Here is a 72,089-nt window from a genome sequence, read left to right on the forward strand (position 1 = left end):
ATAATTTTGAGCGAAGAAATGGAGGTTAATGAGTTTAAGTACCTTGGATCAGTTATGTGTAAGCATGGTGGTACGAAGGGAGATACAAGAGAAAGGGCATTGCAATGAAGAAGGGTGGTAGGGTCTTTGGGATGAATCATGAATGGCAGAAGTGTGAGCATGGAGGTAAAGAGGGATTTGAGAAATACAATAATAGTACTAACCCTCGCATATGCAAGCGATACATAGGCCTGAAATGAAAGTCAGGGGCTGGTTTCATTAAAGGTCCCAAGTCCTGGAAGTGTGCTCAAGGAGTTCTAGCATGAAGATCAGGTCCTGTTCTGAAGTGTGCTCAAGGAGTCTCAAGCATGCTTAGGACTCCTTGAGCACACTTCCAAGGACTTGGGACCTTGATGAAACCGGCCCCAGAGGTCTAGAGGCAGGCAGGAAATGAGTTATTTGAGGAGTGCTTGTGGTGTGAGTAGAATGGATGGAATGAGTAATGAAAGTGTGTATGCGCGCTTTGGAATGTGTCACGGTGGTGAAGGGAAGAAGTGGAGTGGTGGAAGAAGTGAAGGACTGACTTTTAAGTAGTTTGGTCACATGGAGCGAATGGAGGAGAGTAAGCTGACCAGGAGGAGTGAGATAGAGGAAGGAATGTTAGAGGACGACCTCCAGTGAAATGAAGAGATAGAGGCAGGAGTACGTTAGGGAGAAGGGGGAAAGATCCGCGAGAAACTTTGAACAGGCAAGGAGGGTGGGAGCTCAGAGGAGCAGGTGTCGATGAGATGATGATGAATAAACATTGGCATGTGACCATATAATTTGAAGTATTTATTATCGATTACATAACGATAATAACTCACTACTATGTCTTTTGTACTTATATTTAATTAAGAGGACTAAATGATGTACATCTCTTATTAAAAGTTGGTTTAACAGAAAACTTCGTTTTTACTTACGCTAGGACGTCCAGAATCAAAGGGACATCTTATATTCATGGCTAGATTCCCTTGCACAACTTCTTGAATTTCATCAAAATAGGCTGGTTTCCGGATTGCTGCAGCTCCTGATGTTTTTGCATTGTTCAGAACTTCTTGTATGAACGCAGGAGATTCTTCCACTTGTTGCAACACTGATCCATGGTGAAGCTTTTTTCTGAAACTGAATTTGGATTTGTAATGGCATGTCTAATAGGTTGCTAAACTATTTTCACTGAGGTTTTTAACATTTATTTTTCTTTAAAGTAGAGTGAAAAAAAAACGTAGGCGTTGTCTATAAATGAACCAGAACAATGTAGCCAAAAAGAGTCAACTGTGGATGGAGAGGTGATACTCCCCTCTTGAAAGAGTTTGTGGTAGGTAGGAGGAAATACAGAGGAAGGGAAGGCTGTTCCAGAATTTACCAGTCATGGTACTACTACTACTACTACTACTACTACTACTACTACTAAGCAGTTAAAACCAGGTTCATTTCCCTGTTTCTCGATCATTTGCTTCACTTTTTTTTACAGCAGAGGAGTCAGTTCAAGGGCATTAAAAAAAAAGTTAACATGTTAAAAAAAGCCTGATACTCACTGCTCCTAAAGAGTTAGAGGAGTGGCCGAAAGATAGGTCAATTTCTGGAGGAGAGATGTCCTGATACTCGTCTTGAAAGAGTTCAAGTCGTAGGCATGAGGAAATACATATGAAGGAAGATTGTCCCAGAGTTTACCAGCTTGAGGGATGACAGAGTGAAGATGCTGGTTAACTCTTGCGTAAGGGATTTGGAACGTAAAGGGATGAGCTTGAGTAGAAAGTCGTATATGGCGAGGCTGCGGGAGGGGGGGGGAGGCATGCAGTTAGCAAGTTCGGAAGAGCAGTCAGCATGAAAATATCGATAGAAGATAGAAAGAGAGGCAACATGGTGGTGAAATTTAAGATGTAGAAGACTATTAGTAAGAGGAGGAGAGCTGATGAGACGAAGAGCCTTAGACTTCACTCTGTCCAAGAGAGCTGTGTGAGATGCATACTCCATACGAGGGCAGACAAAGCCCCTGTAAATGAATAGCAACTGTGCGGGGGAGAAGAACTGGCGGAGACGGTACAGAACGCCCAGCCTCGAGGAAGCTGATTTAGTAAGAGAAGATATATGAAGTTTCCAGTTGAGATTTTGAGATAAGCATAGACCGAGGATGTTTAGTGTTGAAGAAGCTGCCAGCTGAGTGTTGTCAAAGAATAGGGGATAGTTGTTTGGAAGATTGTGTCGAGTGGATAGGTGGAGAAAATGTGTTTTTGAGGCATTGAAAGACACCAAGTTCTTTTTGCCCCAATCGGAAATAATAGTAAGGTCTGAGGCTAAGGGTTCTGCCGCCTCCAGCTTGGAATCATTTAGTTCCTGTTGGGTGGGTCTTCTATTAAAAGAAGTTGAATAATGCAGAGTAGAGTCATCGGTGTAAGAATGGATAGGACAGTTGGTTTTGGAGAGAAGATCATCAATGAACAACAGAAAGAGTGGGAGATAGGACAGAACCCTGCGGAACACCACTATTAATAGGATTAGGGGAAGAACAGTGACCGTCTACCACAGCGGAAATAGACCGGTCAGAGAGGGAACTGGAGATAAAGGTACAGAGAGAAGGATAGAAACCCTAGGAGGGTAGTTTGTAAAGAAGATTTGTGCCAGACCCTATCAAAGGCTTTGATATGTCCAGCGCAATAGCAAAGGTTTCACCGAAACGGCTAAGAAAGGATGACCAAGAATCAGTTAGGAAGGCAAGGATGCCTTGCGGAACCCATACTGGCGATCAGATAGAAAGTCAGAAGTGGAAAGGTGCTTGAAACTTCCGGTTAAGGATAGATTCAAAAGCTTTAGAGACAAGAAAGCAAAGCTATAGGATGATAGTTTGAGGGATTGGAACGGTCACCCTTCTTAGGCACAGGCTGTATGAAGGCATACTTCCAGCAGGAAGGAAAGGTAAATGTTGACAGGCAGAGGCGAAAGATAGGGAAAGATAGGGGGATGCAATCCCCGTATCCTCTTTCTCTTTCTCTTTCGCATCTTTCACTTTCATTTTCTCTGGGTTCTTGAGTGTTTTTAGGCTGCAGAAAAGGCAGTGTATAGTGCTGCCACACCTCCCTCTCTACCGGTTTTGTCTCATAATAATAACGGAGGACAAATACTTCAGGCATGCATACTAATCATCCTTTCAAGAAAAAATATGACAAATATATTTCCGTTTCAAATTACGTACATTAACAGGTACCATACCTTCATATTTAATTTACTGGCAATAAAGCTCCAAACCTTTTTCTTCTTCACCATCTTATCTTGTAGTTTGGAATAATTCCCCTTAACTAATTTTATTAATTCGTCAACTATAATAGGTTGCCAGTGTTTTCACCTTCAGCAGAGTTGAACTCTGGGCTCAGTAATTCTGAATAAAGAAATGTGGGCAAAATAAGAAAATTTTCATATATATATATATATATATATATATATATATATATATATATATATATATATATATATATATATATATATATATATATATATATATATATATACACACACACACACACACTGTAGCACAGGGCTATTCAGGACGATTTTGCAAGTTTTTGCTAATAACTTCTTACCATCGTGCATTTTGGGATCATGTTTAGGCAACTTTACCAACTTCCTGTGTTACCCTGGGGTGTTGTCCTGAATTACCCCAGGTTGCGGATATGGCCGCCATTTTGTTTTCCGTGGAGCAATTTTTTTATTCTTACAATGGGACGTTGTCAGATAAATTCTACATTCAATACTGTATAATACGTAATGATCGTCTTTATAGTTTCTCCTCCACAGACCCTACCAGGACCAACTTCTAAAACGTAAAAAAAGAACCTTTTTATTTTAATTTTAGGAGGGTTGACGTATAGCAAAAAGTTGAACTTACTTCCTATATTTTAGATTTGGAAATCGAAGAACCTTAGCCGCTAAGGACGATTACAGCGCTGTCAGAAATTTGTCCTGTATTACCCCAGCTGTCCTGAATAGCCCCTCATACGGTATATATATATATATATATATATATATATATATATATATATATATATATATATATATATATATATATATATATATATATATATATATATAATCACTGCAATTTGTGATTTCATTAGAGAAAAGTCAACCAATATGATAAAAATGTAATGTATTTTAGAAATGTTGCCAATTGGTTCTTACATTAATATTAAATACACCTAAAACTACATTAATCTTGATTTGCCAAACTGAGATTTAAATTATAAACAATGAAAAATCTTTACCACAACTTTGTTCAAGTTCTCCCACTGCTGCTGCAGAATGGCCTTCAGCTCCTCTTCCTTGGTGCAGCTTCATGATCAAAGATGCCTTGTATTGTGTTGAATTGAACATCACACAGCCAACAGACATACCTGTTAAAGATGTGATACATGAATCCATGTGTATAATGTAATAATAAATAGAATAATCAATTATGGTGCCAAATGAAACATTTGGTACTTTGGAATAAAGGTAGAGGGTAAAGTTAGCATATGCTATAGCAGCATGTGGCAACTGTATTCATTTCATCTTGTCTGGGTAAGAACCTATTACCCCAGGTCACGGTGTGACACCCAGGTTACCACAGTTCCCTCATGTACCCATTCATTAACCACCTCAATAAGGAGAATGAACACTTAAGTGGGATGTGCATTGACTGCCTGGGCCAAGATTTGAACCTTGGCCACCAAATTCCTGCAAACGCTGCCAGATGAGCCTCCTGTTCCAGGCTACACGGCTTACTGTAGGCAGCCTCAAACTCTGTGCCGGACCAGATGGCTCTCCTGAAGGAAGACTCTCGGGCCGGCTGCAGCGGTGGACCACCACAGCTGTGAGAAAGACCCTCTAGATTAGACCAAGTAAAGCAAGTAAATACGTGCTCTTTCTCGCCATGAACTTTTTGGGCGTTCCTTGACCTTTTCCACTAAGGGTTGTCTCTTACAGAAACAATCAAGTGAGAAAGGTTGGCTTCGGTAGCGTACCATGTGCCCATATAGGCTAGCTGGAGTTGGCATTGACGGAGTATGCGGGCATGTTGATTGTCAGCTTCATGGAGTAATCGCTGGTTTGACAGTCATTCTAGCGATTTTCCATGATTCTGTGTAAACACTTATTACAATAAGCAAATAGAGGCACCAGAAATAATAGTTTCATCCTCTCAACATGCATCAATGCAGTCTAACAACAACGATAAAATTTAACAAAACTAATTTGACCTGTTGCTCTCAATTTATCGTTACCGTTACCGTTGATGAGGTTACAGGCCCCATAAATTGTCTGTCGGTTTTCATAATAAACGGATAGTAAACTAACAATGATTATAATAATGATGAAACATGTCGATCACTATTGATTAATTGAGAGAATTCATAACTATGGCTATTAATTAGTGTCTGTACTCAAAGGTAAATTGAGTATGATGAATGTTCAGTGTGGGATATAATAGTTGGATATTTGTGATACTATAATGAAAATATTAGACATGAACACTGAACTAATGGGTATATGTGCTATTATTCGTGAAAGCAATTAAAACACTCACTACGATGTTTGAGAATAAGTGCATCGAGGACTATTATTGAGGCTAACGTTGTAAATGTTGACGGCCCTCGTAGAGCGCTGCATCAGCTGCGGAGCAGGAACTGAAATCTCATCAACGGTAAACGGTAAATGTTAAACCATAATTTGGTGTAAGTCTGGATAAAATCTTGTACCAATCAAGAGCCTTGACTACAATTAGTTTGCTTCGAGCAATGCATACCAAATCGTTCTCACAACTCCTGTGGGAGGGTGCTGCAGGCAAATGGACCATAGCTCCTTATTTAATCTTATAAATTTTATTACAAGTTGACTTCATATGATGCACTATCAAGCTTTCACTAGTACTTGTTTTTGTGTGTGTAATTATATACTGAGAGCTGGCGCATCTGCAGAGTGCTGGCTTCCTGGTATCCCTTCCTCACCATGGGGACTGTGGGGACGGGTTCTTTATCGTGATGATATGACAAGCATCTGTTTGGCACAAAATGCGGTAAAAATGTAGTAGGAGTAGGCGTATTATTTTCAAGACAGATGTTTTCATGGGCAATATATGACTACTTTTTTTGTGTGGAGATAGCTTTAGCTTTTTTATGCGCAAACCAGTAATAAAACAACTTTTATGGGGGTACATATATCAGGAATACTACAGTTCTCCGTAGCACACTCCGCACGCTCTGCCGTTCACACCCATTGGTAAAGATTCGTTTTAATACCGTCGTGCCAGTATTTCATTAACTACCTTATGAAACATCACTAGCTCTTCATATATCTTTTCTACAAACGTTCAACAATCATGGAAACGCCATTTATTGTTGAAAATAGGGGATAATATTCACGAAAGAGTAGCCTTATTTGGCGGCGGCCGCGGCGACGGTGTCGCCCCTGCAAAATAGCTTGCAGAGGGTTTAAGGTCGGGGAGCATATTCAAACTACTCCAACCGAGCTTTGCGACCTGCTAAAGAGGGGTCTTCGTCCCCCTCGACCCCCCTTCTAACCAGGGGGGCTGCCCCACCCCCACCCCCACCCTTTGAACATATTTTCTAGATCATTTCCAATGCTCAATAGATTAATTTGAATATACTGAGGTATAAACAAAATAGGATATAATTGTATGTCCCTTGTGCTTCACAGACCACGCCTACTCCTACATATTACCCAAAAATGCGGCCTATCTCCATATCATGGTCCTTATTGAACCTATTCATCAATGAAGGAATAGTGCCGAGGGTAATGACCATATATGTTAGCAATTACGCCGAATTGTTTCAGACAATGGATAATAATTTGTCCGTCTCTCCCTTCCAACCCCGTCCCTCCCCTGCATCGCCAAACCACAAAACCCTTATTCTGCGAAACAGAATACTCTCCACACGTTTATTCATCTAAACTGCCTTCGTTATCAGATAATGTGAGCTCGCCACAGGTAAAGCTGCCTAAGGCTGGGCCAGACGGGAAAGTCAATCCCTCTTCGTCCACCACTACACCACTTTAGCCCTTTCTCATGATTTTCTGGCAATATCTATGACTAAATATAAAATAACAAATTAGTACTTATTTATTTGGATTTCCAGACATGCAGCAATTCTGAACAGTTTCGCTAAATGGAACACGCCAGATCACGGCCCAGAAACGGGTCACGCTAAATGGAAGACGCTATAATATGTTTTGGCATTGATGACCACACTCGACGAGGATCTCTCTCTCTCTCGTGACCGGGTGATTGCACCATAGCTACGTCACTGCTAGCCTCGCACCGGGTCCTCTATAAACATGGCAAAGTTTACACTTCAGCCACTTATGTCTTACGTTTTTAATTACCTATATCATGTTATAAAACATATTGTATCACTTATGGAATAGTCTGAAACATGATGTGCCAGATTATCATCCTTCCCTGACGCTTTGCTAGAAGGTTATTCCTGAAAATTTGTATCACACGGTCTCGAAAGAAAGAGTAAAGCCCGTTCACACTGTGCCGACTCTGGGCCACGTCAACCCAGCGACTTTTCCTAAGTAAAGCTACGGCTACACTAGTCACTGTTACCCTGGCTGGACGATTTTGCCTTGCAAAGTTTTCTTGGATAGTACTTTTGTTTTTATGTTACACAAGTCACAATACCTCAAGATCCCTGAATTTCTACAAGATTATATATATGTCCTATTGTGTCCATAAAATTTATTTTTCTAGAGATACAATTGTAACTTAGTTGGCTCGACGAAGGCTTGTTTGTTTACATCTGGTTTCCAAGTCAAGCGAGTGTGGAAGTGGTGTGTTTTATTAATTTGTGTCCCGTTAGTGATCATTAATTATATAGGAAAACTAGTAATTTCATATAATAATATAATATTTATATAATTTATTATATAGGATAATTTGGTTTTAGTTGTATGCTTAAATACTACAGTATCTCAATACCCTCTGCTGCGCCCAGCAATACCGCCCAGAGAACAACGATCCAGCGTATCCACCAAATTTGCCCTGGCTGGAGGATTTTGGCTGGGCTGGGTGTCCAACCCTGCCAAAATAGCCCAACGCATGGGTAGCAGTGACTATAGTCCGGTAAATCTTAGTGGCGGCTCTGACGTAGACATCCTGCCAGACCCTGGTGCTGTTCCAAGTGACCTCGCGTACTGTGCCTCACACCCTTCTCTCTCTCCCCGTGTCTCTCTCTTTCTCTTTCACTCTAGTATAAAAACAAATATGTTTTTTATGATTGATTCTCTATCTGTGAGTGAATACAAAGAAATTTGTACAACACTTGGCAGCTTTGCCACCGCGGCGTTGTCAGCTCAAGTCTGAGTCATACTCCTCTCAACCCAACACACCGCAGTTGCTCTGCCTGCTTTAATTATCGCATTTCTGCCATTTTTTGGTGTGTGTGTCTGCCATCTGGCATACAATGTCACCCATATGGCATAATTATGATAAAATATGGAGACTGTACCTGTATATGGAATGCCAGGACCGTCAAACAAATTCTGATGCGAGTCATATGCAGGTGAATGGTGAGGTTCCACTGGATGGCTAGGAGTGGGGTAGGAGTGGTCGCTAAGAACAGTAAAATATTACACTTTGACCTTATTTCCACACCACCCAAGGGGCAAGGAGTCTTGGTGCGATTTTTTTAAAGAGGTTTATTATTATTATTATTATTATTATTATTATTATTATTATTATTATTATTATTATTATTATGCATTGTCGTGTACCATACTCCCCGAATGAGAGCACACCCCCACTTTTCTCTCTCGTGCACACACACACACACACACACACACACAGAGAGAGAGAGAGAGAGAGAGAGAGAGAGAGAGAGAGAGAGAGAGAGAGAGAGAGAGAGAGAGAGAGAGAGAGAGAGAAACACACACACAGAGAGAGAGAGAGAGAGAGAGAGAGAGAGAGAGAGAGAGAGAGAGAGAGAGAGAGAGAGAGAGAGAGATATGTGAGAGTCACTGTGTGCGAGGTCTTATTGTGTCGTGGAAACAGTGTCTAGCGCGCTGTCTACGTCAGAGCCGCCACTTAAGATTTGCCGGACTATAGTGTAACCACGGCTTAAGGGGGGCGACTAAGGGTATTTTTTTACGAATACATTTAAAATCGGACAAATACGTTTTTTTCGCTCAGCATGGCCGGGGTAGCCAAAATTGTCATGTGGTGAGGTTTGTTTTCGTAAAATTAAAACCCCTCACCCTTGAAAGCCATATTTAAATGGCTCGCGCTATTGCGTCATAGCCTGACTCGCGAGCCAACACACGCTGTACCATTCAATGCCTGTATGTACGTAAAATTTGCATTGGATTTTTTTTCTCCGTAAATTTTGTCATCTGTCATACCTCTCGTGCCGGATCGCAGGGAGGGTGTGAGTTGAGGAGAGGAGTGTGGTGGAGCCAGTACCTACCCAGACAACAACGGGGAAGCGCACGCAACCTGTTCGTTTGTACTCCAGCCAAATTAAGGTCTTTAGAAATGACGTACAAACGCAAGTTTAGTAGTAAGAGAGCCATCAACATGAAGAAGGCTTATTGAACAAGAATGGAACGGCCAAGACCAGGAAGAGGGCAGTTTCGGAGCTTATGAAGCGAGTCGTGATCTTGCCACGCTCACCCGCCGCTCATCACCAGCTGATTCGCCACTCCCTACACCGAGTACCTCTTCACGCCCTTCTCCACCACCACCTGCTTCATCACCACCTACTCCACCACCACCTACATCACCACCAGCTGCAAAATCATTGCCACACGAAACATCACTGCAGCTCCAACAACAAATTCTGCACAGAGGTGCTCAGTTGAACCCTCCTCCTCCTGATACAAGCGAAATTTTTATCACCGTGTCGCTTTCCAGCTACAGACACACACAGCGAGACAGAAGTGCCCAGTTTTTTTGCTCGAAGACAAAACAACATATCACAATTTTATAAATACAAAATGTAGATATGTAAATTTTTTTTTTTTCACAGCGATTAACTGAAAAATAAAGTCTGAAACAAACAAACAAAAAAAAAATACTGAGTCTCCCCTATACTTCACCCAAATTTCATGAAATTCACAGAATGTCATATATTTACAGAAACAAATAACATACTAAGATTTCAAAGCTATTGGACGTACCATATGGGCAGGAGGACCCCCCTAGTTGCCCCCCTTAAGCAGTGAAACCTGTGGTATTTGGCGTGAGGTGAGACGCGTTCCCACGCTCGCCGCAACAGTTAGTGGGGGTGGGGGAAGGCCCGTACATGAGTGGTGATGACACGCATTAGTCTCTTTCCATCGTGGACAGATTTTAGGTTCGTAGGTGTATGATCCTAACAACTGTCCACAAAGGAAACACAAAGAAAACACAAAGGAAGAACAAACAACAGCAGACCTGTTTTTTTTTTTTTTTTTTTTTTTTTTTTAATCAAGGGTATAGTACGAAGAGGAAGTGGGTTAGTGGTGAGGTACAGGTGGGGAATAGGAAAGACAGTAGGAGTGTACAGTTGTATGGTGTAGGTTCGTTAGTTGTTCTGGTGTAGTTATTGTTTATCGGGCACCTTATTTGTATACCCCCGGCGTGCTGGGGGTGTGTGTGTTTGGATTGTTTGTGTGTAGAGAGCTGTTGCTTATGGCGTCACTTGTGTGAAGTGATGTGTGGGCGGTTGTTCTCGTAGTGACTTCAAGCTGCGCGGAAACCAGGGGTGGACCAAGTTCGTGCTGCCGTCAAGCTCCTTGACGTGGGTGTAGTTCACGTCGTCTTGCTGGTTTAGCTTCTCCCATATCTTTCTGGCCGCCTCCCGTAGCCTTGTGCTGACTAGTTGTACTCCGAGTCTGCGGTGTTGTGCTGCTGTGTTTTCCGTGTACGGGTATTTCTGTCCGGTGGCAAATCTCAGCGCTTTGTTCTGCAGCCTCTGAAGCTGTAACATCTTGGTGTGGGAAGCCATGTGTGTCGGGGTGGGTGAGTAGTCTAGTATAGGAAGTATCTTAGTCTTTACTTGATACAGTTTGAGCCGCTCTGTGAAGTGCCAGAATCTGTTTAGTGATGTGAGGGCTGTTTTAACTTTCATGGTTTTGTCGTTGACATGTTTAACGATCAGGCCGGTGGATGTCACTGTGTGGCCTAATATCTGGCATTGTTTTGGTGGAGATGGTGTTGCCCTGTATTTGTATGTCATTTAATTTTTCCTGCCGAGTGCGACCACAGCGAACTTGTCTATGTTTGTTTTGATCTTCCATTTTTTCAAATGTGTTGAGTCTGTTCGCCTCCTGCACGACCAGGGCGTCATGGTGGTCTAGGGTACCGTTGAGGTCACTATTTGTGTCGCGTCGTCAGCATAATATATATTCATACAGCTTCTGTTATCAGACCGGGGCATGTCAGAGGTGCTGGTCCTTACGAGGCTGTTTGTGACAAGCTACACTAACTATCTAATCAAAGGTGGAAGATGAAAGGACAGCAAAGGCGAAGGCTCCTCCCCGTCCCCCATCCTTCCAGCCAAAGCTGGCAGGAAAGGAAAAAGAACCATGCAGCATGGAAAACTGCATGGAAATTATGTAGAAAGAGGAAAGAACTACCATTACTGCTACCACTAACCGGGCGATAAAAAGCGGACAAGGGCACCAGTATTCGAAAGAACTTAACGTTATTGCGACAATGAGTAATATCTTAGTTGCTGATTGATTCAAAATTCTTGTCTAATCTGTTCTTGAAGGCCGTAACTGTTGTACTATCAGCGACATCACAAGGATGAGAGTTCCAAACATTAACAACTCGATTGAAGAAGAAGTGTTTAGCTTCGTGCGACGATAATCTTTTACCACTTATCTTCACATTGTGATTTTTCTTGTTCTATTTGATCGATCAATTGTAAAGTAATCTTCCGCATTAATATCTCTTAATCCTGTAAAGATTTTAATCAATTCTATGCGATCGCCTCGCAGTCTTCGTTTTGATTGGCTGAATAAATTTGCTTCTTTAAGCCTTTGTTCATGAGAAATTTCTCAACCTAGAATCATCTTTTGTTACTCTTCGTTGGACCTGTTCCAACTTTTCTATGTCTTTTCTGTAATAGGGAGACCAAAACTGTACACATTACTCTAGACGGGGTCGAACCAATGAATTATACAGTTTTAATAATACTTTTTCCGATTTATTATTGAAGACTCGTCCGATGAAGCGAACCAATTTGTTTGCAGTTTTAACTACCTCTGAACAATGCTGACCGGGCTTTAAATCGCTTGATATAGTGATTCCAAGATCCTTTTCTTACTGCAGAAAGTTGTTGGCCATTCATTATGTACCGGACGCGATTGTTATTTTTCCGATGCAACACTTTACATTTGTCAATGTTAAATTTCATTTGCCATTGATTGGCCCAACGTGCAAGTCGATCTAGATCTGATTGTAAAGCTTCTTCGTCGAGTGTCGCAGTTACTTTACTTGGAATTTTTGGGTCATCAGCAAATTTTGATACTTTGCAAGTGAGCCCATCATCTATATCATTAACATAAATTAAGAAGACCATGGGGCCAAGCACTGAGCATTGAGGTACGCCGCTTCTGACATCGGGCCAGTTAGATGTAACACCATTTAGAACTACTCTCTTTCCGCTCAGAGAGCCAGTCCACAAGGCAATTAGGAATGTTACCCAATATACCGTGCGCCAATAGTTTGCTGAGCAATCGTTGGTGGGGGACCTTATCAAATGCCTTTTGAAAATTCAGATATATGATATCTACTGATCTGCTTTCATCGAACACCTCAAAAATATAATGAAAAAAAACAAGTAAGTTAGTTAAACACGAACGTTTACTACGGAAGCCATATTGCGAATTATTTATTATATTATTTTTTTCGAAGAATTTCACCATATTGTCGCGAATGATAGTCTCCATTAACTTACAAACAATCGACGTCAGGCTACTTGGTAGATACTTTCCTGGATGAGACTTGTCCCCCTTTTTGAAAATTGGTGTGACATTTGCAAGTTTCCAATCCGACGGAATTTTTCCAGCTGTTAAAGATTTATTGAATATGATGGAGAGCGGTTTACAAATTTGTTGTTTGATTTCTTTTAAGACCCTAGGGGTAATTTTGTCTGGACCAAGAGCTTTGCTTACTTTAATCTTTTCAGTTGTGCGTAAAATGTCACTTTCTACGATGAGCACGCCACTTAACATCTTTTCAGTCCTTCTAACCTCCGGCGGTTGAGGTGATAAACAATCTTCGTCGGTAAATACGGATGCGAAAGTTGTTTAGGATTGTAGCCATTTCATTTTCATCGTTCGTGTGGTTACCATTATCATTAACAAGCGGTCCGATACCACAAGTGAGTGACTTTTATTATTTACATAGTTAAAAAATCTTTAGGATTAGATTTACTCGTTTTCGCTATATATTCTTCAAGATTTTCTTGCTTCGTTTTACTAATTTCTTGGTTTCATGGCGAATTCTCCAACTCTAGTTTGCCAGGCACACTCTAGAGTTGATATGTTTCTACTGTATACACGTTTTTAGGAGATAGGCTATTTTGAATTTCGTTATTCCACCGTTTGGGTTTCAATATAAATAAAGAATTCATCAAAGAAACAAGATCGTGACACAAAGCAAATGGGACAGGCTGGTCCAGAGAAATGCCTTTGCCCTTGTATTTGGGAGTCAAGATCCACACACAGATTATAAATAAGATTCTCATTGAGCATCTTCACACCCTGGGACTGAGCATAAGCTACAAGCGCATGTCTAGATAGAGAAAAATTGGCCTATTCTGTGACAGAAAATATCAAGTTGATGGGATAGTCTGTCCTATGAATCTATGAATACAGTGGAACCATTGACAACCTCGACCATGATCCATCAACCCAGACAGCCAAAGGATCCTTTCACGGTACAGGAATCAGCATCTTCCAGGCAGTAACAGAAGGGACCAAGGAAAATCGGAGTCAGAATCCTGGGGTAAAATCAACTTCATCGAAGTTGTAGGTCTAATACAGTTGCCAGAACACTGTTCCATTGTTCCTGCCATACCATGCTCTGTGAAAGATTTGAAGGTTCCGAAGAAACAGGCTGTACCGACAATCCGATACCAGCTGCTATTGACGTATTATTTGATGAGAAAGCATGGCTTGAAAATACATTACAGCTCTTGGTAAATGACCAAGATTAAGATGACAATACATGTCTGACATGGCCGCATATCACTCTGCCCAGAAGCGAAATAATACAAAAGCACTCCACCGTATTGGTGCCCTACTTCCACTTTTTTCAAGAGAGGCCTGCATCCATCTCAATGGTCAAGCATACCTTGATGTCACCAAGAAGATCACTGAATACTTGAACCCAGAAAATGAACCTGTAATTGCATGTGATCAACCGCTTTTGCTCTTGCCAAGTATGTTCAGTGGGCATGGCCACATTCTTATGGTGAAAATCAACCTGTTCCCATGTTAGGTGGACTGCATACCGAAATGAATTTCTGTAAATGGTGGGCGATCTCTTGGATGATTCTGGATGAACTACTTTGTTGACTGACAGTGGATCGCAACCCCTGGGCGAGCAGATTCTTACATCCATGCAAGTCATTTGAAGCGTACACGTCAAAGCTCACCAAGTTACTGCTCTTGCGCTTGCCCAGCTGAAATCAGAAGCATATGATCAGTTGAAAGAAGATGGTAAAGATATGGGTACATGGAAAACAAGGATGGAAAAGAGTAGCCCCACCTTCAACTTCTGGCAAATGATTCAGGAACTGAAATTATTAGGTTGGCTTTGTTCGCTCCCAGAGAGAGAAACAATGAACACTATGTACAATGCCTGCAAGAAATGGCTCCATGGTGGTTTGCATTAGATCATCCAAACCACTCAAGATGGATAGCTGTGCACATCAGAGATATGGAGAGTCTGTCGAACAACCTGAAGGAAGGGCTACAGCAAGGATGGACTTTTTCCAAAACTTCTAGACAATTATCTGATGCCACCGCAGCAAGCCCATGAGCAATGTCATACATGATGTATCACTTGCTAAAATGTTTGCATCGTAGAATATGGCTGCTATATTTGTAAAATTTTCAACTGTAAATGTGACTCTAATCAACAAATGAAACAATTCTAAAATGTTCGGTAGAGCCAAAGAAACAGGATGGTAGCTTTTGGTAGTAATATAAGGTTTGTTTGCAACATGAAACTATCCCAGCTATAGATATTCATATATTTTGCACTTTCCTGTGTGCCTCATATCTGAAAATTATGTAAATGTAATTTTATGGTACTAAATATTTCTATAAAACCATTTTTTGTCCATTATATGACACAATATTTAAAATATCATAAAAAAACTATTGCTCTAAGAAACATCCAAACATCCAATTCAGATTCCTTGACCTCAATAACATACTATTAGACATCAACATCCAATAAATAGCTCAGGTGGAATTCATAATATGGGAAATAGCAGAACCGGTCAGCTCCAGTGGTAGCAATTTTGACAAAATCCCAGATGGCCGCCACCGGAAGTTGATAGCTCTGGGCTCCCCTTCTAAAACTGATCACTGTGACCAAATAAAGTCACACGGGAAGTTTGGCGCTTTTGTCCACCGTGTAAAATATTTTGACCCTAAGGCCCCTAGCTATTAAAGATTGGTGAAGCAGTGATATCACAACTAAACTCACTAGCTAATGGGTGACTTCAAACTTAAACGCCAGTTCTTCTCCCCTGCACAGTTGCTGTCCATATACAGGGGCCTTGTCCGCCCTCGTATGGAGTATGCATCTCATGTGTGGGGGGGCTCCACTCACACAGCTCTTCTGGACAGAGTGGAGGCTAGGCTCTTCGTCTCATCAGCTTCCTCCTCATACTGATAGTCTTCACCTTTAAATTCCGCCGCACTGTTGCCTCTCTTTCTATCTTCTATCGATATTTCCACGCTGACTGCTCTTCTGAACTTGCTAACTGCATGCCTCCCCCCCTCCCGCGGCCCCTCTGCACTCGACTTTCTACTCATGCTCATCCCTATACTGTACAAACCCCTTATGCAAGAGTTAACCAGCATCTTCACTCTTTCATCCCTCACGCTGGTAAACTCTGGAACACTCTTCCTTCATCTGTATTTCCTCCTGCCTACGACTTAAACATTTTCAAGAGGAGGGTATCAGGACACCTCTCCTCCCGAAACTGACCTGTCTTTCGGCCACATCTTTGGATTCTTTTTAGGAGCAGTGAGTAGCGGTTTTTTTTTTATTAATGCTTGCTTTTTGTGTGCCCTTGAACTGTCTCCTTTGCTGTAAAAAAAAAAAAAAAAAATACTTGCCAAAACTAATTGAAATAAGCTTGGTGCGCCCGGGAGGTTACTTGAGGGCATTTGAATGGCATCAAAATAAAGATGGCGGCATTACGAGCAGTAAGTAGCGGGCTTTTTTTTTTTTACGGGGGGTGCCGGCCATTTGTGGTATTTTGCCAAGGAGGGGGTTAGGTGAGGGAAGGCTTTCCAGGGGCTTAGCAGTAAACAGCAGGCTGGCAGCTCACTGTAAGCGTAATGGTTGGCTCTTCATTGATAATTGCGACCTCTTTTACGAGAGGGGCACCTTTTATGCCAAGGATGGGTGCACCTGTCACCCAGGGGGTAGGTTCTGCTGACTCCTCGAGCGATCACTTAGCACCCTACTGGATTTTTTAGAGTAAGGGGGAGGCCTAACATCAGTGGCTGTGCACCGTAGACTGGGACTAGGGGGCGCAGGAGTAATCGAAAGGATGTAAGAAAAGATGGGCTAACGGTTATTACACCAACAGGAGGAGTCTCAGGAACAAGATAGATCTACTGAGGGGGAAAGCATGTGTCGAGAAATTGACATTATAGCTATCACGGAAACATGGGTGGATACTGCAAACAAAAACTTCATGTCTGAGTATGAAATAGATGGTTATCAGATGTTTCACAAAGATAGAAAGGGAAGAAGGGGAGGGTGTGGCACTTTATGTTAAAGATACACTTAACTGTTCCGCTAACAATTCTGTTCAAACAAATGGCAACTCAGAATCAGTTTGGGTGGACGTCCACAAAGGGAAAGACAAACTAATTCTAGGGGTTCTTTACAGGCCACCCAACCTTAACAGGCAGGACACTGATATATTACTACAAGAGGTAGGCAGGGCGAGCAGGAACAAAAATGCCTGCATTATGGGGGATTTTAACTATAGGAATATAGACTGGGAAGGCGTGGTGGTTGATTTAGAATCTGAGGATTTTCTGAAACTAATACAAGATAATTTTCTCAAGCAGACAGTGGCGGAGCCCACCAGAGGAAATAACATTTTAGACTTAGTCCTGACTAACAACGAGAATATGATCATTGAGCTAGATGTTGGGGGAGAATAATTAGGTGGCAGTGATCACAAGGAAATTAGGTTTAAATTAGACTGGCGGTGACCTATGAACTCAACTCTGTTGGTGCCAGACTTTAGAAGAGCTGATTATGATGGGCTCAGAAGATACCTTGAGGAGGTAAATTGGGGAACCTTAGGGCTAGATGAGGGCTAGATCTCAGGGCTGGAACCGGAAAGACAGGGGAATCATGTAGAAATGACCTACAATAATTTAGTGAGTAATTACAGAGGGTCAGAGACAGCATATCCCGTACCAAGCACGTAGGAAGGAAAATAACGACCCCAAATGGATGACCCGCAGACTCAAGCATGAGATAGGCTTGAAGAGAGGAATTTATAGGAAAATAAAGAACGGAGAAACCCACCTCAAGGGTAGGTATGTTGAGCTAACAAGGTCGGTGAAGGAACACCTGCCTTGCAAAAAGAAATTATGAGATTCGGGTATCCAACGATGCCAATAGCGATCCCAACGGCTTCTTCAAATTGTACAGAAAGAAATCAAGGGAAAGAATTGGACCGTTGAAAACAAACTTAGTTTAGCTCGTTGAGAATGGAAAGATAGGAGTCAAATGATGAATGACTATTTCCTCTCAGTTTTCACGCAGGGAAATCTAACAACCATTCCGGAGAGACTTCAGGTATATGAGGGCGAAGAGAACGACAAGTTGAGGGATGTGATCATCACTAGGGCAGTCCAGGATGAGATTGATAGGTTGAAGAAAACAAATCGCCGGGCCCGGACGTAGTATTCCCATTGATTATGAAAGAGTGCAAGGAGGTCATCAGTGGCCCTTTTACCGATATCTTTAAGATGTCGGTTTATTCTGGGTATGTGCCCAATCAATGGACAGTAGCTAATGTGACGCCGATTTTCAAAAGGAGACAAGTCAGCCACCTCAAATTATCGCCCAATTAGCTTAACATCAGTTGTAGGAAAGGTGTTGAGTCAGTTATAGCCGAGCATTAGGGACCATCTAGAGAAGCATAGTTTAATTCATGATTAACAGCATGGGTTCACAAAGGCAGGTCTTGCCTTACTAACCTGTTGTCCTTCTACACTAAAGTAATCGAGGCGGTTGACCGAGATGAAAACTATGACATATTGTATCTAGATTTCAGTAAAGCGTTTGACAAAGTTCCCCATCACCAGCTATTACTAAAATTACAGGCTCAGGGCGTAGAGGGAAAAGTTTTGAACTGAATCAGGGCATGGCTTAGTGGTAAGAAGCAGAGAGTGCAAATCAATGGTAAAAATTTGAATGGGGCAGTGTTACGAGTGGAGTACCACAAGTGTCGGTGCTGGGTCCTCTACTTTTTATTATTTACATCAATGACTTGGACACAGGAATTAATAGTGATGTCAGTAAGTTTGCAGATGATACCAAGATCGGTAGAGTGATCCAATCAGACAGGACCGCTAGCGTTCTCCAGGATGAGCTTGACAGACTATATGATCGGCGGGAAGTGGCAGGTGGAATTCAATGTCGGGAAGTGTAGCATTCTGAGTGTAGGTAGGAATAATCCTCAAACACCATTACTCCTTCAGTGTTGTCCAAACTAGTCCGCGTACCCTTGGGTGTACGCAGCATAGATCAAAGAGGTACGTGAAAAGACGATGAACACACACACACACACACACACACACACACACACACACACACAGCAGAAACTTCCCATGATCTATGAAGGAAAGGAGAGAGGGAGGGACGAGTACCTAGGAAGGACGCCTAATATACATGTACCTAAATATAATATAATATAATATAAATATAATATAACATAATTGAGTTTAATCAGTCATGGAGGGTACGTAACAGTAGGAGAAGGTAATACAGGGTACAACAGGCGAAAAAGTTTGGACACCACTGTCTTAAATGACACAACTCTAAGCAGGTCTGGGCGTGAGAGAGACTTACGAGCACTAGTGAGCGCTGACCTCCGTCATAGGGCTCAAAGCATTCAGGCTAAAAATCGGGCAAACAGAGTACTTGGTTTCATCTCAAGGAGCGTAAGCTAATAGGAGCGCTGAAGTCATCCTCAAACTTTACTTAAAGCACTAGTTATACCTCATCTCGATTATGCAGTTCAGTTCTGGTCCCCCTACTATAGAATGGATATCAAGATGTTAGAATCTGTACAGAGGAGGATGACAAAGATGATTCAGGGGGTGAGAAACTTGCTTTATAAAGACAGGCTGAAGCAGTTAAATCTACACTCTCTAGAAAGGCGAAGGTTGCGAGGAGACTTAATCGAAGTCTATAAATGGATGAAGGGCTTCAATAAAGGGGATGTCAACAAGATTTTGATGGTAAAAGAGCCAGGTAGGACGCGTAGCAATGGTTTTAAGTTAGACAAATTCAGAATCAACAAAGACACAGGCAAGAATTGGTTCACTAATAGAGTGGTAGATGAATGGAACAGGCTTGGGAGCCATGTTGTGGGTGCCAATGACAGATACATTCAAGAAGAGGTTAGATAAAGCCATTGATGGTGAGGTAAGGTGGGGTTGAGAATACAGGAGCAGCCTTGTATAAGCCAACCGGCCTCTTGCAGACTCCTTACGTTCTTATATGATCGATTGGGTTATCCTAGTATAAGAACATAATGATATAATTTAATAAATGGTGTTTTGTGTATAAAACGAGATGGGATCTTTTTACCGCTTTAACCATCTGCTTTTAAATGTTTCTGTGAGTCTATTTAGTCATTATGCGGGTCTGAATACCTGCCTCATGGAAACCTAAAGGCCTTGACAAAGGACATGTCAACACACTCCTGGCCAGTGCATTGCAGCTGTGCTAACACTACTTTAATGATTAGTGTCTAGAATCATATATGAGCTCTAGGTATGGTTTTATTGCTAGACATATTAAGGGATAATGAGAGGATGCAATTAATAACCTAACACAACCAAATCGTCAACAAAAGAATTCAAATTCATGCCAAACAGTTTACGTTGTTCCCACCATATGATTGACGGTATCCACAGTGGTATAGTAAACCAACCTCACAGTAGTGAGGCGTGTGTGGGTTGGTAGGCGCCAGCGTGTTTGTATTTACCTTGCCCTTTTATCCACCAGCCCGTTAGATACAAATATGTACTTGCGTTTGTGTTCATAATTAACTTGATGACGTCTCAGCAAATTAGGTAGTCATGTAGTTATTTATGGAGTTGTTCGGTATGTAAAGGATTGTAGTTATCTAAAGAGCGACTCGTTATAACATCAATCTCTTCATACGGTAACCAGTTCAATCCCTTGACTGCGGATTTCCTACAAGAAGACATCACCAAGCTACAGGAATGGAACAAAAGTGGCTGATACAATTCAATGAAGAAAAGTAAAGCCATGCAAATTAGGAGGGAAATCCAGCACATCAATACCACATGTGAAACACCCACTATCCACTACAGAGGCAGAGAAAGACCTGGGAGTATGTGTTAACAGGCTACCAGTGAAGGCAAAATCTGTGCTAATCGCAGCGGACGGGTTAACATCACGTTCATATATAATAAGGCCAAATTCAGGACTGTAGTGAAGGACGCACCGTAACTGGAGATCAATTATTTAATTTTGTTGCAATAGATGATAACATGTAAGAATTTGCGGGCAATGGAAATCAGTTTGTTGTGTATTTGTTGACTAAAATGATTACCAGATTCATTTAGTAATAGATAATAAATATGTATATAAAATCCATGTGACGTTTGATGGCAAACTTCCTCAAATAAAACCTCAATAATGACTTATGTTTTCCTTAGGGACACACTTCATACTCTCGCCATTAACTTATCGGACACCTGTGGGGTTTCGTGGTGCAGTGGTTAGCACACGGCTCACAATCGAGAGAGCCTGGTTCGATTCCGGGCGGAGTTGAAAATCTCATGGCTTTCCGATAACCTACGCCCCTGTCCACCCAGCAGTGAATGGGTACCAGGTATTAATCGGGGGTTGTGTCCCGTCTCCTGGGGTCTGTTCCCTTCTCCTATACTTCCTTCCCCCTTCTGTCTCTCCGGCATATGGCATATGACCGCCGACTAAACCAAACTCTCTCTCTCTCTTTGACACCTGGGCACGATGGATGTGAAAATGAGTCTAGTGTGGCTAGTCGCCTCAGAATGGTTGGTATTCCTGATCGTGATGACGCACATGTATCCATTACTGAGTATGATGCGTTTCGAGCCTGTGTTCAACTTGGCGCCAGGGATTTGATGGTCGCAGTAAGTCATGCTTGCCTTAGTCGCAAGACCGACGCAAAGCCATCATTATCCTTCACACTAAAGGCCTTGGTGATCCTCAAACAGCACGGCGTATATATATATATATATATATATATATATATATATATATATATATATATATATATATATATATATATATATATATATATATATATATATATATATATATATATATATACAGTAAGGAAACCGCTCAAGGGCAAAAACATATAATAAAAACTACCCGCTATCATCCTCCTATATAAGAGAGCAGTGAAGAGTGGCCAAAACTGTAGATAAGTGGTGTGAGACATGTTCCCTATTTATTTGTAATCATTTTCCCTCACTAATATTCATATTATATGTATATTTCTTCACTTCCTTTTGTACCACGTCACTATGTATACAGTTTAGACTAATGACGTGGCAACCTGGAGAGATGTGGCAACGTTCTGCCCGCTCGGCACTCGGCGGCCTCGCCCGCCTCTCGTTTAGTCGGCTCCCAGGTCTCACGGCTTGCGCACGCTCGCTCGGAACGTCACTTACTTGTCTCTAGTAATAAGAACCTACTAGTGTTGAGCTACGCTTTCTTTAACACCTTTGGGGAAGCTTGCTGCAGGATACCACAGATCCTCGGACAGCAACAGCAGCTGCAACACACAGCAAAAAGAGATATTAATTTCAAGTGGAGAGGCGCCTTGATACTCCCCTATTGAAGGAGGTCAAGTCGTAAGCACGAGGAAACACATAGATAGGCAGGCAGCCTGTTCCAGAATAGTACCAGTGAGAAGGATGAAAGAATGAAGATGTTGGTTAACCCTTGCCCTTAGAATTTGTACAGTAGAGGGATGAACTAGAGTTGCAACTGTATTGCAGCGTGGCCACGCGAGGGGGAGAAGCGTGTAGTTAGCAAGTTCGGAAGAGCAGTCAGCATGGAAATAACGATATAAGAGGCAACATTGCGGCGGAATTTAAGAGGTAGAAGACTGCTAGTGAGAGGAGTTGATTTGACGTAGAGCCTTTGACTACTATGTATGGAGGGCCCCCCCCCCCCCACACCCACCCCCCCACGAGAGGCATACCCTGGACGAGGGCGGTCAAGGCCCCATGTTTGGTCATGATCTGTGAGGATGAAAGTATAATGGAGACGATACAAAACTCCCCAATCTCGAGGAAGCTGATTTATTAGAGAGGAGATTAGATTGGTGTACCAATCTCTATCGTATCACTATGGGTCCAGAGATAATGTGGAAACGCTCCACCCGTGACAAACCTGAAACGGCCTCTCCCATCGCACAACGGCGGAAGAGTATCAGGTTAATTGTTTCATCGCCACAATTCGCACAATTATACGAGTCTATAAAATTTGCTACAGGATAAGAAATATTTTCTTAAAAAATGTTATGTAATGATTCCGTCAGTCAATACCCATTCTGATTGTCACAAGGAATTGTCGCAGAACTTGCTGAGCTCCTGGCTGAAGCTTGTTTCATGGATAGTGCAGTACTGTATGAATATATTTCTGAACTAATAATTTGTTGACTGTTTAACCCGGCTAATGTTGCGATAATAATTGAATCTTATTTACCTTACCGGAAATAATTATTTCTTATATATTTATTAGATAATGGTGGCTGAGTGAGCAGTGTGGGCCCCGCATTCACCGCGCCATGGACGACGTCGGTCCGAATACGCCCGCTACTACCTGGGATTTTTCAGTCACCTTCGAGTGGCCTAAGACTACCCACATGCTGTCCTGATGACCACCCGGACTCAAGAAGAAACCGTCCAAGTGAATCAAGAATGAGTTCTGGGGGGCAGCATGAGCCAGCATACATGGCGCCACTATAAAAATTATCTGCGCCATGACGGGCTTGGGCCGACCACCATGCCCCTGAAGAAAGCCTACTGGCGCTACAGGCGAAGACTTAAAAAAAGTTATTAACCAGGCGATAACCTCTGCCTGTCGCCGATCCATTCATCTGCACAAGCGGCGGCAGGCACGGGTAAGAGCTTCAGTGTTCACCCAAGCCATGAGAATCAGGATGCATGACGGTGATATCCACAGCTACCCGCCAGCCAAGAGGCCCATTTTGACGGGAAGAGCAATGATTAAGAGAATGGCGAATGCTCTGCGTTAAGCCCCGTCAACACGATCGAGCAGTGCCTCGAGCAGGGTTGCCAGATTACTGAAGCAGAAAAAGGCCAAAGGCAACAAGAAAAAAAGAGCCCAAAAGGCCAGATGCACTACAGAAAGGAGCCAAAAATGTGCAGTAAAAAAAGCCATACGCCATCATTCCCCTTCTAAATTTACCTAATACTACACGATATGTCCTGAACACTGAGCTAGAGTGGTACTGAGTAAAAGATCATACGCACACAACTTAATGTAAAAAGTTATTCAAATGTTTAGTAAAATCTTCTCTTTGGTGGTAGTGCCGAGTAAAAAAATAAATAAAAAAAAAAAATATATATATATATATATATATATTTCATCAGTGGAAGCGCGAAACGAACATAAGAACACAAAAGATAAAATAAGGAATAATGCAAAAAAAAAAAAATACCGGAAGGTCACCAAGGAACATATATATGAGAAATGAAAATAAAATGGTGAAGGAAGGACGGAAGGAAGATAGAGAACAAAAAAATTGTTGGGGAAGGAAGGAAGAAGGGAAAGAAGGAAGGAAAATAGAAGGGAAGGAGGAAGATAAGAAGGAATGAAAATAGAGAGGAAGGAACAAAGGAAAGGCAGAGGATAAGGACAAAAAAGATATGAGGTAGCGGAAGGAAAGTTGTTCCATAATCCTTTAATGAAAACGAAAATTAAATCAAAATTATAGTTCACTGTAGCATGTAAATTTCATGGTTCATATTTTTCCCACAAACAATGTAAAAATTTTTATCCTTTCATGAGCAACAAAAATGCCAATTATATTTTTCCTGCATTATAGCACCAGACTTTAACAAGGAAATACAACTATTGTTCAAACATAGTCAATCACATCATCACCTACATCATGTTCACCTCCATACATATTCGCAGATCAAAATAAGCGGTACATATCAGGTGTGACCACAAAATTCCCGCAACACAAACCTCTGAAGTGCGGATGGGTTAAGCCCCGTCCACACTGTGCATCATGTAGCAGCCATGTGATGAAGTAGTGGTGTTGAAAACAATACACTAGCGTCCAGACTGAAGTGCATCACAACGCAACTCATCCTCGCGAGTCAGTCACCGATTGATTAGCTTTGACGGTGGGAATATTGCAGATGGAGTGGTAACACTGGGGCATGGCGTGATAATAGGCAGCTTCTTCCCGTGGAGATTAAAGAGACATCCCACAAATGAGGCAAAGCCATCAGGAAGGAGTTCATGGAATATTTCAGTGAGGAAGGAGCTGTTCCACGGCAGCAACGTATGTGGGGAAATATAGCCTAGTATGGCAGCAACGTAAGTGCGACATATAGTCTACGAGAGAGAGAGAGAGAGAGAGAGAGAGAGAGAGAGAGAGAGATTAAAATCTTTCTTTGGCATATCTTTATCTTTATATGTATGAAAATTTTATTATTGCTGGTGTACACATAATAAAATTATGAACTTGTTAAATAGTGTCTCCTTCCTCCAAGTTGGAAGTGGATGCACGTATGAGTTCTCCCTCAGCCAGGAAAAGCAGCTCATCAAAGCACCACAACTCCTGAGTGTAGATGTCTTCCGTGCCAGCTCCAGACTTTTTGATGCTTTCATGGCAGACATTTCCCTGTGGAACTGTGTCTTCAGTGTGCAGTTTTTTATTGATATCCTCATTCCGTACTATACAGTTCATAAAAACTCGACAAGTCTGTTTTTAGTTTCCAGTTTGCACTCTGATGTTCCTCATCTTGTACTCCTTGCATTTAATGTTCCAAATGGATGGATGTTGCTTCAGTAACAATATATAATGTATTGCTCCTTGTCCACTGAAGGGTTTGGCGGAAGCAAGCGCGGATGATGATTGAACCATCACAGGAAAAGTGTCACGCCATACTCCTGCTACGATGGTTGGTGCAACACTGCGCGTCGCATTGAAATGGCAACGGTCCATCAGTGCGTTCATTACGCTGCATCGTGTTGAAAACCTCGTTTTCAACGCGTCCATTCAACACTGCGCGCATCATGATGCATAGTGTAGACGGGCCTCAGTGAGGTTCCTCTTTCTTCAGTTGGGTCCATTATCTTAAACAGTTGTTTGTAAGGTGCTCTCCCTACTGTTCTCTTAGAAAACCATTTTGGTATCTGGAAATTAAAACTCTAGCATGAAGGCAGCCTCTCAAATGCATGCTGCGCACTACAGTACCAGAGAGTAACAAATACATTTTACTTGCACACACTCTGGAGGCTCCTCCTGTATTCGGGTCCAAACTAGTTATTAATTCCAGTCATAACTGAGGCACCATCACTTGCAAAGCCAATGCAGTTAACAAGTTCTAAAACTAGATTTGTAACAGCAGCTTTAATAATGATTTCCCTGTTGCGTCATTGACAGGAATGAGACCAACAAACTGTTACTATTCTCTCTTCCTTTTTGCTGCAGTAACGTATTGCAGTGCATAAATAGTTCACTGTCCCAAATTCGGTTGACTCATCTACTAAAAGGGCAAATTTTTCTCCTTCCAGATCCTTCTTCAGTTCTTGTTTAACCCGTTAGCAGCGAGGGTCTTGATTCTGAATGTTCCCTCTAAGCGAATTAATTTTGAAAAATATCACCTACGCAAATCATTATATAACATATCAACAGTCATCAGTTTTTGCAGCCTCCAAAAATATTTACTTCTACTGAAGTACTATAAGAATCTCAAAAGGCTGCTTAAGGATTGGACACACGCCACAACGCCCACCTGCACAGACTGAACATTGTCCAGGACTCACACTGCCCGTGGTGCCCCACACAACCTGACACACCAGAACACCACCTACTCCACTGCTTAAGATTCCACTCCCTCCGCACCAACCTTAGAGCATCCCTAACAAAACTCCGCATTCACAGGCCAGCCCTAGAGGTCCTGCTGGGCAGCGACACCCTCAGCCCCAACACAGCCGTCCAATCCTCAAGTGTGCGCAAACCTTCCTGTAGAAGTCTGGGCAACTCGACAGGATCTAATCCCCATTCTGGTTGTTCTGTTGCGTGTTCATGTTCTCCACTTGGGAGGTCTGCCTGTGAACATGTTCCACAAGCACGTGCTCCAGGATGTATAGGGGCGCTGTGCTGGAGTGTGATCGAGGCACCTCCAAGCTGGTCACTGGAGAGTGCATTCCGGGTGAACCTTTGAGCAGCGCGTGGAGGAAGCCTCAATGTGCTGAGGTGGGGAACCCCTGCACCCTGGGCTTTGTGGCACACCACCAGTGCTGAGACGTCTCGGCGGTGTTCCAGCAATGTCACGGTGGCAGACGACTCCACCAGTTGCTCGCTGGCCTCCACCAGACGGTGTGCAGGTCGCTGCAATGCGTCGAGACTCTGCAGGTGGGTGGCAGCACTCGATATCCAGCACAGGGCACCGTACTCTTAAGATACGATCGTATCTGGGCCTTGTAGAGTGAGGATGCCCCGTGTGTCGAGGATCCTGCTACTCTTCGCAGGGCAGAGACTCGCAGGGAGGCTTTGTCTTCACCCGTCACTGACGGTGGGCTTGCCCAATGTGAAGGCATCGGGAAAGTCCACCGCACAGTTGGGTCTTTGGCTAGTCGGGGATAAATCTCCTACCCAGAGAACGACAATTGCAGAGACCAAGTCTCTGCAGGCGGCTGCTGCAGATAAACAGGCACATTACTGTGCTGGTTTACCTGCAGTAAACCGTATGGCAGCTGTAATTTCAGCACCGGCACGAGCAATCCCCGCCCAACGTGTTGTTCAGTCTTTCAACTGAATTGTTGATCGGCTGACGCACTTCGAACATCTGCTGAAGTAGGTCTGCGCATGTGTGTGGTGTGTACCTCTCCGGTACCCGTCTTGGCGGGTGGGAGTGGCTGGCTGGGCGGACTTAGGGGTGGTGGCTCGTTGAGTGCCTTGAGGGCTGGCTTGGGTGCCCATAGACGACTCATATGCGTGGTCATCAAGGGCCTCAGCCAGACCCATCGCTGCAGCCTCGATGGCGGGCTGCACCTGCCTCCACTCCACTTCCCCCTCCTCCTCCTCCTCCTCCAAAGCCATTGCAGCACCCTGGTATTCTGTAAGGAAATCACAACATATAAATGCTGTACAGCGGTATTATTAAACCACTGTTAAGTTTCTACATCCTCCCGGGAGCCTTGAGGAATTTGTCTCCTAGCTCCTAGATACTAAATATCATAAATTAAATTAATATTTACTGTTGATATAAGACTAAAAATATAACAAATATTAGGTCTTTTCAAATGTGAAACTTGGACCTAACTTATTGTTTTATAGGTGGTAAATGTATAATGCAACAATATAAATGTGTATACATTTTGACTTTCTGGTGTACACTGTTGTTAGCTGAAGATATTGTATGTGTAGTTAGTATTACACAACAATATTTAATGGATAACAGTTATCATTCAGTAAGAATCATATTTCTGATCATAACGTAAATATATTTTCATGTTAGTGCCACTTGGTCTGGGTGAGGAATGCCCGTGATGGCCGCTGCAGGAATCAAGCTCAGCACTGCTTCCTCCGCCGCTGAACACGTCACCTTTTGTGATGGGGCGCCACCAAGAATAAGGGATAATGATGAATAGTAACATTTAGCAGGCAGTTTATATGACGTTAACATCATCCCACTGACTACCTTACACTGTTAATAGAGAGGGAGAGATTTGCCGGAAAAATTTGTCTTGGTTAGTATCGGCACATATCAAAGAATAAAAAACATTTTGTATATCATAACGCTCTCCAGTGATAATATATCAACATACCTGTTCCTTTTTGATACTGAAGCTCCTTCGCCCTTTTTTTTCACATCAGTTTTAAGGTGTTTGAACTTGGTGCGAATTTCCACGATGTCACGGTGAACCCGCCCCACAGCATTGACAGCGTCTAGGACTCCGCCCATGCATCCATTTTTGTATAATGCGTTGTCCCGGAGGACAACTTTCCAAATAATACGTCATAGTTGGCACGGATGGCCGTGCCCATTGCCAACACTTCAGCTTCAGAGAAGTTTCCCTTCCTTGGTTTCTTCCCTTCCATATTCCTGAAAGTGGTGTGACATGTAGTTAGTTTGCAGGACCCAAACTTTTCCCACAAACATGTTACCCCTTCTGTCATCTTTCTGACTCCTTCCCAGCTGGGATGGAATTTTTTTGGGCTGAGCTCTGACTACAGTAACCACTAGACCACGGAGGCTATAATCACATGTTCTTGCCACAGCGCTTCCAAACCTAACATTGAGTTTATAATCTGTTTTCGGCTTTCTTTCTAAAACAGTTTGTTCATATTGTTATTAAATTCATGCATAGCACCGTACAGCCTTGTTTGATAAATACATTCTTTTACACAATTTCAAATATTAATTAGCTGACATACCTTTGTTATTATACCAAAAATAATATCAACACTATGACCTTATTGGATTATCCAACTATTTAATTAAATTAATTTAAAGGTAGTAAATAGCTGACATATGAGAGGAGGCGAGAGGTGTTGAGTGTGTGGCAAAGTGTGGGGCTGGGCTCACCCCGCACCTGAGAGGTGTTGAGTGTGTGGCAAAGTGTGGGGCTCACCTGCACCCGCCAGTTTCTCGTGGAAATACTCTGCCATACCCTGCTCTATTTACAGTATACATAGAACACTAAAGTGGCATGTACTCTGAAGTTCCAGCAATCCCCCTTTAGTAGTGCGGCGATTTACCTGATGGGAGAGCCTCCCATAACTCCCTCTGCTACATCGCATACTATGTACACCTGTTTAACCTCCAATCTAGAGATCTCAAAACCCTCAGTAGCGCCTGACTCTTCTCATTCAACATAAACGCATTGCCTCCATACTATGTCAGTTTCCAGCAAAGTAGTCGGCTCTTCATCAAATATATATTGTACTAGTATACCACATTTTGGCTAGGCTGTACCAACTAGGGGAAATACTTACTATTTGTGTCTTCTTGAGGAAAGGGCAGGTGAGGCGCAGATGGTCAGGTTGAACGCGGTCACGTCCAGGGAGAGGAGTGGCGGAGCAACAGTTGGAGCTGGGAAGAGCAGGGCAGGGCTGGATGAGTTGGGGCTGGGAAGAGCAGGGTGTGCTGAGGCTGGGAAGGGCAGGGCGGGCAGGCTAGGAAGGGCAGAGACTGGCAGGCTGGATAGGGCAGGGCAGGGCAGGATGGAAAGGGGGTATTTTGAGATTGTCACCAGTCTCGGTAACGAAAACCTTGGTGCTCTATGAATGATTTAGTGTCCATAGAACACATTGCCGTATTGCTTTCCCGTCGCAAACCACATTTTCAAGATATATATATTTTATGTAAATATTTACTTCAGTAGCGATCGCCATGGTATTGAGAGAAAAGGACACAGCCGCCCCTGGTCGGAAGTGGGGTCGAGGGGTGAAGCCCACCGTTAGAGGTTAGTTAATGTAAAGTACGGTTAGATTAATTTTCCTCAAATATGCTCCCCCACCCCCGGGACATGGCGAGTGCGGCGGCCAATTGTCGACACAGAGTACACGTAACTTGGATGTAAATACGTGTAAGAAAAAGGACCTCGAGAGTATTGCCGCTATGCGAGAAATACCTCTCGGTGAAATAAGCCGCTCTGCTGTCCACCACACATGCGCACTGGGGGAATACACAGCAGGTAAATAATTTACCTAGTTTTGTTCTAGTTTGTCCACTTCTGATCTTTGAGAGCGTTGCGGTGCGTGAAATATGAAAACAGTAAGCAAGTTGAACCTCAGCGAGATATTTTGAGGCTGCGGTGACGGGCGTTCAACAGGATTTGATAAGTAATGTTATTAGTGATAGAATGATTTGCGACAGAAGCATTTACCAGATTATTTCATAGCACACCAAAAACTACCAGAATAAAATAGTTTTGTCCAACAGCGTCCCACGGGTGACAATCTAGAAATTTACCGAGAAGGGCAGGGCGGCAGAGGCTGGGAAGGGCAGAGAGTTTTGGAGCTGGGAAGGGCAGGTTGGGAAAGACGGCGAGGCAGGCTGGGAAGGGCAGTATGTTGGGGCTGGGAAGGGCAGGGTGTGTTGGGGCTGGGAAGGGCAGGGTGTTAACCTTTTATATTATCAGTTTTTATAGTAACTGCCAGTAAGTGTTATGTTTTGTGGTAAGGGCACGAACTGCAATCTCTCGTCAGGTCCGGTGTACCGTTGCCCGCTTTCTCCACTTGATTGAAATTGACGAGATAACACAATAGCCCTTTAAGTTATGAATACAGTTAACTGATGTCTAGGGGTTGATTTGTTTTGAACATATAGCTAACTGTGACATAACATAATTGTAAGGTTAAGTGAAAGTAAATTGTAGTTTTACTTATTAAAACTTATTAGGTAACCTAATAAGACAATTAATTACTTGGCATCAGAAGAGAACATATGACAAAATAGGCAATGCTATAATGACAAGAGTAAGTGGTTTGGTTCACTGAGGTGTTTAGTTAGTTACAATTATAAATGAGGAATCAAGTATGAGAATTACGTTTGAGGAACCAAAAATTCATTACAATTGTGGAACGAAATATTGGTTCACTGAGGTGTTTAGTTGAGAGTTAGAATTACACATAAGGAACACAAATTATACACGTGAGAATGGGTATGTGGATATATGTGTGTATGTGTGTGTGTGTCAGACCCCTTGGTGAATCCTGGTTGCTCGGACAAGTGAAGAGCGCTTGCGTCCTCGGAGAGTGAACTGCCTTTGATTGAGACTGCCGGGGTTAGCAGTTGGAGGTATATTTATAACCTCGGCTGGCTGGGAAGGGTAGGTGTTGAGGCTGGGAAGGGCAGGTGTTGGAAAGGCTGGAAGGGTGTGTTGGGGCTGGGAAGGGGAGGATGTGTTGGGGTCGGTGCGAGGGTGATTCGTCCCCGGGTGAAATATCCCGGTTGAATCACCCCCGGGTTATTCATTCCTGGAGAATTGGTTCCCTAGGGTGATTCGTTCCCTTGGCTGTATTTTCGTCGCGTTAGTTACGTTAGTTAGGTGGGGTTAGATACACGGGAGCTTAGTGTCAAAGGAGCTGCCTCGTACAGGCCTACCGGCCTCTTGTAGACTCCTGCGTTATGTTCTTATGTTCTTATGAAACTCCATTACTACTCAGAAGAGGACTACTAAAATATATAAAATAACTTTAAATTATGAGCCATGGCACGAAGGAAGCGACTCTTTTCATTCGGATCATATTTTTCAATGAGAATTTTGATGTTCTTACTAACAGTTGTTGGTTTACATACTGATCCAGACTGTTCAAACTTAATCCTTTTCCCATTTGCAAGAACTTCTTCCTTTGTCAGTGTTTTGATAAGAGACCAAAGGTTAGGTTGGGTTGTCAGTGTTTTGATAAGAGACCAAAGGTTAGGTTGGGTTTGCGTTACAGAACTTTGAACGGCATTGTGGACTGTCACGCACATTCCAATCAGCAGTTTTAACCCTGGGAACCATTCTGCCGTTCTGACCACGACCTCTCTCTGACCCAATGTAATTTACATCAAAGTAATCAATAAGTTCTTGAGGCAAATCATCATCATCAACAAGCTCTTCAAAACCAGCCACTACATCTTGTATTGGCAAGAAAGCTAAGGCAGGGAAACAACGTTTTCAAAGCATACTCATCCTCACGATGGTACCTTTGCCTCTCATTGCAGTCCACTACTTTTCTGTATATGTTTTGGCTGAAGTGGAAAAGACAAGAGTTACAGAAGCATAACCAAAAGAGGCAACAAAGGCGTTGTAAGAAGCCATTTCAAAATCCATCATCACATCTTGAGGATTCAGTTCGTTGCAAATCCTTAAGAATGGAGAAAACCCGAGTGTATGTTTCTTCAGTCTTGCTAGGAAGCAGTGCAAAGACTCGAGGAACTCTAAATGTTCCGTCTTGACCATGAATGGGAAAGATTTTGGGACAACATTTGAAGGTTCCATCAAAACCCCAACTCTTATAGCGGAGAAGATCCCTCAACCCCTGAGAAGAGGCAAAACAAGAATACGATTCTCATCCTCAATGCCAGAATCATGCTGCAAAACATCTCACCCGGCTCTAACTTGGTGTACTCTTCAGGAATAACAGCCAGTGCGAGTCTGGGGAATTGAGGAGCTTGTTGAGCGTCCTATCGCCACTGCCGCACGTAGCGGCTCAGAGTAGACGTGGACGGCACATGAGCCATAGAATGTTCATCCAATTTTGACAAAACTTAGCCACCAAAGCACGAGAGGATTCTTGAGTGGAAGTAGCAACAGCTTTCAAATCGTCCATGGCCTCCCTCGCCTTCACAGCCGCATTTTTTTTTTTTTTACAACAAAGGAGGCAGCTCAAGGGCACACAAAAGAAAACAATAATAAAAAAAAATCCCGCTACTCGCTGCTCCTAAAAAAGAAACAAAAGAGGTGGCCGAAAGCAACATCAAATACGGGAGGAGAGATGTCCTGAGATGACATAGATAGACATAGAAAGAGTTCAAGTCGTAGGCATGAGGAAATACAGATGAAGGAAGATTGTTCCAGAGTTTACCAGCGTGAGGGACCTCATCTTGACTATGCGGTTCAGTTCTGGTCACCTTACTAGAGAATGGATATCAAAATGTTAGAATCGGTGCAGAGGAGGATGACTAAGATGATTCAGGGGTTGAGAAACTTGCCATACGAGGAAAGACTCAAACAGTTAAACTTGCATTCTCTAGAAATGCGAAGGGTGCGTGGAGACATGATCGAGGTTTATAAATGGATGAAGGGCTTTAATAAGGAGACATTCATAAGGTTTTGTTGGTAAGAGAACCGGTAGGACACGAAGTAATGGGTTTAAACTGGATAAATTCAGATTCAACAGGGACATAGGCAAAAAGTGGTTTACTAACAGAGTGGTGGATGAGTGGAATGGGCTTAGCAGTCAAGTGGTGAGTGCCAATACAATTGTCACATTCAAAAATAGACTAGATAAATTCATGGACAGCGATATTAGAGTAGAAAGTCGAGTGCAGCGGGGCCGCGGGAATGGTTATGGTTGTTTACACTTTTCATGATAGTGAAGGTTTCATCCCCTACAGTTGTGTGAACACGAGCCTTGCATCCATTGACCTCACATCGCCAGTATTGCTTGGTTCCATCGGCGTTTTTCTTCTGTGCAGCGTAAATGAAGTTAAGATCACTAACAAGCTTTTCCCTGCCAAGGCTTGATAGGATTGTATGCGGCATGTTGCTCTCGGCCGGATTGTCAAAACTTACCTTCGGACGACGGGACCCTACGCGCCGAAATCCCTACCGTCAAACTGTTTTGGGTCGCGACGGGACCAGTTGCGGCGCGGGGAAGAGGCGATACGAAGGGACAGCACAGGGCACCTCTTGCCCCGCGCCACACGTTGCCTCTGATGTCCCCTCCGTTCTTTTCATCCATTTGTCTGACCAGGTAAGCATATTTCCTTTACGCAGTGTTACTTTTTAGGTGTTTTATGATTACGTTGATCTGTATGAGCAAGTAGAAAACCATGAATAGCCTGCAATGGTTAATACTGGCTATGCCAATATGTGCTCCTTCGGCCCATGCCTCCCGTCACCAAACTAACCAAATATTAGACCACACAAGGGCATGTTCCAAACTTAGTGATAGGTTTTAGGTGTTTTATGGTTGCATTGACCTATAAGAGCAAGTAGAAAACCATGAGTAGCCTGTAATGGTTAATACTGGCTATGCCAATATGTGCTCAGTCGGCCCAGCCTCCCGTCACCATACTAACCAAATATTAGACCACACAAGGGTATTTTCCAAACTTAGTGATAGGTTTTAGGTGTTTTATGGTTGCAATGGCCAATAAGAGGAAGTAGAAAACCATGAGTAGTCTGCAATGGTGTGGGGTGTCCAGGGGGGCAGCCCCCATGGTCAGCTATGTAGACCAGTTTATTTCTTTAATATACTTATAATAAAAATTTATGAACATTAAGAGAGAAAGGGGGACAGAAACCTATCTCACTTGGTCAGAAGCCAGGAACTGTTGGTGGTCATCCAGAATCGGTAATTGTGTCGATTAGTTATTTGTTTATTTCTTTTTATCACTTGTAAACGCAGTATATGATTGATTCGCAGGTAAAACTAGAGTAACACAACAGTGTGTGATAGGTTGGAATGGCTAATTATGCAGTGGTAAGTGACAGAGCTGTGGAGTTAATCGACACAATTACCCCTGAATTTACTATAATTGTCTGAGTGTAGCCAACCTGGTGTTGACTTTTTCTAACCTATCACAGCATGGAGCAGTATTCCAGCGTTGGTCTCACAAGTGTATCATAAGCTAAGTGTACTAAGTCAGGGGTGCAGTTGTATACATTCCTCCTGAGGAACCCCAGTGTTTGGTTTGCTGTGGCACTGATGTGGTTAGCTATATATACCTGTTTATTTATTTCATGTTGGTGGTAATCCAGAATCTACTATAAGAACATGGTGACATATGTGTTATAATTTATATGTTTGCTTTTAAAGGTTTGTGTGATCATGGCTGCTTACGATGATGTTTGGGATGAATTCGACCTCTGGGATCAATGGGAGGAGCTGGAGGAGATGGATGCCCCAAGAGTTGTCGTCCGTAGACCTCGAAGGATTGTCACAGGTATAAGTGAGGGGTGAAGGTATCTATTTTACTGGTTCCTCAATCCAGTTATTGAAAAATATACGAAAATTGGTTGAGTGTATATAATATTACGTATGTAGCGTCCCTACAAATTATTACTGAATTTGCAAGGCACTCGAGCCTTGTGCATGCCTTCTTGATTGGTTCCATGGTCGCTAACCTATACTGGAGTCCCGAGTTCGAGGCTTGGCGAGTACACTTACTGAGAATATATTTTTTTACCAAATCAATTTCCATGTTTGTACAAGGTGCCAAAAAGCATTGTGACATATTATGTACAAGTAAGAAATCAGGGGAAGTATTATGCTGGTATCAATTACGTACCAGTCCTTACATTACATACCTACACTATTACACCTGTGAATGTGACAGTGTTATATCCCTGGTCAGCTACCAAACTCATTCACACCCTTCTATCCCAAAGCCTTAAAAACCGACTTTCGCAGCAACAGTGACATAGAAATGAGTATATCATATCCAATGCAAACTCACTGTGTTTATTCCACTTACAGATCGGATGAATCCTTCACGGCAATGAGCGACAACGAGTTTGTTGATCGTTTCAGATTAAGAAAAAATTCAATGTATGATCTCATTGAAGAAATACGAGAACATCTTCCTGCCCCAACTGACTCCAGAGGTAATTTCTTATCATTATATAAGTAAAGTGGGGTAAGAAAAAATATAGGGGTGTATGGGGTAAGAACGAATCATCTCGTATCTATTAATGCCATTAATCTAATGATGTCTTTTTATCATCGAAAAATAGGTCATTTTTTTGCAATCAATACTTTGCCTGTTTGAGGAAATACCAGTTACTTGTATGCGCTTAAGATCGTTTTTTCCGTGATCAGGCGAAAAAAGTTTGTCAAAACTTTGAAGTATCTTTCATGAACTTAGATTTTCTCTTTCCCTGTTAATTGTGACAAGACTCTTTTGTTGTAGCTTTTCCAGAAGTCGAGCATAGTAACCGTTGTAGATGAGTCGATGGCTTTGATGGCGCGGTCATACGCAATATGGGTATACGAGCGAGGAATGTCACATGCGCAGTTAATGGAAAAATACCAAATAAAGAAAACATCCTTGCACGATCTCCTGAAGGCGAAGGACAAGACCAAGGACATCAATTACGTGAATGATTATGCCTTACTCGTCATCATCATAGTAAGAGGAAGGAGGGGGCACCGGAGAATGGTGATCAGCTGATTCGGGAGACGAACCTCATGGCCCCATGCATTCATTTGTGTTAAACTTGAGAAATATTAAAATAATGGTACTTACAAAATTTTTGGAGGGAAACTAAGGTATTTCCTTAACAGATTGATATTTTTTCAAGATAAAAATGCATATATTTAAATTTAAAGGATACATTTTTTCTCCAAAATATACTATATTTTTCTTACTGAACATGATATTTTTCACCCCTTTTTGGGTTAAGAAAAAATCAGAGGAAAATATTCATATTAAATACTGTTACGTATGCTAGGCTCAATTTGACCTTATATTATGATACGGATAGAAGTTTATATGTATCAGAGAAGTCATGATGGATATACAGGAAAACTTCTCCTGTGAAAAAAAGTTTCAGGTTTTGCACTTTTCTTACCCCATTTTACTATAATCATGAAATGGTGACCCTGGCAGTGGTGGCTCAAAGCATAAATTGGTGGGGGTGCTGCTCCAAAAAATGTTTAGGCCAGTGGTTCTCAAAGTGGGGGCCATGGCGGGTTGTTGCAAAGAGTACATTTCTACATAGTTTCAGGATTATGAATGTTATTTCTTTTCTTACCTTTGATTGGCGGGATGAGATTATGCAGAAAAATAAAGGGGGGGCGCAGGAATGTTGAAAATTCATGAAGGGAAGAATGGAGAGGAAAAGTATGAGAACCACTGGTTTAGCCCTTGCTGTAATCCACATTACAGTGCAACCAACTCAGGTGTTCATCCTTCCCTTTTTGGGGATTGATTACTTAAAAATAAACTATAACTTTAATTTTCTTTTTTCTCACAGGATGTCCTGTCCCAGCACATTTACAGACACTGATAGCACTACGCTGCATGATGTCTGGGGATCACCAGATGACATTAGGTGACTGCCATGATGTCTCCCAGACAACAGTTGGCCAGTGCTTGAAGGTGGTGTCACGAGCAGTGGCTAGTTTGAGCAGGCATCACATAATGGCGCCTTCTGGGAATGATCGGCAGAGGACTGTTCAAGAGTTCTATGCTATCCATGGCATGCCTGGGGTTATTGGTGCAATAGACTGTACACACATAGCTACGTATAGTGAGACCGTCTGTTGCAAATCCTGAAGTGTTCCGATGCAGGAAGGGTCACTTTTCAATGAATGTGCAAGCTGTGTGTGGTCCCGATCTGCTCTTTCACAACGTTGTTGCTCGTTGGCCTGGGAGTGTACATGACAGTAGAATTCTGGACAACAGCAGACTTTGTGCACAGTTAGAAGAAACTTTGGAACCACAATACCACCTGCTTGGAGATGCTGGTTATGCCCTAAAGAGGTATCTCCTAACACCGGTAGCAGTTCCCACCAACGATCATGAGCGAGCCTACAACAGCAGTCACACCCATACCAGGAATACAGTGGAACGTGCATTTGGTGTCTTAAAAAAAAGATTTGCATATTTAGGAAAGAAAATGAGGACTAGTTTAGATACAACTAAAGCAATCATTGTTGCAGCAGTAGTCTTACATAATATAGCTGTGAAAACTAGACTGGTCATGCCACAAGATGGAGCGGAACATGCAATAATCAATGTCAATGCCCTTCATAATGGAGTTCCAGTAGACAGGCAGGGAAATGCACAAGGCAGATTGAAGCGTCAACAAATCATCAGGGATTTTTTCTGAACATCATCCTCATCATTGACGACTACTCCCATCTCTTTCACAGCTTCCCCCCTCTTTCAATATCTTTCCTTTCTCATTCATTATCTCATTTATTTTACTTGGGGAGATGTGTTCTGAATTTATTCATATATTACTACTTTCCAATATGATTTTTTATCCCCTTTATAGTTTTCAGTTAGTCTTTCACCAAACTCTTTATCAAATCGCTTTTTCCTTTCTTTTAATGTTATGGTTACTTCCATATTGCATTCTCTTTATTTTTTTGTTCTTTCCCTTTTTACTTGCGCCTCCATATTATTTTCTTGAGATTTCTAATAAAGTTCCCTTTCCTCTTTTTCTATCACCTTTATCTCCTCTGTCCACCATGAATTTCCTATTTTTTTTATCTCGCACCAGTTTCAGCCCTGAAACCTTTTTTGATATAATAATACTCTTCAATATTAAGTTGATTATGCTTCCGTTCTGTGCACTGTATTTTTTGCATGTATGAAAATGCTTTATTTATATTGTTTATTATAAAATAAAATTCTTGTTACCCTGAAGTTGTAACCTTTCATTTCTAAGAACTTACCAAAGTGACCTATTATTATGTATTCTTTGCACACACTAGGACAGCAGATAATTACAGAAAAGTGAGATGTTTTAGGAACAAAAGTTACTAAAACAATGGTTACTAGTTCATCCATTTTATATATATTATATATGCTCTTACATATATCTCATGTGCAGTTTGCGTGCTTTTTCTGCAATGAGTCGATACATTTTTGCTTCTAAAGCTTTTTCTTTGCCTCCTCTTTTCTGGCTTCAGCCTCCTCAAGCTTCAACTCCATGTATCGTAATTGCATGTCCATCAATTTTGCCCTCTTGTTCTGAAACTCGTCGTCCCTGCTTGTGCTGGCCTTCACTATCTCCCGGACTTCTACGTCTTCGCCCGCTTTCCACCTCCCGGCTCGACGTTGCCTGCTCGTCATCCTTACGGGGCTGGCAGGCACAATTGTTTCAACTTTGTTGCCGCCCTGTTCTTCATCTGGTGTTGGTGCCAGTGGTTCGGAACTCACCAACTCACACCAGATGTCGGAGCGTGCTGGCAGTAGAGTAAAAGAAATTATTAGTTGATGAAAACATCTGTTAATGAAATGCAGTGGTGTACGTGTCATCTGGCATATTTGTCTGAAAACAGATGCGTTATCAATCAATTAAAATTTTAATTTTCTAGAACTGCCCCCATGATTGCTGACTCAGCACCACAAATTGGCATATTAAATAATATGCTTGCTATACAGATGCTATGTTCATCAAACAAAGATTGGATCGGATTATGATTATTGGAAATGTACACCACTGTACTTGTTCAATAACCTCCATTTACGCTTACATATTTAAGTGGCAATGTTCTCAAACGATTCTGGTTCTCGCCAACAGTTTTAGGAAGAAGAAATTCCCACCAAATACAGAGGAAGCACCTCAGACCCATTACTGCCACGTTCAATGGCACTGTTATTATGTTCATTTATAATAAAACTTGTGATGCATTTAAGTGTGTTGAGCTTCAGGATATATAAACAGGCAGAACACCTGCTTACGAGGTATTTACTTATAAGCTATTCTCCTTATGAGTGTAACATCTTACCTCTCACAAGAGACCTTGAAAATCGGATGAGTCGACCATGGTGGTTCGACTTTGCTGGGAATAAATACATCTGAGTAAACACAAGTATAGTACAGCATTATTTAACTTAATTTACTCAAAACCTGTATAATCGGTCGAAGACTCATTGGAACACAGAGTTTTGATGAGATGTCTGGGGAGGACACAGCTTAGGCTGAGTGGAAATGAGTAATGAAACAAGTGTAACAACGGCAGCATCAAATAATGTGGATTCAGGATGATACCCATGTGATGAAGTTCCATTATTTCATGACAAAATAATTGTAATGTCAAGATATCCATATCTACTATTCATACGTATTTAACATTCATATTTCCTATGTGTACATCATTTACCTGTTATAATGCAAATTGATTATATTGTATACTTACGCTGAGATGGCAAGGCATCATCATCATAGGGGTTGCCGATGTCATTAATGTCATCCCCGAGGAGTGTGAGCACTTGCTCACAATCTGAGGTCATGTCTGGTGGAGGCGCGCCAACACCAGTTTTGAACACCTCCCGTTTCAAGTCAGCCTTGCTTTTCTTCGCCCTAAAATAAAATAAATAGATATAGATAGATAGATAGATATAGATAGATAGATATAGATAGATATTTGTTGTACTGGTGGTGCAGTTCTTGAATAAATGATGAATATATTAAATTTAATAAAATTTTAGAACTTGGGGCCATTAATGAAAGTGTTGTTCAGAAGGGCATTGTTCACAGTGTACAGAGATATTTTTCTTCACTTACTTGACTTTCAGTCGCTCCCAAACTTTCTTGAGCTGCACCTCTGACCGTTGGGGCCCCATGTTGTGGGCATTGAATTTTTCGGTAATTTTCGCCCAGGCCTCCCTCTTCTGTAGGAGTGTATCCTCCCGTCAGTCTTTAGGCTGAGTAGGATTGGTTCCTCAGCTATTAGGCCCAATAGCAACTCTCTTGCCGGGGGCGAAATGGGACCTGTCCTCAGGCACTGCTCCAGGGATGCCATCGTCACTAGTTAGTGCTGTAAGGAAAGCCAATGTAGAAGGTAATATTATATAAGTGTCGTATTGTCGATGAAACGTATTTGATTTTATGCCATAGCATAAATAGGCAGGTGTCCTTGCTTACATTAATTTAACCTTATACCAGTTTAAGTATGATTTATGAACCCAGATAATACATGTGTGGTTACATTAGTTTACATTACATTATCGTGCACAGAGGTTATATAGCTCACTACACCGCTTGAAAACTATAACAGATTCAAGTTGTGTTTGCACCTGGTCAGTAACTTAGGTAGGCCAGGGGAGTTATGGGGTTGACCATGTGCACACTGCTGGTAGCTCTTGGGAACGTATTTACCCTGCACAGAGGTTATATAGCTCACTACACCGCTTGAAAACTAAAACAGATTCATGTATGTGTTTGCACCTGGTCAGTAAATAAGGTGGTAAGGGGAGTTATGGGGTTGACCATGTGCACACTGCTGGTAGCTCTTGGGAACGTATTTATCCTGCACAGAGGTTATATAGCTCACCACACAGCTAAAAATCATAATTAGCTTATGCATCTGTTTGTACCTGGTCAGTAAATGATTATGTTATTGCTGAGGTGGTGTTGTGGAGACTGCCTGCTGTTGACGTCAGCTCAAAACAAATGGAATGAAGGTGCTTTAATCCTTCCCTGCAAGCCACATAAGCTACTTAAGTATCCACACAGGCTAGCTACGTCAATAAACAAACAAAAATACCCTAAAAACTGGCACATGCCCATAAAGTGGCCAGTCAAGGCAGTGATAATTATAATTGGTCATGGCCAGGGCAACGTGGTCTCGTCAGTGCTCCCTCCCTACGGCTAGCCAGACTCAAAGAAATATATTTGGCTACCCACAAGGGGTAACCCTGTCAGGAAATGCACAAAAACATCATACAATGGGTCATATGATGAGTAAATCCAGTCATACGGGTGGGGCTGACGAGAGCCCAACAGGCTGTAGTCAGCTCGCCCTCAATTAAACTAACTAGACCCAAAGCAAGCTGTTTGCCTTCCCACAAAGGTTAACCCCATCAATAAACACACAAAACAGCATACAATGGGTCATATGATGAGTAAAGCCAGTCATACGGGTGGGGCTGACGAGAGCCCAACAGGCTGTAGTCAGCTCGCCCTCAATTAGGCTAACTAGACCCAAAGCAAGCTGTTTGCCTTCCCACAAAGGTTAACCCCATCAATAAACACACAAAATATCATACAATGGGTCATATGATGAGTAAATCCAGTCATACGGGTGGGGCTGACGAGAGCCCAACAGGCTGTAGTCAGCTCGCCCTCAATTAGGCTAACTAGACCCAAAGCAAGCTGTTTGCCTTCCCACAAAGGTTAACCCCATCAATAAACACACAAAAAACATCATACAATGGGCGAAAATGTCCTACCTTGTAAGTAAATGCAGGGAAACTTGGAGAGGTGGTGATGACTCCTTCCCGCCAGCAGACGAAAAACAGAATGAAGATAGCGATGCGCATGTAAACAAACCTACCGACGTACCAACCCCTCCGTGATCCAGGTACTCGAAGGGGGAAGAGGTGGGAGGATTTGACGGTTCCGATCGCCATTACAGTGCTGAGTTCTCCCGTCGTGTGGAGCCGTCGGTGAAGGGGGAAGGGAGGTTTTGACAATCTAAGCGTCTGACTCTTATACCTTGAGTGTCCTTCCTCCCAGCCTCCGCGTTCGTGGGATGGTTATGGACGTTCACACTTTTAATGATAGTGCAGGTTTCATCCCCTTTTTCTGTGTGGACACGAGCCGAGCATCTATTGACATCAACACAACGCCAGTATCCTTTGTTCCCTCCCGGTCTTCCTTTTGACGATAGTAAATATAACCATAATCATCGACGAGCTTAAATTTACCACGGTTTGTGTGTGTGACGTACGGCATGATTGATACTGCTAACTGCTTCCGTCGCTGCTCGACAAATGTTACCCGTGTCTGTTAAGGGGTAAATCTTCAAGACAAGAAGACAACCAGGACTGTAATGCTCGTTCGCGTCTCGAACCGTGCTTCATTGTTTTAACCAGAATCATTCTACGAGCACCAGCCGCTTGAGTTGCCCGAGGCCCCTTTTGTCCCCCCATAATATGAGAGTAATGGAGGTCAGTCAAAGGATCCCCAACCGAGAGAAGACACTTAGACGAAACAGTTGAAACAGTTTATTATACTTGCAATTTGTATATACATTGTTAGATAAAACATACATTGTTAGATAAAACATAGATTAGATGTACAAGTAGCCCATAGGAAGCCAGAGCTTTGGGGGCAACAATTGGTATGTATTTTTTTTTCTGGACATGTATGGTGTACTAAATTTCTGACCCAGGTAACATTAGACGAATTATTCAATGTAATAATCTAACAGTACTAGTACTACTAGTAAAAAGACAATGATGAAAATAATAGTAATGAAATAATAGTGATAATGATGATAATAATAACAGTAATAATAATATATCACCTCTGTTTATAATCTTCTCTAATATCATGATATTAATACCATATATATACATATATATATATATATATATATATATATATATATATATATATATATATATATATATATATATATAAAACAGTAGCAATATAATAATAATAATAATATTACCTGACTCGCCAAGGGTCAGGTGTTGACCGTACGTTCGCCTTCAACGAAAGCTCACAGATCCTAAGATCCATGTTCCTCTTTTCACTGTGTATTAATATTTTAATGATTGTTATCATTGTGGGTGTCTTTGTTTTTCCTTTCTGCATCTTTCACCAACCCACCCAGGTAGAATTTCTCCTCTATGGGCATGTATTTCCTCATCGTGCACCTTCCTGGTTGCTCTTTTACCAGTTTTTTATATTTGTCTGTATCCACCTTTTCGTTATCCTTCAACATTTCATTAACTAAGAATATAGGTAGACTGCAAGATGCCGAATGGCTACACAATGCAGCTCCAAACTATCCAGACACGTGGAATGATACGAACAAGTCATTACACTTATGACAGGATACACGAACATAATGGGAGATAACAGGAGGCCAAATGGCCTACACACAAGACAGCTCCAGGGCCTACACAACTTAGTTAGACGTACATGTGCAAGTATGTGTCTGTGATTATTTGTCCACTGTGTAAAGTTATTTATAACACTCAACTGACTGTGATGGTGTGCTGGCCGGAGTCTGTGCCTGGCACGAGGTAAACAAACTGTTGAGATGGAGAACACTGCCTCTTCTGGCGCTTCTGCAGTCGTAGCACATGCTTCATTATGTGCAATGCAGCAGCACAATCTTCTAAAACCTCAATATCCTTCCGATTCATGGTAAAGTGGCTGGAGAGATGCTGGCGTGGTGTTTGTTGTTGTTGGAGCGCGGCGTCAACACAACAGTTCCGGGTCAATAAAGTGTGATGCACAACATTGTTGGTTGGCGATATCACCAACGAAAACGAGCAACATGTTGGGAGATATTTGCCCAGTGTGACGCCGCCTTTAGTCATACTGTCATAATACTGCACTGTACCTGGGGTCACGTGATTAACAATTAAATTACTCATATAAATCCAGTGGTTATTATTAATATTCAAAAGCTGGACAAATGACATGCTTTAGAGGCATAGCCGCCACTGGAGGACCCCTGCAAAATACAACAACTCTGAAATCCAGTTATGGATGGGAACTGCCGGGCTAATATTGCCTGAGCAGCATCCATAACTGTATCACTTATCCAGGCAGAGGAGATGGAGAGTATTCTTGAAATTTTATTTGTTTCTGAAGTGTTGATATGGTGTTCTTCAAGGGTCTTCACAGGATGGCTCAAGGGATTATTTTTCCAAATTTTGAACCTCCTGTCTCTCCGGCATACGACCACAGATGTTGCGCCGACTGAACGAAACCTTCCAACCTTAACTAATTTTGAAAGATGCTGAGTTGACTGAAAAGCAACAGGACATGTAAATATTACAATATCAAAGATGGAGTTGCTTCACCAGCCAGCAGACCAACAGACTCAGTGATATCTGTATATGATAAATTAAGGCATATTAGCAAAGTGTAGCACACACTCAACCGTAAAATAAATGTGACACTACTATAGTTACTGCGGTGAACCCAGGCAGAAGCAGCCCCACCCACCATAGACAAAACAATATCGATTGAAAGTTGCAATGCAATGTTTTGGAGTGTCCAGCGTTGCCTGTGTTCAGTGGGAAGTGACAAGATTGGTGGACGGTTTCCGTAATGTCATCAAGTATGCCTTGAGTTCACTGCAGCAACTAGAGAGATATATCACCAAAGAGTATTCACAATAGATGCTACAATTACAAGACTACCAACAAACAAAAAATGTCCCTTACCAGGCAAAGTGACAGACTCCTCAGTGAAGTGCCTTTGCCTTCTGCAAGGCGACACTTCTTGTGGAGTTCTGGAGAACCAGATAAGGAACTCGTTCTAGCCTCTTCACCAGCCAGCAGACCAGCAGACTCGGTGATGTCTGAAAATTATGTATCACTGAACACCTCAGCTTGGATATAGGTATATATAGGCAAAATAGTGTATGTATAATATAATAATGTGTAACAGGTTTACAGAACTCTAAAATATCTATTTCAAATGTACCTCACCAATCTCACAGGTAGGCTTGATATAAGTGTGAGGCTGCTCCATACAACTGTCAGTGTCTGATAAAGGACTCCAACACATTGGGATACATTATCAGTCACTGGTCCATGCCTCTGAGATGATGGGGGTGCACATGCTGGACTAGGAAGCTGCACAGGTACACTTACAATACAATGTTCTTTATATATTTTAATGAGTTACTGAAATTTTATTCTTAAGGACCTTGCCATTATGTAAAAGTTCAACAAAATTGCTTGAAAAACTGTGAATCTCATAAGGTCCAAGCCAATCCTCCTCTAGTCGTGAACCTTTCCTTCCTCGTTTCCGACAGTTTTTCATTAATACTTTCATTCCAACTTCAAAACTGAATGATTTGTAGCCTTTACTGTTTTTGAGGTCATAGTACTACTTCTGTTTTGCTTGTGCTTTTGCAATGTTGTCGTCAATTGTTTTCTTTACGTTATAAATAGCCTTAAGTCTGGTGTCAATATCTTCATCTGATAAATTTACATTTGGAAATTCGTGAACTCCACAAGCTTCCTCATCACCATCACTGTGACGAAGCTCAGAAAACAGTCGAGCTTCCCTGCCAACCATTAAGAAGAAAGGGGTGTACTTTGTGGAACTCTGTACAGCTGTTCTAATACTAAACAATGCAGTATATAAATGCTGGTCCCAATCATCTCTTTTATCATTGACCAGTTTACTCAATATTCCTTTCAATGTCTGGTTGGTCCGTTCATCCTGACCGTTGGTCTGCGGGTGGGCTAAGGTTACCAAGTACTTTACATGAAAAAGAGAGAACAATTGTATTTTGTTCATTGCAAAATTCCCTTCCCTGGTCAGGTGAAATCTTTTCTGGAGGACCAAAACTGAAAAAACAAATCCTGAAGGTGTTTTCAAACATGACTTGCAAAGGGAATGCATGAAAATATTTTGACCATAAATCAGTTATTGTAAGAATATATTTGTTGCCTTCCTGTGTTTCATCTAGAGGTCCTATTAAGTCCATCCCTAACATCTGCCAAGGAACATGTGTTTTAATTGGCTTTAGGACTGGTGCAACTGTTTTTTATTTCTCTGACCTCTGGCAGCGGTCACATTCTGATATCCATTTCATAATGTCCTCTTTTATACCTAGCCAGTAAAAACGTTGTGATACTTTTTTTATTGTGTTATTGATACCCAAATGGCCCCCCTGCTTGATGCATGAACATCAAACACACGCCGTTTCTCCTCATTAGTGGAAATCACTTCTCTCAGTTGTGTGGGGGTGTCTGCATCCTTGGTCTTCTGGATGTACTGCATCCGACGTAGATTTTTCTCTGAAAAACTCGAGTGAACATTACTTTATGAATTCATCAGTGTGCATATACATTTACTAATGACAATGGTGATACAGTGACACCTCAATATAACAAGACTTATATTTAAATTTATTTAACAAGGTTATCTTAATAATGTAAATGGAATGAATGGTAAGGAAAGAGAAAGGAGATTGTAGATGATTCCTAAAGAGCTAGACTTGATGTTATGGAGATTCAAGACACCCACATAAAAGGGAGTGAAGTGACAGACTATAAAAGGAAATGAATGTGAGATGTGAGAAGGGATGGAGGTAGAAGTTACGTGGAGTGGTATGGCTGTGGATAGTAAAGTGAAAGCTCTCCACTCTCACTTAACACTCCATTGCAGGCTACTGCCTCTCAAATCCACATAACACGTACCTACACTATATGCCCCCTGTATCTTCCACCCAGTACACCACTCAATCAACAATACCTCCTGACACTGGTACGCCAACTACCCTCACTCTTCTTACTAGTTGGTGACTTCAACAGTCGCCATACACTATGGGAGGATACCACCAGCAACCCAAGAGGAGTCACTGTTGCATCTGTAATTGAAGACCTAGCTAGACCTCTGCATTCTGAACACCTGTGACCCAAAATACTACCATATGCAAACTGATACACGGTCTATTATTGACCTCACACAGTTCCCCCGATGCGTACCTAGACTTCACGTGGGAAATATCAAAGGATCTACATGGCAGCGACCACTACCCCATCTTCATCTCCCATTCCACTTTCCAACCGTCACCTCGACTACCACGTTGGATACTAGACCGAGCAGACTGGGAGCTTTTTCGGACCATGACTCACACGGAGACATAAATAGATGACTTCGAGACAACGGAGGAAGCAGGGTTTTTTTTTTTTTTTTTTTTTTTTTTTTTTACGGCGCACATTCATCGGGCGGGAGAACTCACAATCCCACAGACAACTGGAAATGCATCACGTCGGCCTGTGCCATGGTGGTCTGACGAATGCAAGCAGGCAGTGGCTTGCCGACGCCGGGCCTTCAACCGCTTTTTATGTGCTATCAATTACTTACGTACATATTGTATATTTGTCTGCTTTTATCAACTAGTTGTAAATTCTTATATATTTGCTTCAGTTCCTCTCCCCAGCAACTACTCTACCTAACCTACTAGTCATGTAGTATACCTCTACTTATAACCTACTGAAAAGGAACATGCACCAAAAATAAACAAGCTTCAGGCAACAATCTTTATTTTTCATCTCTATATTTTCATGGGTTCATGTGGGGCAAGAAATTCCCCTGTTCAGGCGCTGGAGAGCTGGTCAAAACGTTCTCCAGGAGTGTAGAGCTGACTGATGAGTTCAAGTCGTGGTTCGAGTACCCGGAGCGGCAACAGGAAGACCTGGTTGGGAGGGTCCATGCGAGCCTGTTGCGGCATATAATGGGTGAGGCTCCTGCCACCCCTGCCACCTCGGTTGGCCAGACTGCGGCCAAGACAGGCTTAGGCCGACCACCAGCCCCCTGAAGATAGCCTATCAGCGCTACAGGTGAAGATGTAAAAAAAAATAATAATAATAATAATAATAATAATAATAATAATAATAATAATAATAATAATAATCATCATCATAAAATAGGTGAGTAAATCTAAGGGGGACTGGATACTAACCTTAATCAATTCCTGGAGCTCCATGAACAGCTCAACTCCATCTACTACAAATTTGATCGGTTCCCCGGCATGGGTGGTAAACAGCAGCATGTTTTGGGGGCGCTTGAAGACGAACGTTGGATCATATTCCAAACTCATGGCGAGGCTGCCACAGGATTCAACCGGAAAAAAGACGGAAAACTTGTCGGGAAAAGGACATATCGGACCCCTAGAAAAATAGTCCATGTTATAATGTATACCTGAACACATGTACAGAGGAAGAAGAGAAAAAAACGGAGGTACAACAAAAGGATGAAAAAAGAAAAAGCCAGAAATAAGTAAAAAAAAAAATGGAGAAGAGAAAGAAAAGGAGGAACAAGAAAAGGATGAAGAAGAATGAAAAGGGATAAAGAAAAAACAGAAATAAGGTAAAAAAAATATAAAAAAATGAGGAGAAAGAAACGGAAGGAGAAGAAAAGGATGGAGAAGAATTAAAAGAAAAAAAGAAAACCAGAAATAAGGTAAAAAAAAAAAGAAAAAATTTGATGAAGAAATGTTATAATTGCATACGGAGGTCGAGGGGGTCACACGCACACCCATTTCCTCCTACCCACTGGTTTGATCTGCGTATTCCTTCATGGGTAACTTCCTCATACCCGTCCTTATCCAACCACATACCCTGATACCTATGCACCCCATGCCCTGATACCCATTCACCCCCATGCCCAGATACCTTGCGCTCTCAGCTACCCATGAACAAGCTACTCAGTGTAGGGATGAAAATATCTCAGTCGCTTGTTGTTTCTTTTTATATGTTAATACTTCAAAATTGCTTTATTAAGTTTACTATTTAGAATCCGTGCTCTCTCTGGCTTCAGTTTTCTCAAGAGCTGAGGACCTCCATCTGTTTTTCTTCCTGCCTAGGACTTGAACTCTTTCAAGAGAAGAGTATTACGTTATCTCTCCCGAAATTGACCTCTTTTCTGTCCTCTCATTCTTTTATTATTTTGTTAGAGCAGCACATAGCCGAATTTTTTTCCCTTGAGCTGCCACCCTTTCTGTAGATAAAACTTTTTGATACAATACATAAATTTGTGGCCTCTCAAACTTCTATCGATATTTTCATGCTGACTGCTCTTCTGAACTTGCTAACTGCATGCCTCCCCCCCTCCTGCGGCCTCGCCACACACGACTTTCTACTCAAGCTCATCCCTATACTGTCCAAATCCCTTACGCAAGAGTTAACCAGTATCTTCACTCTTTCATCCCTCACGCTGGTAAACTCTGGAACAATCTTCCTTCATCTGTATTTCCTCCTGCCTACGACTTGAACTCTTATCAAGAGGAGGGTATCTGGACATCTCTCCTCCCAAAATTGACCTATCTTTCGGCCACTCCTCTAAACTCTTTTTAGGAGCAGTAAGTAGCAGGCTTCTTTTAACATGTTACCTTTGTTATGCCCTTGAACTGACCTCTGCTGTAATAAAAAATAATAAGATTGAATCGATGTCGAGTTTGACAACTGCGATGAAAGACTCTACTTATATTAGATGAACTAAGACATTCATGGCAGGAGTGTTCCTTCCAGTCCACGTGCTCGTCAAATTCTGCATTTTGTCGACTGGGCAGTGTGAATAATTTCATTGCCTATTTCCACATGTGCCGCGGTGTGCTGAAAATTATTCTGGAAAAAAATATGCGTTCTCTCTACATTGAATTTTAACATATTTGCCTTTATCCAATTATTTTTTTTTCATTTATTTTTTACAGCAAAGGGAAACAGTTCTAGGGCAAAAAAAAATAATGAAAAAAAGCCCGCAAGTCACTGATCCCATAAAAAAAAAGTTGAGAAGTTGCCAAAAGAGAGGTCACTTATTTCCGAACATAGGTTATTTCCTGAGAGAGTTTGGTATGAAAGGTTTCACGATTTTTGTCAGTGACTGAACTTTGTGTTATTAGCATACATGGTAAAGTTAACATTATTACTTACATTCATATTCATAGTAAGTTTAACCCCTTTACTGCGGACTTCCAACAAGACATCACCAAGCTACAAGAATGGAACAAAAAGTTGCTGCTACAATTCAATGAAGAAAAATAGTCATGCACCTTGGGAGGGGATATCCAGCACACCAATACCACATGGGAAACACTCCACTATCCACCACAGAGGCAGAGAAAGACCTGGGAGTGTGTGTTATCAGGCTACCAGTGAAGGGATACCAGTGAAGGGATATCCAGCACACCAATACCACATGGGAAACACTTCACTATCCACCACAGAGGCGACACTGACTATTGTTAACTTAATATATATTGACCTGTTTATACGCCCCTGTCCACCCAGCAGTGAATGGGCAACAGGTATTATTCGGGGGTTGTGTCCCATCGCCTGGAATCTGTTCCCTTCTTCTATAATTCCTTCCCCTTTTGTCTCTCTCCGGCCTATGACCACAGATGTTGCGCCGACTAAACGAAACTCCTTTTTTGACCTTATATTACTTTATGCAAACTGCGTTGCTGGGCTGTTTGGACGTGTTGGTTTACTCCTCCTGAGTTGTTTACATCGGTGTGTCTCCACCACCTCTTTGGATTCTTTTTAGGAGCAGCGAGTAGCGGGCTTTTTTTTATTAATGTTTACTTTTTTGTGCCCTTGAGCTGTCTCCTTTGCTGTAAAAAAAAAAAAAAAAAATGCGAGGCCAGGCAAATGGTGAATGGATTCTAATGAGTGGTAAACATGTCCCCAACGTCCCACGCAGCTAATGTTTACAGTGTGTGTGTGTGTGTGTGTGTGTGTGTGTATGTGGTGAATCCAGTGTGCACTCAAATATGATTTTAAGGGTCAGGTGGTTCAATTTGTACATTTTTTTCTTCTCTTCTTAGATATTATGTATGCTTTTTATATGTGTACTTTCCTCGCGGCCTGATCACTTGCCGAACTAGTGATCGCCAGCCAGTACCCTCCTGGAAAGGGCTTTTGACCTCTTTCGTCGATTAATGGTCTAAGTCTGGATCTTACACACTTCAGAAACTTTTCCACCTTGCTCGAAGAGGAAAGGAGGCTTTACGGCTGGTCAGAATATTTTGCCAGAATCGATTCCTGTCATTCTGAGAAAGCTACCACCTCAGAATCGGGTCCCAATTTAGGAACCGATTGCTGTGATGTAATTCCACGGACGACTGACACTGGCATGGTCAGTAAGTCAGTTGTCATACCGCCGCTTAGCGGAGCTGTTGGGCGCCGTGCTAGACATCTCAAGTGCTAGCGTACCAAGTGACTGACGACTGACACTGCCGTTGCAACATAGGTGGGTTGTAATTATGGCCAGCGGTCTCTCTTAGGCCTGCCTGCTCTTAACAGAGATCAGACATCATAAACATAAAAAAGCTGATTACAGTGCACTCTCAGAAAACAGAAAACAGCAGGATGGCCAAAAGAGAGGGGTACATTCGATTGCAGAGGTGCCTTGATACTCCCGTCTTGAAAACATATAGGCGTAGGTAGGTAAAGCTTGGACCATACACTATAGCTGCACGTGGCATCGGTGCTCATCTCCGTCGCACTGGCCTTTGAACAGGTGGCAAGACCCCATCACCTCGGGACACAGGGCCAGTGTGACATCCGAGTTACCACAGTTTACCGTCCCCAGGTTTCCCATGTACTCACTTATCGACCACCCCGAAAGAAGGATGAACAGATGAGTGAGGTGCACGCCGATTACCCGGGCCGGGATTATAACTCCGGTCCGCTAATGTGTATCTAGACACGCTAACCACTGCACCACGGACGAGCTTAAGTCCTAGGGCGGAGGATATCACGAGAAAGGTAGGCTGCTTCATAGTTTACCAGTGAAAAGGATGCATACACTGGTTAACTCTTGCTTTAATAATTTGGACAGAATAGTGGTTTGCGTAGAAAGTTTTGTGCAGCACGGTCGCGGAATAGATGGATCATGCAGTTGGTAAGTTCAGAATAGTAAGCCTTAAGATATCGCTAAAAGATTGAAGGTACAGCAATACGGTAGAATATAATAATGAGTCAATATGCTGATGGGGCAATGGGATTTAGACTCTCCGTAAAATGTGTGGATCCCCTCCCCAGGGTAATGACATGCATACTCAGCACAGGTGCGAACAAGGCCCTACTATATGACTACAATCTGGAAGGGAAAGCAATTGGTGAAGAACTGGTAGCATTCAAGTGAGACATGTGGTGAGTGCCAATACAATTGTCACATTCAAAAATAGACTAGATAAATTCATGGACAGCGATATTAGATGGGGTTAGATACACGGGAGCTTAGGGTCAAAGGAGCTGCCTCGCACAGGCCTACCGGCCTCTTGCAGACTCCTGCGTTCTTATGTTCTTATGATTTTTTTTTTTTAGTTGCAGTACCGATTTAAATGTCCGTGCATTATTTGCTTACCTAAGGAATCACTAATTTTCAATGAAGTTCATTGATTTATTGATTACTGTATCAACATATGTCCCCGCAACACAGTGGGCATTTGGCACCACATATGTGATTTTGTTTTAAGTTATGGTGCATAATAAAAATTATAAAATAATATAAAAGTAACACCCGTGAGCAACGGGCCCTCAAGAGATGCAAGACACCAACCTCCTGCAAGTTGCCGATGACATAATCTCCCGGGGAGGCCAACTTCTCCCCGGCATCAGGGAGGGAGAGAACCTCCCAACGCCACACCGGCACCGGGAGAGGCACAGAACCACCCCCACAGGTACCCCAGTCTGCAGCACTCGACCAGCAAGTGCCGAACAGCAGGAGAGACCAAACAGTTATTACCACAGAAATTTCTGGAATGGAGTGAATACAAAAGTCAAGTATTCGAATACAAGTACCTCAGATATCTCCGAATCCGAATACCAATACAATGAAAACCTATGAATTCGAATGGAAATTCAGGTGTCGTGTATTGCGCCGATAGGCTCTGTTGAAGGTCCTCTTGGCGACCCCAGCTCGCTAGTGGCGCAGGCGAATTTTATTTATAATGGCTGTCATGTTATATGATTCTTGCTTGGTCATGCTGCCCCCCGGTGCTCCACTTGAACGAACGAAGTCGCTAAAATTAGGGTTGACTAAAGATCTGGAGCGCATGTGGGCAATCTTCCACAAATCGGCGATTGTTCAATATTGTCAACGTCTTTCGGTGGGACTCGAACCTAGATCTTCAGGCTTACCACTCCCTCTTGCTGACCATGCAGCCATCGCCTCTTCATCAAAGTAATTGTGAATGCGTTAATGATTACTTTTCTTAACAAAAAAACTTCAAGATGATAACTCCATAGCAGTGCTGAAGTTGTCATACCATAATGACTTTATGATCAATAAGTATGACTGGAGCCAGTATTCATTTTGGAAACGTAATACTTTAGTTGTCAATAATACATGCTAAGTTCATCAGTCTTACGTAAACATTAGCTTAATTTATTACTTGAAGCTAAGATCACAAATTCACGCTCGGAATTCTAGCCTGGTTATTTTATGAACTTATTCACTAACAAGCTCAAGGCAAAGCTGACACAACATATATATCCTGTAAGCCTAAAGCTTCTATGGTGAGGCGGTGGCTGAGTATATTTTGGATTTGTTGTTAACTAATAAAGAGGACATAATAAGCAACATTGAGGTTTGGGGTTCATTAGGCAACAGTGATCATAAAGAAATTAAATTTAATATTAAATGGGACGATAGAGTCAGCAGAAACAACACTTAATACCTGACTTCAGGAAGGCGGGCCTCGAAGGTTTAAGAAAGCAGCTGCAAAGGCGTTAGAGAGTAAGATCAGAAGTAGCTGAGAGCTTAAATCATAGGGTTCGTTATGTTGGGAGTATAGAACGTGTAAGAGTTCCTTTTTCCTGGTGTTCACCATTGGAATACGCGTTCACCTGGGAGGCTCTCCAATAATGTTTGAGCGAAACTGTAGGGATTTAGGAGTATTTATACCCAAATCAACAAGAAGATATCCATAAGGACGTGAATATACAGCATATATATATATATACATAGAGAGAGAGAGAGAGAGAGAGAGAGAGAGAGAGAGAGAGAGAGAGAAACTGGTTTTCCGTCTCTGTTCCGAATATTTGTCTGCCCAGACAGAGAATTTGAGATAAATATGACTCATATAATAACACGAGGGAAGGAAAGGGAAGGGAGGAGGGAGGGAGGAGGAGAGAAGAGGGAGGAGAAAGATATGATGGAAGGGAGAGTTGAGCGAAACTGTAGGGATTCAGGAGTATTTATACCCAAATCAACAAGAAGATATCCATAAAGACGTGAATATACAGCATATTTATATTTATCTACAAACTGGTTTGCCTTCTCTTTTCCGAATATTTGTCTGCCCAGACAGTGAATTTGAGATAAATCTGACTTATTTAACCCTCTCGCGCACGATGACGCATTTCATGTCATCAAGGGTAAAAGGTTCTGGCGGACGATGACGCGAAAAGCGCCATAAAAGTAAATAAAAAATTATTAAAAATTAAGTTTTCGATGAAAGTGCGTCAAATTTGCAGTTGTTGGGATAAGTTTCTTAATAGAAACATATGGCAATCTTTCTAAGGAACGTAGATGAGGAGCTTTGAGTGATTTTTATTTGTTAGGCTACTCTGACGAGAGAAAAAAAAATCAGTTTTATCGGTGCAACTCGGGAACTAATAGACGTATGAGGAATTTGAAGATACCATAAGAATCCTCACTAAATTCCGCTTCGGAGCATATATTCGGCTAAAAAAGTTGGCCCACAAAATTTCGAGCTAGCCGCAGATTTCTCAAGAATCAGAGGGGAATGGAACACACACACACACACACACACACACACACATGAGCCCTGTTTTACGGACAAAGGTACACTCGATGCGGTAACGTCTAAGGTCATATGACACTGAAGAGAAGGCAGAAAATATAAAGAAATGCAAGTTGAGAAAAGAAATAAGAAGAAAGAAGTTAAGAAATGAGATATAAGACATTAATTAATGCAAAATCAGAAAAAAAAGACTTGGTGCTGCAGTGTTTAGGGTTAGATGGCACCAAATAACCGGAGTAAAAAAATATATAAGTTGAGGAAAGAAATAAGAAGAAACAAGTTGAGAAATGAGAAATAAGAAGATAATGATACAATACACCTAGCAAAAACTTAAATAATTTATCGAGTCTTACGTTCAATGGCGATTTTTTATTTTATTTTCGGACTTGCATTAGAGAGTAAATTCATATTCGAGCCTGGTCATTAACCTAATGTCTTTAACCTTTTCCGTGATTATAATCTCGTGGTCATTCGAGCCCAAGATCTTATCTTAACTCTTCAAGTACCCCCTCTCCCGTCACCCCTCCCTCCCTGCTGGGCACCCCTACTCCCGTCACCCCCCCCCCCGCCCTGCTGGGCACCCCTACTCCCGTCACCCTCCCGCTTCCGCACGCTAGTCCGAGAGGGGTGGGGGGTGGGGTGGTGGGTTGGTGAAAAGGTAAAAGAGATGGGAGGTCTTCCAGTCCCCCCCGCTGAGGCTACCCCCACTCCCGTACATTTGTTACTACTCAGATGTCTCAAGAGTCTGAAGTTTCAGTCGACCATGAACGTTCGTGTGATAAACTTAACACTGACTTGAAACCTGATTCTGGTAGCCAGACTATCGCAAAAACAGTCATAACAAAGGCCCAAGTTCATTCCCGTCCGAAGGCTGAGGTACCTGGACCCGGTTTTTCGGTTCGGAGAACAGCTTCTTTGGTAACGTCTCCAGAGCCCAGTAAAAATCGTCTTATAAAATTACCTGGTCAGACTCTCAGAGGGAAGTCCCTCTCTGGGATTCCCTCAAGAATGGAACTGTAGAGGTTTACGCTCCTGCTGGGAGGAACTCCGTGTCTTAATCTCTAGGTTTTCTCCGGTTGGCATTTGTCTCCAAGAGACATTGCTCGGAGACCTTAATCATTTTAGCCCTTTTGGATATCGCGCATTTTATTCGACCCCGATTCCCAACCAAGGCCACCGTGGTAGCACTGCTATTTTTATACGGTCAGACATTCTCTATATTCACCTGCAACTTAACACTCCGCTGCAGACTGTGTCTGTACAGATTTTTATTAATAGATATTATTCCTCTATCTGCCACCCAATGATCCTATTATTAGAAATCATCTCGACAACCTCTTAACTCACTTATCTAGTCCTTTCCGTGTGTTAGGTGATTTTAATGGTTGGCATTATTTGTGGGATGACTCTTTTAACCACCGTGGTGATTTAATAGCCTCTTTTATTGACGATGCGGAGTTGGGAATGTTAAACTCAGGTGACGTGACACACTTCCATAGCCCAATTGGCACTTTTACGGCCATTGATCTCTCTCTCTCTCTCTCTCTCTCTCTCTCTCTCTCTCTCTCTCTCTCTCTCTCTCTCTCTCTCTCTCTCTCTCTCTCGATTTTAATTGAAAAGTTCCACCGGACCTACATGGTAGTGACCACTTCCGAATTTTAATTGAGCCTACCGACTCTGAACCTCAGTCCCGTCCTCCCTGGTGGCGTTTAGATAAGGCGGACTGGAAGCTCTTCAAAGAAATCGGCACCCCCGCGCTTTCAGTGGCTGAGATTGGGAACTCAGAAGAAGCTGCAAACTACTTCACTGACATACTGCACTCTGCTGCCCTTCAATCTGTTCCTAGGACCTCTGGCTGTTTTCCTAAGCGTCCCGTTCCCTGGTGGAATGCGGATTGTATTGCTGCTATCTGGCAAAAGCGTGCTGCATTTTCTCGTCTCCAACGACATCGTCGAGACAATCACTGCTTGGAGCCCTTTAGACAAGCGCGTGCTCGCGCGCGCCGCACTTTCAAGCAGGCTCAGCGAGATTCTTGGAAGACTTATGTCTCCTCCATCACTATTCGCACTTCCCTCCCTGAAGTTTTTAATCTGAGTTCGTAAGATCAGGGAAGTTTTCAGCACCCCCTCCTCCAGTCCTATCCCATGCTGGGGAGAAGAAGGTTGCGGATCCTCAAATAGCGGCCGACGTGTTTGCACAACACTTCGCTAGTGTTTCTAGAAAGGATCCTACTGCACCTAGAGCACAACATCGGCGTCATATTGAATCTGTGAGGGTAAACTTTGCTTCCTTAGTCTTATAAAATCCCCTTTTTCCCCTTCTGAGTTGCGATGGCCTTATCCCAATGCCATGATTCGTCCCCACGCCTGGATGATATCCCATATTCCTTCTTGCGCCACATGACTGATGAGGCTTTTACATTTTTACTCGAACTTTTTAATTTGATTTGGATCTCCGGTGATTTCCCCTCATCTTGGGGTGTTGTCATCGTCCTTCCCATCGCTAAACCTTGAAAGGACAGCCCCCAGCCCATTAACTATCGTTCCATATCTCTGACGTCTTGCATCTGCACGATCAACATCGGATGCCCTTTTGTCTTTGGAGTCCTCCGTATGCCAAGCGTTCGCAAATAGACATCACCAAGTGACAGTATTCTTCGATTTAGAGAAGGCATACGACACTGTTTGGTGTCATGGCATCTTACTTCGTTTGTTTGAGTTTGGTCTTCGCGGCCGCCTGCCCATTTTTATTCAACAGTTTCTATCTCGATGACTTTTATGGGTTCGCATAGGGAATGTACTCTCGGAGTCTCAACCAAAGGAAGATGGCGTGCCTCATTGAAGTATCCTAAGTGTTACACTTTTCACAGTAGCGATAAATGGTATTACCGGTGTCCTTCCTGATGGTGTCCATAGTTCCCCTTATGTTGATAACTTGTGTAACTCCTTTTCAGGGGCAAGGATGTCGCTGATTGAACGTAAACTTCAGTTGGCCATTAATAGGATTTCGAACTGGGCCACTACACACGGCTTGCGTTTCTCCGCCTCAAAGACCGTCGTTATGCATTTTTGTCGCCTTCGTGGTGTCCATCCTGACCCAGATCTACTATATCTTGGCGCCCGACGGATTTCTTGTGTGGAGACAACGCGATATCTGGGCCTCATATTTGACAGCCGCCTTACTTGGAAGCACCATCCATGTCCCTCCTTAGAGTTTTAGGTCACACCTCCTGGGGTGCAGACAGGGGCAGGGGCTGATGTGTCAGCCAGACCGAGCCAGTCATGACGCAGGAATTAAGGGCTTGGACAATGACGTCATAAACAGTTTCTATGTAAGAAATATATGAAATCAATATATTGTTGCCTTATTATTAACAACAGTGTGTGAGTAGCAATAGTCCATAAAAGAGTAGTTGAAAACTACTCTTTAATGCATTTTCTTAAGCTTGAAGCCAAAGACATCTCTGTTAAAATGGTGATGAAGGATGTAAAGTTGCCATGTACACTCGGACATAATAATAGTGTAGCCTCCAGGTTGGGCAAGGAAGTTATGCCGTTTCGGACCCCCCCCCACCCCTACCTCACCATTTCACCAATATTTTCTTCCATGCCGATTTTTTCATAGAATTAATAAGCTACTGTAAAAAGAAACAATGCCACCTGACAGAAAATTTTCCTAAAGAAGATAATATCTACATATTTTAGGTAATTAAGTTAGAAAGGTTGATAAGCAAGCTTTATACACAATTCTAAAGCCCCGTTCACACTATGTCGACTCTGGGCCACGACAACCCAGCAACTTTTCCATTTGACAAGTTGTTTCCCACGCTCCAAGAAGGTGGGGGAGGTTTTATTGGGGTCTTGGTGTCTTGCCGACTGTCTGGGACATTCGGCCAACTAGTTGCCAGCATGTCGTGCTAACCCTCACGACTCCAGACTCCCGTCACGACGTCAGCGCAACTTTCTCAAGACCTCTTTCAAGACATGCCCGACACTTTTACATCATCACCCAAGACCTCGTGTACCCTAGAGTCGTGGGTAGTCGTGGCCCAGAGTCGGCACAGTGTGAACGGGGCTTAAAGCCCCGTTCGCACTATATTTTCACACTATATTTTCACACTATATTTTCGAGATGTATTCCCGGCATGGAGGTAGAATTGGTGGAGTCGACACGGCCCACTAATCCCATTCATTGAGGTGAAGCCCGACGAACTGTCAAATTTACGTCCAGAAGATGGGGGATACCCGGCCCAGGCGAGGACTTACGGCCATGGCTCACGGCCACCAGGGTCCCTGACGGCCACTGCCTCCAGACCCCGTCTCATCCATTATGATGGTTGTGTTTTTGATTACCGTTCATTTATTGATGCGGTATATATTTCATAAATACCTTTCATTATACTAAGATATTTTTCTAAAACTTAAAGGATAAATATAACAACTTCGAAATTTTACAAGCTTATTACATCACCAATTCTATAGAAATATTTATACATAAAAATTACATAGATACATACAAACACACACATACATACATACATACTACATACATGTTTATATGCCATTGAACAGCACTAACTTGTTCATAGTGTTCCTACTTTTGACAGTTTTTGAAGCATTTTCTCTTGCTGTAAACTGTCTTCCTGCATAGGAATACCTTGTCTGTAAATAGGTTTCAGCCACTGCTTTTGTCAACAATACTAAATGATTATGAAGTGGGTCACATGCAGTCATATGGCTCTTCAAAGTTAAAAATACAGTTTTGTTTTGCAGCTCCGATACTGCGCGTATAACTATAGCTAGACGAGCTTAGTTGGCCAGTTTTATGTATTGGTTTGACTTACCACTTTGCAAAACCTTTTCCCTAAATATCTTTTCACATAAAACACATATGTGTATCTTTTGAGGGAAAGGATAAGTTTCCTTTGTTTTTTACAGCAATCAGTGCATGGAAATCTACATAAAGCTCTGCAGCATTCCTTACATGCTGAATAGCAGCTCCATATGATCCTGACTCGCTTTGTATGTTAACAAGAACTTCAAAACTGGTTTCGGGGGAAGAATCATTTAGCACTTAAGACTTTGACAGCACATAAGAAATCCAATGAATCCTGCTTTCCTTTTGCATTCGAGGATGGGCACTTTATCAGGCGGCAATGTTAAGGACAAGAAATATTGTTCAATGCTTTTCAGGAAGTCCATGACATCTTTGTTATTTTCAATTTGAAGAGGGCGTTTCCAGCCATATGTAGACAAACTCCGAGAATTCATTATGTCAAATAGGGCATTGGAGTGTCTCATGTGTACGAAATGTTTCATGTGTTTGGTGTGCCTCATGTGTACGAAATGTTTCATGTGTTTGGAGTGTCTCATGTGTACGAAATGTTTCATGTGTTTGGTGTGGCTCATGTGTACGAAATGTTTCATGTGTTTGGTGTGCCTCATGTGTACGAAATGTTTCATGTGTTTGGTGTGCCTCATGTGTACGAAATGTTTCATGTGTTTGGTGTGCCTCATGTGTACGAAATGTTTCATGTGTTTGGTGTGCCTCATGTGTACGAAATGTTTCATGTGTTTGGTGTCTGATGTTTGGCAAGGAAATGTTTCCGGCTTTGCTGGTATTATTTTTTCTATAGAAAATTCAGCGCGCTATCGCTCGCTAGCCTGAAGAGGGAATGTTGGAATTAATTTATATTATTACATGAATGAATTATATCATTATATACCATCATCATATGATAACTAATTAGTTTTTCCACTTTTTTCCGGCAGGTCAAGAACTTCGGACCTGGTTCTATTCAATGAGGACCAGGTGCGGCAAGCTGACCAGGGGGAAGAGTGGGCAGGGGCACCAAATGTAAAGGAATATACGGATCGTGACAAGTGGATATTGAACCTCCTGCGCTTCCTGGATACGCACATCGTGCGGCAAAAGACCCGGGCCCTGGGCTGCCAGGTAAGCCTAATAAACACACACACACACACACACACACCTGGGTTACCTCGCCCTAAATGTCATGGCAGTTTGCGATGCAAAAATGCGTTTCACTAATGTCATTAGTAGTTGGCCAGGAAGTGTCCATGACAGCCGCATTTTTTATAATTCTAGGCTTTGTCAGAAATTAGAAGATGAAGGTTACTCAGGTTATCTTTTGGGAGATTCAGGGTACGCATGCAAGTCTTACTTGTTGACTCCGGCACTGGATCCCCAAACTGAACAAGAAAACATATATAATGCATCACATGTACGCACACGCACCACAACTGAAAGATGCTTTGGGGTGTGGAAACGACGATTTGCAGTACTAAGGCACTTGAGTACAACGTTAGAGACAAGTAAAAAAAATAATTATTGCTGCAGCGGTGCTGCATAATATTGCTGTGAACAGCGGAATGCCTGCTCTGGAAAATGTGCCAGAACCTGTAGAAGTAGTACAGGACTATGTTCTTCCAGAAGAAGCAACCGGCCGGGCACTGCGAAGGAAGATTATTGAGCAGTGGTTCTAACTTGTATATAATACTGAGGTGTATGTGTGTGTGTATATGTAGTGCAGCTGACTTGCCTGATAGGCGAGCCTCCCATAACTCATTCTGCGAGGGGGGTACCTCTTTGGCCGAATGGTTAAGGAGTGGCTCTCCCGCCTCGTTGGTCCCTCGCCTCCAATTTGATTTATCTTATATATTTACCGTCCTCATTTCTCTTCCTGTTAAGTAATCCTTCACACAAAACCAAAGTTAGTCAAATCCTTCGTCAAAAAGATCGTGACTAATGTGTTAGTCATTTCAATCGACCCCTACATCCTTGTATCTACTGGTTAAAAGCGTTTATAACACTTGCCTTACAAAGAACATAACTCCTCGTTGAATGTTTGTAACATATTATGAAATAAGTTGACTGAGGATGTGATAATATAGCGCATTAGGTTCGGAATGAGGCAATTTGAATCGACCGCCTCCAGCGGCGGCGTCGCCGCTAGGGTACGCCACCGTCGCAGCAGCAGCGAGTTTAAAACAAAACATGGCCGGAGGTAAACATAACGCCGCTTCCCCTGCCACTCTACACGGCCAAACCTCTCATCTCCCGTACCTGCCACGCCTCATGGGACGACACCACCTTCATAGGCCAGTACCGCACCAACTCCTTCCCACAGCCGTGGGTGAGGAAAGCGTTCCGCGTCCTAGACGTGGCCCTGATGCTCCTTCGCCTGGGCCCTGGGCCACACACACCTGGGCGCTCACCTCCGCCGCCTGTCCCCTGACCTTCACTGCCCCTGCTGGTGCAGGACCGTCGAGGACACCATTGAACACCTTCTGCTGCACTGCCTACGCCACCACTCCCAGCGAGTGCTGCTCCGACACCGACTCCGCGCCCTGGACGTGCCCACCTTTGACCTGCCCACGCTGCTGGCGGCGGCAGGCGTCCACCCTCACGCCAGGAAGCTGTCATCCGCCTCACCTGCGCCTTCCTCAGGAAGACGGGGCAGCTGACGTGCATGTGAAGCCCTCACAGGACGACACCAGGGCTCATGTGAACAGTGAGCGACTAGATCGCCCCGGCCCAAAACAACAACGAGACGTGGGTTCACTGCTGGTAAGTTTTGTTGTTCCTCTAGTGATTTCTGTTAGATAGTTATGGGTGAAGTTTGTGGGCAGAAACAGTACATGCAGTAGCAGATTGAGTGAGTTTTAGGTGTGGTGTCTTTGCCTCTTTACCACCCTTGCTAAAACTGGACAATTTTTTTTTTTTTTTACATTTTCAGTGTATGGACAGTGATTTCCAGTGATCAAACACAATATCAGTACCAGGGGAAATGCCCATCGTATTGACCATAACCCAGGTACTCATCCTTGTGTGTGCCTTCATAGGGCACTTACTGGTGGTGGATGACATGTTTACTCAAGGAGTCATTCAAGAATCACATTCCCCGTGGATTCATCACTTTTATCCCCCCGAAAGAATGGTTCATTTCGACCTGTGGTGGACTTTAGGAAAGTAAATGAAATCATTATCCCAGATCATTTTCTCCTCCCCATTCTTACTATAGTGACCATCTTCAGTTAATGAGGTATTATTCCAGAGTTGCCAGCCAGCAACTATTGGGTCACAGGGCCCACGAAGCTTGAGCTACTCGGTAATTCTTTACAAGAAGTCCGCCTCCCCCTCTGCCATTCCAGCCCCGCCCTACCCCCCAAGACAAGCCTAGGAACCTGTGGAGAATTGGGGTTGTGAAGGGAGTCAAATTAACTGAAAATGGGCCTCCAAAACTACCATAAAATATTTCCCTAGGATAGGGAAAATTCCCTAGTTAAAAGTTTAAGGGAAGTTCCATTAATATGTTGTCTTGTAATCTATTCTAACCTAACCTAGCAGAGGGAGGGTCGAGTTTTGGTTAGGTAAAGGCAGGTTGGAGTAGTTTAAATATACTTGACGTACAGTGTAAGCTGTCAGATATACACAGTTCAGTACACTTTTGGGAGTAGAAAATTTACCCTATTTTAGGGATTTGGGGTGGTAAATTTGGGAGTCCCATATTTCAGTCAATTTCCCTTCCCCCCCCTGGGTTGTTTTTGGGGGTGGGGGGCACTGGAGTAGCGGAGTTCTTGTAAAGAATTACCAAGTATTTTTTCAATCATCGTAAATTATCTGTATTTCTTTGGGACTTTCAACAATTACACTTCAATATAAGTGATACTAATATTAGTAATAATGTAGCTGATCATTCTCATTGTTTTATTTATTGGTAAATGAGAGAAAATATAAATGCTATCAGGTAGCATTTCCTCATCCATAATCGTTCTTGCATGAAAGCCCTGTGAAATCAAGCCAAAGTGGGCTTCTTAAAAAAAAAATCTATTTACATTACATTATTTGCTGAGTTCCTGCCATGCATGTATCAGCCCCACCCCTCCAAGACTAGGAAGGTCAGGTGTTTGTGTCTCGGTGAGGTTACCGGTTTCTGCTCCCAGCATATTATACTTCACCCTCAAATGATTGCAGGTTGTTGTGCGAGATGATCCAAGACCTTGGGTGGACAACTGCCGCTACCAGAAGCATGGACAGGTCAAAGGTGATGCCGCTACCAGGAGTGTGGGCAGTTCAAAGGTGATGGCTTTAGGGCCAGGAGTTGTGGGTGGAGGAAAACACTATTGGATCGATGCCAATATCGCACACGGAAAATAAACAAAGGAGGCTCGCTTTCTTTCTGCCGAGATGCCTGGCCCCCAAATGTTCTGATAAATTTCGCCGAAGGCGACAAAGATTCACCCAAAGCAGGTACTCAGCATATAATGTAATGTAAACAATATTTTTTTAAAGCTCATTTCTGCTTGGATTTCACAGGTCTTTCATGCAAGAACAATTTGGGATGCACTGGAAATGCATAATTGTTTCATTCTGCATATTCACATCAAATGATAGCTATACTATATAAAACTAGTTAGATAAAATTGAGTATTTCTTTACAGTAGGGCTGCACTGTTGTAAACCAGAGTCGTGACCTCCAACCAGCTCCCTAAGCTAATCTCATTGCCCCCCAACCCCTCCCTTACAGGTGTTATATGCACAGGCTTCAGCGAATTATTTCAAATACAGGTTAAGGTCAATCTTTATCATCATATCATCGACGCATACTCCTAGGAGCTCCTACCAGGGGATGGCCATGGCAGAAGAGTTTCCATCTTTTTCTATCCAGACACTCCCTCCTTGTCTGCACAAAGTTTCTCAAGGATCTTTCCCCCTTCTCCCTAACGTATGCCTGCATCCTCTCTCTCCATTTCATTGGAGGTCGTCCTCTAACATTCCCTCCCTCCATCTCACTCACATACACCATCCTGGTCATCTAACTCTCCTCCATTCGCTCCATGTGGCCAAACCATTTTAAAGTGTCACTCCACTTCTTCCACCACTCAACACCTCTTCCCTTCACCCCTGTGACACATTCCAAAACGTTCATACACACTTCCATTACTTATTCCATCCATTCTACTCACACCACATGCACTCCTCAAATAACTCATTTCCACTGCCTGCACTCTAGACCTCTGACTTTCATTCCAGGCTCACTTGCATATGTGAGGGTTGGTACTATTATTTTATTTCTCATATCCCTCTTTACCCCCATGCTCACACTTCTGCCATTCATGATACGTACCAAAGACCCTACCACCCTTCTTCCTTGCAATGCCCTTTCTCTTGTCTCTCCCTCCGTATCACCATGCTTGCACATAACTGATCAAGATACTTAAACTCATTGACCTGCTCCGTTTCTTCACCATTCAAAATTATTTAGCATTTTTTTCACATTCAGTTCCCACTCCATATGGGCATACAAAATCTACAACCTTACTTCTACTTTGCTCACAAACCATCACTTTACTCTTGTTGACATTTACTTTCAGCTTTCTCCTTTTACATTCCCTATCAAAAACACTGACCAAATTTTGTGTCACTTTCATTTTCTGCTATGAGCACTATGTCATCAGAAAATAAGATTGAATTCAGCACCCACTTCCTTCCCTCAGCGTACATTTTAACTCCAACTCCCCAACTTTGAACTTTGCCCTTCATTTCTCTCATAATACCATCCATATAAATATTGAACAACCATGGTGACATGACGCACCCTTGTCTTAAGCCCACTTTTATATCAAAATGTTCACTTGTTTCTCCACTAATTTTGACACATGCAGATGCATTCTCATAAAAAGACTTTATTGCACTAAGCAGTTTTCCTCCCACACCATAAATCTTTAAAACATCCCACAATGCAATTCAATCGACTCGTCGTAAGCTTTTTCTAAATCCATGAAGGCAGCGTATGGTTTCTTTCTTTTTGCAATTATATTTTTTTCTACTATCATCCTGAAGGAAAATATCTGATCCACACATCCCCTTCCCTTCCTGAAGCCTCCTTGTTCTTCACAGATTTTCTATTCTGTAAGCCTTTGCACCCTCTCTATACCTTTCCGGGTATACTTAGGACACTTAAACCTCTATAGCTCCCACACTCCCCTCTCCTGCTCTTCCCCTTGTAAACTGGGACAATGATGGATTTTGTCCAGTCTGCTGGCAACCCCCCCTCCCATGTCACTTCACAGAACTTGACCATCCATTCAGTAACTACCTCTCCTTCACACTTCATCATTTCTGCCATGATTTCATCAATTCCTGCTGCCTTTCCATTTTTAATCTTTTTATTGCTTAATTTACTTCTTCATATGTTATACTTCTTTCTTTATATACTCCTCCTCTACCTCTACTCAAAACTGCTGCTGTTACAGCTGCTGGATGTCCATCCTCAAAATTCATTAAGTTTTTTTAAATATTCTCTCCATCTCCTTCACAGCTTCCCCGTCTTTTAACGTCATTCCATTCTCATCCATAACTTCATTTATTTTACTTGAGGAGATATTTTCTGCATTTCTTTTGTTTTTTACTTCTTTCCAATATGATTTTGTTCCCTATATATTTTTCACTTGATCTTTTTCCAAAGTCTTCAGCAACTCTCTTCTTACTTTCTTTTACTGCTTGTCTTAATTTCATCTTGCATTCTTTATATTTCTTTTTCCTTTCCCCTTTTACTTGCTCAGCCATATTTCTTTCTTGAGTTTTCTTAAAAAGTCCTCTTTTCTCTTTTACTTTCCTCCTTATCTCTTCTGTCTACCATGAATGTCCTTTTCTTTTTCCATCCCTCACCACTTTTGTATTGTGTTTTACTGGATGGTACACCCATAGCTGAGACTACATCCATTACTATGGCTGTAGCTGGATTAGTAGCAGGATTGTATGTATACAATATTGAACATCCTAAAGACTGTAAGCACTTCCCCAGTTTTATATCCTCATATGTTTTAGGTATCAAGTATGAAAAAGGAGAAACTCAGAAATCTAAATCCCTAATGGTCAAATTAAATGAAGTAAAAATGGCAATGGGGTACAAGAGTGCATGAATTTAGTCAATTACACACACACACACACACACACACACACACACACACACACACACACACACACACACACACAAACACTCTTTAAATTCATGAATCGTCTTTGCATCTACCACTTCGAGCTCCAGATCATTCCAAGCAACTAGTAGACGTTTGGAATGATCTGGAGCACGAAGTGGTTCGTGCAAATCCGATTCATGAATTTAAAGCTAGTGTAAGTTGGACAAAAGTCAATATGGAGATGGGACAACACGAGCATAGCTCCTTTCCTGTATATCACAACTAGGTAAATACACACACACACACAGCAGTATTAAAAGTATGTATGGATGCATCAGAAGAATTTTGTTTGTTGTTTTCAGCCAATTTTCAATGAATTTTTTTATATAACCTACAAAAATTATTTCTCACTTTCTATAGTTTTGTTTGGTAAATAATAAATTGTATGTTTTTTTCTAGTCTTGATAAGGTTTCATGCATTATTAACTGTTAATGATTTTAAAGGCTCGTCCACACTATGCAACTTTAGTTGGCAACGGTCGACTGTCTACACTACACCCTGATGTGTTGAGCAACTGACTGGATGGGACACCATATTTGTTTTTTGTTTTCCCTACTTTTATTTTGTATATTTTTCCGTTATTAAATTTCTTTTAGAGAAAGGTTGGTCGCGGGGAAACCGCAGCCTCAACATGAACAACAACACCAGCGTAGGGACAATCATGGTTTAATTCAGATCCAGACATTTCAAGGTCATGCCGACATCATCCTCAGTGGCTACACAAAGTTCAAAAAACTTTCCTTGAAGACATACCACAAGACTTAGGGCTGATTTCACTGTAACTGTTATGGTTTAGGATCAATTTGAACCAAGGCTACACACAACTTGTCGGGTTTCACAGATGTCTTTTCAGCTAATGTCCCAATTCAGTGGGGACAACCCTTACCAAAAATGGCCGAAAAGACCCCGACAAGTCGTGTGTAGCCTTGGCTCGGATTGATCCTAAACCATAACAGCGACTGTGTAATCGGCCCTTAGAATGTTCCCTCATGACAGAGGAAGGAGGGTTGATGTTGGGACTGTGAGTTGTGATGGACTGAACTACGTGCTCATCTACCTGGATCTTGAAAGCTCGTTAAGTGCTTCCAACATACCCTGCTTGACAGTCAGGACAAGTGTATTTATGAGCAAGAGAACTGCCGACTCCCCTGTGCTCGTCTCTCGTTTATAAATACACTTGTCCCGATTGGCAAGCAGGGTATATTGGAAGCACTTTACGAGCTTTCAAGATCTAGGTAGATGAGCACGTATAGGTCAGTCCAGCACAACTCTCAGTCTCAATCTCAACCCTCCTTCCTCTGCCGTGAGGAAAACTCAAGTCTTGTGATACGTCTTTAAAGTTATCACATATCAAGATTTTACGTTCCTGCAGCAGGACAGATTTTAGAATACTAGAGTCACTATACATTAAATACAACAAATCTATGCTAAATAATCTCGAGTCATCAAGACCCTTATATATTGCTTAGTCAATTTATGGTTTGTTAATTGTTTTTAAAGTTTTATTGTTTTATTTTATTTTAATGTTTTATTACTTTGTGTAGCCACAGAGGATGATGTCAGCATGACTTTGAAACGTCTGGATCTGAATTAAACCATGATTGTCCATGCTCTGGTTTTGTTGTTCATGCTGATTTTATTAATATTTTTCGGTTTTGTTTTTTCGCTTTTACACTAATATTTATTTTTTCTAACCATGTTTACCTTATTTTTCTTCACATCATCACCGATCAGGATTATCTTTCATTTTCATATTATTATTATTATTATTATTATTATTATTATTATTATTATTATCATTATTATGCTTAAATTTCTTAATATAATGATTACTTATGTTCTAATTAGTTTGTACTTTATATGAATTGTTTTAATGGCCACTGTCGCCTGCAAATTGTTGCGGCAACACGAAAATCGAGTTGACAAAAAAAGTTGCATAGTGTGGACTGGTGTTCAGATGTGTATATAAATCTGGGTCACTACTTGCGTAGCTAGATGGCTACATGTATGTATTTTTCTACTGTCATATTACATATTTATGAAGTGTAGTGTTATAATGGAGTGGTACTATGTGTATCAAGTTTATTTACATTGTGGTGAAATGAATACGGATTTAGTTTATTGACTACTTTTAGTCATTCTGTTTCTAATATTGATGAAATCTGGTTTTAGAAAATGTGTACTGTATATGTTATTTTCTAATTGTACAAAAATAGATGTACAATTTATTTCTTCATTTTAATATATCGGGTTTCTTAGTACATTCTTTTTGTGACCTTTAGCTGAAGGCCATACAGTATTCTATGATTTACGACTTGCATATAGGTACACTGTTTTTGTTCAATCGTTAGTGGACCATGTACTGTATTTGACCAGACATTCAGGTACGCATTCCTCAAAGGTGATCAGCTCTGCATATCAACAATATTCACAACACATTTGGAACTGGTCAAACATGCTGTTTTGATGACGGCCATACTCAGTGTGAACGATGTGGTTAGTCAATATTGATGAAGGACATGCTCAGCTTGATCAATGCAGTTAGTCAAAACAGTGAATATTATGAATTAGTTAGTCAGATTTTTTTTACTAATGACGTACTCAGCTTTACTAGTTGGTTTGTCAGAATTTGACTAAAGTATATTACTCAGCCTGACTAACTTTGCCACTCATTCTAGGCACCTCGGCTCTAGTAGGGAAAGTTAGTCAGCTCGACTAACTTAGGATTTGTATGTTCATCCACTCGATAATCTTCCAGCACATTTCTCCCCATTGCTGTAGTTTCCAGATTAACCATATATATATATATATATATATATATATATATATATATATATATATATATATATATATATATATATATATATATATATATATATATATATATATATATATATATATATATATATATATATATATATATATATATATTGTGTGTGTGTGTGTGTGTGTTATTATGTGTAAATACTTGCTTACTGGAGGAATCTGACAAATAAATATTATTTTTGTATATGTTCCTCTTTTATTGCAAACCTAATACCATAATACAAAAATCTGTCGCCTATTCTTAATATTTTTCTTGTAAATAGCAGGCGGCATGTTTGACGCTGTCTGCTGCATCCTTGATGCTGTTTGCTGCCATTATAACACTTTCCGCAGCCTGGCAAACTATCCGAATAGCTTTTAGTGACTCCTCTTTTAAGCCGTCACAGGTTTCACAAATTTTTGCATAGGCTGCCTGACGTCTTTTTGGAGGATGCCTGCGACGGGCGTAGCGGACAGCTGCTGCAGCTCCAGGTGTCTGCAAGCTCTCGGGCACGGAAGCGTTATCGGGCTCCTGAGTTACAGGCTCGTCACTTTCCCCAATGAATTCTGGAATGGAGATTGATATCAATACCTACATAACTTGGCAACCCCCCCACAAGACTAAGCACACCACTCTCTTAACCCCCACAGCTCCTGACGGGAAAGATTTACATAGATTTACATAGAAAATCAGACCACACAGACCCCATGGTCCAGACTTGGTGGTCTGTCCTTAAACCTAAGTGATTTTACATTAATCAGAAGACTCCAAAACGTTGCATTTCTACTCTAGTTGATATTAAGTTGAAGGAAGTGACGGTCGAGCTTATTTTTGAAGGAGTCAATCGTGTTACACTGGACCACTGACGGTGGAAGCTTATTCCATTCTCGCACTACAACGTTGGTGAAGAAAAATTTGGTGCAGTCTGAATTTACTTGTCTACATCTGAGTTTTACGCCATTGTTCCTCGTGCGCAAAGTGTCATCGATCATAAACAATGTTGATCTGTCTACATTCGTGAAACCATTAAGTATTTTAAAACATTCGATCAGTTTTCCTCGGAGGCGACGTTTCTCAAGAGAGAACATGTTAAGGGTAGAAAGCCTTTCTTCGTAGGATTTGTTGCGCAAGGAAGGGATCATTTTCGTTGCCCGACGCTGAACACCTTCTAATTTAGCAATATCCTTTGCATGGTGGGGAGACCAAAACTGTACCGCATATTCCAAGTGGGGTCTGACTAAACTGTTGTAGAGCGGGAGTATTACATCTTTATTCTTGAATACAAAGTTTCTTTTAATGAAGCCCAACATTCTGTTCGCTTTATTTGCTGCATCGATGCATTGCTGTGAGAATTTGAGGTTTGACGTGATTTTGACCCCCAAGTCTTTGACGCATTGAACGCTTTTGAGTTTAACGCCGCGCATTTCGTATTCGAACTTCTTATTCCTCGTGCCAACTTGAAGGACCTGGCACTTGTCTACGTTAAAGGGCATCTCCCATCTATCCGACCAAGCTGAAATTTTGTGCAAATCCTCTTGGAGGCTTTGCCTGTCTTCGTCAGTGAGAACCGAGTTGCCAATCTTTGTGTCGTCTGCAAATTTACTAATGCGGTTATTGAGTCCAACATCCACGTCGTTGATGTAAATAATGAAGAGCACTGGGCCAAGGACCGAGCCCTGAGGGACGCCACTAGTGACAGGCGCCCACTCTGAGTTAAATCCGTCGATCACTACTCTTTGTTGTCTGTTGCTCAACCAATTCGCGATCCATTGGTTTACTTGACCGTCAATACCTATTTGCTTTAATTTGTAAAGTAATTTATGATGCGGGACTTTATCAAACGCTTTCTGGAAATCAAGATAGACTACGTC

At 42.1% G+C, this 72,089-nt stretch overlaps 1 protein-coding gene, 1 long non-coding RNA gene and 1 pseudogene across 2 annotated transcripts; 2 read left to right on the forward strand and 1 right to left on the reverse strand.

The window, feature by feature from the left end:
• The first annotated feature begins 34,109 nt into the window (after positions 1-34,109).
• Positions 34,110-35,952, forward strand: LOC126991434 (uncharacterized). Its single transcript, XR_007745514.1, has 3 exons — positions 34,110-34,211; positions 35,280-35,406; positions 35,940-35,952. It is a non-coding gene; the product is annotated as an uncharacterized LOC126991434 (long non-coding RNA).
• On the forward strand, positions 35,953-38,831 carry LOC126991440 (putative nuclease HARBI1; annotated as a pseudogene).
• Positions 38,832-39,066: 235 nt separating this feature from the next.
• LOC126991441 (uncharacterized) lies at positions 39,067-40,816 on the reverse strand. The gene is made up of 4 exons (XM_050850203.1): positions 40,706-40,816; positions 40,338-40,501; positions 39,927-39,980; positions 39,067-39,380 (listed from the first exon to the last, which is right to left on the reverse strand). The coding sequence occupies exons 1-4, from the start codon at positions 40,762-40,764 to the stop codon at positions 39,067-39,069; spliced, it is 591 nt and encodes a 196-aa protein (XP_050706160.1). The 5' UTR covers positions 40,765-40,816.
• Positions 40,817-72,089: the final 31,273 nt, after the last annotated feature.

The sequence above is a fragment of the Eriocheir sinensis genome, unplaced genomic scaffold (genome assembly GCF_024679095.1).
Source record: "Eriocheir sinensis breed Jianghai 21 unplaced genomic scaffold, ASM2467909v1 Scaffold279, whole genome shotgun sequence".
In the NCBI taxonomy this organism is placed as follows: Eukaryota; Metazoa; Arthropoda; class Malacostraca; order Decapoda; family Varunidae; genus Eriocheir; species Eriocheir sinensis.

Coding starts and splice junctions, on each gene's coding strand:
- LOC126991441 (XM_050850203.1), bottom strand. CDS start 40,764: ATGGGGCCCCAACGGTCAGAGGTGCAGCTCAAGAAAGTTTGGGAGCGA. Junction 40,502..40,705: donor TGGGAGCGACTGAAAGTCAA/GTAAGTGAAGAA, acceptor ATTTTATTTTAG/GGCGAAGAAAAGCAAGGCTG. Junction 39,381..39,926: donor TTCAAGGTCTCTTGTGAGAG/GTAAGATGTTAC, acceptor CTCTACTGCCAG/CACGCTCCGACATCTGGTGT.